Below are 72,089 nucleotides of genomic sequence, written 5' to 3'. Positions count from 1 at the left end.
TGTAGTTTGGGAAATTGGCATGCACAGACTTTTTTAGTGCTCACATATCTTTATTTAATTGTGATCGTTATTTTCGTTAGAATTTTTCAATTTAATGGTTGACAATAAAAAAAAGTGCGTAAAAGACTTCTAAAAAATCATCTCATTTTGTTTAGTGTCCATTGACCTTGTCATGCACCATAATTAGCAGATAAAACCGAATTTAGATTCTTAAGGTTTTTTTTTTTTTTGGTGAACACTTAGATTCTTAAGTTTATGGTCAAAGGAAGAAAGGATATTGTCAAAGCATGGCCATTGATGTAGAGAAAATATTGTGTAGGGCACGTAGGGATCCACTAAGATATCAAACATAATGGATATTTTGAGTTAATGCACATACCAGCCCTCCAACTTGATTCTCCCTCAAGTCCTAGCTCAAAAGTTTCGGCACTTTGCTGTGTGAAGGGGTCTGATCATACCAGAAAAACTTACCTATTCTGATTTCATATATTCTCTCATCACATGACTGTGAGAAAGATATAGAACGGAGATGAATGAAACAATTGCGTCTAAGTTTTCCTTGACATGAGTTTTCCATTTTACCGTTTACTAACAAAGTTTGAAGGGACTAATACTAGAAGAAATATCGACTGTTGTTCCAACTTACTAGTTCTCTCAACTAATATGTGATTATATTTTTTATTTATACATTTACTTACTCATTTTGTAGGCATGAGTATCTATAGTAAGCAAGAAACTACTATATATATGTCAAGTATCAAGTATCATGCTAGTAATAACTAAAGAAACTGTTATCTCCAAAAATTTCATGTGACACTTTACAATTGTATTTTTCTTTCTAAATATAAAAAGTTTTGACTGTAAAATGAGAAATTTGAAGTGCTTATAACAGTTCCCTAACTTAAAATTAAAATTTTCATTCGAAGTGTTCTCTCTCTAAGAAAACCCTAAGTGAGAGCAAACCTAAGTATTGGTTTAAGACTGCTTTTTTATTTTATTTTATTTTATAAGAAGTGGTGATGAAAAAGGTAGGCTCCAATTTGTATTTGGTAACTCAAGTAAACCTAGTTTTTCTTTTCTTTTCAAAATCATGATGATTCAAAGCAAAAATGCGAAAGCAACTGAGAGTTGCTTTCAAAAACTAGTTTTTTATTTTTTATTTTTAATTAAAACATGAGTGAACAATATTCATTAATGAATTTTCAACATGGCTATAGTTACCGGATTCCTCGCCTCCTACAAATTAGTGTGACAAAAATGAGTAGTTTTGATAGAATTGAACTTTCGATTAATCCCGGTACTTGGGATCCTATGAACAAAGACATGGTCTCTCTGGATCCCATTGAATTTCATTCGCCCAAAACACAATGTGTTTGCGTCCCAGTTTTATGGGATTCGTGTCTTGTGTCGGCAAACCAAACGAACTAGATGACCAGAATTTGTGGCATTTTTCACAAAGAGAGAGAGAGAGAGAGAGTGTGTGTGTGTGTGTGTGTGTTTGCAGTCTCACTTTGGGCGAGTTTGGTTTCTTAAGTGTACCTTCACTATAGAATTGTTGTGTTATTATACAAATGTGTAGCTAATATGCATCAACCACTATTATGTTGACATTGGTCATTGGAAAGTGTTTACCCATATTTGGTGTCATGGCTGAATCATGTAGTCTTCTCTTTTCATTAACATTAAATCATTTAAAAAAAAAAAACTAAAAATGAAAGATAATGGTAAGTAACTCTAATATATAATTGCTAAAACTGATATATATATATATATATATAATTGCTAAAACTGATATTTAGTTATTATGTTTGATAGATGGGCGTTGAAAGGGGAATGGGATCCACCAATACACATACATAGAAGTTTAGCTTGTCAAGCATTTATGTATAAGATATCAATGGATTAACTGATGATAATAAGACGATCTTAAGGAAGCTTATATATGTGGAGAGAGGTTTTAATTGGGTTAATTGTTTGGACGGGTCGAAGACAGACATTCGAGGGGGACCCTCGTGGTGGTCACGTGCTCCTGGCCCTAAGACAAAAGACAGCTGCCCAACAAACAATCCTCTTCTTACACACCTCCGCCACCTCGGCTCTCTACCCCTCTCCACCTGTCCTGTGATGCCACGTCAACATAGTTGAGTCCCTCCACGTGATGTTGTATTCAGTTGAATAAGTGGTGTCCAAGTGCAGAAGGAATCAGGTGCACCCTGGAGCACAATTCCCCTAGGGTTAGGGTTTCCACTCATATGCATGTGGGGACATCAGATCATTTATCCACGATTCTGGAAGTGAAGGTACTTGAAGACTTGAAGTTGAGAATTGTAGTGTAGTAGTAGGGACTCTACTAGGGCCTGCAAATTTGAAGGGAGGCGGTGTTTTTCCTTTTATTTTTGGTTGGGTTTGAAATAATCTCTTTTTTAACAATTATTAACCAATTTTTATGTTTTTAATTTTTATAAAATAGTGAAAACAAAAACAAAAACCTTAAAACACAATGTTTATCAAACGACTCTCGTTAAGTTCAATAGCTACCTCTTAATGGAGAAATTGACCTAAAAAGAAATGGGGAGGAAAATAAAAAGAAAGAGGAACTACAATTTATGTTCCCCCAAACTTGGAAAAAAGTTTTAATCTATGGCTGGTTGTACAGAAAACATCACAAAATTATGCAGACCTGGCCTTGGTTATGCAGTTCCAGCTAACCAATCAAATCGAGCTCGACCTATAAAAACCAAAATGTAATTAAAATAAGAATAAATAAATAAAGCTAACGATGATAACTAAAAGCATTTGTCCCTTCAAGTAGTAATAGGAACCGTCCAATTTGTAATAATCCTTTTGACTTGGGAGATTCCATGAAACATGAGTAGATCTTTCACTGAAAGAGTTGCTGTAAGATTAGGCACTCAGAATGTTTCCACACGTGAAATATAGAAGAGGAAAAAGGTTGAGAGCCACCAGCTTTATTAGAAGGCCCTTAATTGCAACACTTTTCCAAATTTCCTTGAGAAGTTACTGGTTTGTATATATGGAACTTCAATGTGGGATTAATGGCTAACGTTGAAAGTTTTCTGTGTGTTGTTACAAAAGGAGAAAGAAGGGGATTAAAGAAAAAACAACTTTTCTTTCTCTTTACGTGTGAGAACTATATCTAACCTTTAACTTTTCCCTTTTCCCTTGGTTTTTGGTTTGGCCACGCATTTTAACTTCTTTCGCTTGGTTGATGTTTTACACATCACTTTTTTATATATTTTATTTTTTTACAAGTGATATTACGACTTTAAATTATAATAAATAAAGGGAAAATATAAATATGAGATGCCGTTGATAGAAGAAGAATGTCATACTCACAAAAGAAATACATCACTTGCATTACACAATTTTATCTACCGGCTTAAGTTTAAAATTAACGAACATGATGTCATTGAACATAAAAAGAGTGTTTAACTTATTATATTGTGTTCACTTGTTTTTAATTGTAAGATATTATTTAAACACAAGTTACTAGGATCACAAATACAAATATGTAGATATAACATTCATCATACAGACGTTAATTGTATAACAGTTAAGTCATGGTTTTAAAAACAAAGTTATGGTTATTAGCACATGTGTACGATGTCAATCTAGAAGCCTAGTGACTGCAAAATAACCAACCTGCAGATGAGGAAGCCATATCTCTCTTGCAGATGACAAATGAGTTTTTAACTCTCAGCAACCAAAAGTGTTCTCGATCAAGTGACTAGGGTTTTGGTATTGTGTATGAGAATAATCATTGTGAGAGCAGGAACAAACCTTTTAAATGACTAGAGTTTCTCTCCATCCATCCTTTTATAAGGAGAGATTTACCAAATGATAATCCAATCAATCAATGTCCCACCATGACATATATTATCTAAGTTATACAAAATTGGTTTCACAAAATTAGCATTAAGACTCTACAATTCTTGCTCTTTTAGAGTGTTAGATCACTGGAGTTTCAAGCAGTTTGGATATCAAGTTACTCAATAATCAAGTGACTTGATCAACAACCCATTGACATTCACAATGAATTTTACCCACTTTGAGTTTTTGAGGTACGATGATCATATGTCACACAATTAGTATTGTAAGATACCTTTGAATTGTGCTAAGAAACCGGGGGGCATAGGTTTGTGTTTTAGAGAAATGAATTGCCAAAATCAAAGCGTTCTTCCAACCCGGCCATGTTTTTAATTGTCTTCCCACTAGTATTTGCCTCTTAAATTCTATTGCAACAACACATTGTGGCAGACACCAAGACGACCCACACGAAGGTCACCTTGAAAATATGGGAACAAAAAGGAGATTCCTAGCATATCAATAGGAGAACTACGTAGTGGATTCTCCCCCCACATTCAGCTTCTTTTACATTATTGAGTTACTGATTCTTTGTAGTGTATCTGTATATTATGGTATGTTTGGAATTGTTTTTTAAAGAGATAAAAACGCTTTCTAACAATCAAAACTACTTTATGATTATGTTTGACAAAAAATTTAAAAGTATTTACTATAAAAGTGTTTTTTAAAAAGTACTTAGATACTTATTCAAGAAGCATTTAAAAAATGCACTTGAATATCTGTTCAATAATTTGACGTGATTCTAATAAAAAAAAAATTTCTAATAAAAGTACCTATAATTAAAAGTGTTTCCTGTATAAAAAGTATGACCGATAGAAATTCAAAACAAGCTAATATCATGTTCTTTACAATTTTACAAGCTCTTAGTATAATTTTGGATTGTAATGGGCTGATTATAACCATTTTAAAGTCCACTAACTACCTGCAACGAACTATGCTGTTAATGGGATGGCCAAGCTTAGGATTACACATGTTTTGGGCTACTTTCTATAAGCCCAGTCTGAAGTTAAGAGAGTTTTGCAGATTATTTTATTTTATATTTTTGGGCTCCAGATTCTAATTTCACCTTAAAAAGAAGTTCATCATTGGCCCATTCGTTTCATGGTCTTGAACTTTTAACCGATGGAATGCATAATAGTTTAATCAAGTTGATTAGAGTGGTGTGTTTTATGTTTTGTATTCTGGTTTAAGTCTCTCTCTTTGTAGATTAGATGAATTTAGTGTAATCAGTTTATCGTTTGTTAAAAAAAAATGAGATGAGACGATTCAGAGAGTTAATAATTGTGTCCCAAAATAAATAAAAAATTAAATGTTGTGCTAATGCTAATGACCATTTAATTTAGCGATATATAATTACCACAAATGTAGGACCATGAATTTTCTTCAATCGTTGTAAGACAAGTTGGAATATAAGTGCCTCCATAGTTCAATCATGGACTAGGTAGCACTGATTGGGCTAGATCGTACAAACTGACCAACGATGCCACCACGCCCTGTTAGACTCTAGAATGACCGCAAGTATTCTTGAGAATGACCATGCTTGCTCGTAAGACAGGGAAATCAGATTCGACTAAGGATATTTCCTATATTTTTGGAGATTTCTACAATCTAGAGATTGACTTGAGCCACAAGTAATCACAATCCTAAAACGAAATAAGATCTTATTCTAGATATTATTTAGGATTCTCTCGACTTTACACGTCACTATTCTCCCGACTAATATAAATACACCCTTCTAGGGTTCATCAAAGGTGTTATGATATTATGCACTTTGCATATATATCGCTTTCTCGCTTTCTTGCCACTGCTTGAGTTCTAAACTTTTACTAATTTGATTGTTAGAGAACCTTTGGTTGGTACACACTATTACATTAGGGATTTCACAGTTGTTTGTTCTCTTTTGTGGGTGGTCGTCCTTGTACTTTTCTATGCATGATGGTGCGAAAATTTGGTTCAACAACAAACATTACGATCTAGTAATATTATTCTTTACTTGTAAGTGAAATGTTTCAAGTTCGGCTCACAAATATTATAGTCTAAGTTAATTATTGTATATGGTTGACCATTTTATAACTTAGCCCAAATATTTGGCATTGAAATAAAATAATGTTTTATTAAAAAAATCGGACATTAGCCACATATGCACTTGCCTATGATTCAATTGGAAATTTATTTAGGAAAAATTAGTATCCGGTCCCTAGTTACTGTTCATTGTGACACACCCTGATCGAGATCAGGGCATGCTGGCCGTCACGTGGAAGTGACGTAACCATGTGCACAGTGCGGAAGCTAATAAAATAATAATATAAATAGTACGAATAAATAAAAACTAGCTTTACACAAGGTAATAATAAACAAGTGCAAGCGCAAGTGTGAACACTAGGCTCAGAGCATGAAAGCCTAATGCAGTCCAGAAGAAAACGACACAACAAAAGCACACCCGAAGGTCACCCGAAGGTGGTCCTACACTGGTGGTGGTCTGTCAGATATGCCGAGGAAATCCTCGGGGAAGCCACCAAACGCGCTAGCCAACTAGAACCTAGAGGGGCGCAAAACAAAAGCGTGAGTGGGCAAAAACAAAGCTTTTCGAAAACCATTTAATAAATAAGTTCTAACCCCTCGCTGTAAAACCTGTATACTTCCCAGAAAATAGAATATATATATATATATATATATATATATATATATATATATATATATGCAACTAACGATGCATAAACAACAGTAATATAATGCATGGCATATAAACGAATAAACGTTCTAAATAAATTTCTGGGAAAAGTATAAGTATATAGGTATACACGGAAAACCAAAAGCCCACTCACTGGTATGTGGAAGGGTCGTAACCCCCCTGCCTCGAGTGACCACGCTCATCCTCGGGATAAGTATCACCTATATGCGAAACAACTACAAAAACGTTAATTTTAAAGCACATAACCAACCTTATGAAATAACTTCTCATACAATGCTCAAATGGGGTGTATGAATACACTAACGTGATCTACTCAACCTCAGGAACATCCCCATATTTTTAGAAAAAATTTTCACCGCCGCACACGCCCCCACGCGCCGGCCACGCGCAAGCACGTGCCTGGCATGCTGACGGCCTCAAGAATATTTCGTTAACTTTAACGGATTCCGTCAAAGGCGTTAGGAATATTTCGTCCAAACTGACGGAATATTCCGTCGTCTTCTCCGACGAGGCTCCGGTGTCGGTGACGGCGCCGGAAAATCAGGAAATTTTCAAATCGTGATATCTTCTTCGTTTTTCAACCAAATTTCACAAATTTGGTACCAAATTAAAGCTTACAACGAGAGGAACAAAATCATACCACTTTCAAGGGCTAAAATCGACGAAATCTCACCGGGAAAATACCCCCAACTCCGGCCAACCTCGAAACTCACGATCCCGACGTCCAAAACCTTCAAACGAACCACCCTGAGCCTCCTAAGGACCTCACCAAGCTTCCTACAAGCTTGAAATTCCCAAAAACATAAGGATTTACGTGTGCATGAACAGTGCCAAAAATCGGGTATCTCGAATTCGACGTGAAAACGAAGGTATCCTTACCTGAAATGGGTATGGTTGAACTCCTACGGACCTCACGAGCATGGATATGTACTTTGTATCTTCGATCTGTGAAGATTACAAGGGTTTTGGAGTGTGTCCGTACATATGGATATGAAAATGGGAAGGGAAATGGCACGGGACAGGTGCAGGGATAGGGGAAAGGGTGAGGGAAAATATGGGAGAGTGTGTGTGTGGTCCACAATCAGCCACACCAAGCTCAAAAACAACCACGCAACGAAATTTCACACTAGGGGCAAAATCGTCTTTTCACGCGTACGTTTTAAATTTTTCGGAACGGGCTGTCACACGTTGACTAAAACTTTATTAGTTTTTAAATTTTGATCAAAGTCCCTAACATTAATGTAATAATGAATTTACATGTCAGTTACATAATTTTTTAAAATAAAAATTAATAATTGATTTAGTATTTTAATACTCACACCTTTATTAAACTCCTAACTAATTTTTAATCCAAAAAATTTCCAAAATAAATAAAAAATTAGAATAAGTTTGTACTCATTAGCTTTTTAAAAAGTGTTGTCAATTTTTTAATCTTATATGTACCCATTCATGTAATTTTTTCAAATTTTTAATCATAAAATGTACCCATTCTTAAATATACCAATTTGTTATATGTAAAATGTACCATTTTTTGCTAGCAAAAAAAACCATTTTTTTTAATATGAAATCTATTCAATTTTTTTCTAATCCATTTTCAAACTTATATGGATACATCTTTTTTTTTTTTTTTTTTTTTTTTTTTGTTGAGAATGTATCCATGTCAAGTTTTATCAAATAAATTTACTAATGTTATTAAGCCTAATATATATATATATATATATATATATATTTTTTGGTGTGGTTTTGAAGAATGTACCCATATTTTGGTACAATAATTTTTTTTGTTAATTTTGATGAATGTACCCATGTTTACACACACACACACACACACACACACACACACAATAGTATAATTTATATTTTAATATTTTTAATCCCATAAATTATGGGATTTATTTAAAATCTCATTAACATAAACAACTATAAATTTCAAATTTTAATTTAAAATATATAGTAACATAAATAAAAATAAATTATTACATTAATTTCAGGGGCTTAGATAAAAAATTGAAAACCAACAAGATTTTAGTCAAAGAATATTGATAGATAGAAACTGCATCCAAAGTCTCCCCTTTATTTATATATGTTACCAACAAAACTTAACTATTAATTCACTGCTAAAAAATTGCACACTAGCCTAGATTGTGGCATTATATTGTTACTTTGGGTCTCCTTAATCATATAATTATTAATTCAAAAATAATTTTTAATATTCATTAACACTCACACAGAACAGTTGTGATTGTTCTATGAAAGGACACTAAAAGTCCACAATTAGACTTTCACATGAAAATTAGAACGAACTAAATAGTTACGAACATTTTATCATGATGAGAACACATATAAGTGAGTGAGAGAATCACAGGACTGTTGCTCTTACAATCAGTCTCGGCCACACGTTGAGGGTTTCGAGATTTGTTGATCCTTGTAGTTTGTGTTACGGGCATGCCAACTAGCAACCTGGGGCCAAGCGAGTATAATGTGATTTGCACTTCGTTAGGTTCTTTCAAAACGATTGTGACCAAATCAGGGTTCTAGACTCTCCGTGCCTTATGTGCAAGGGCGTTGAAGGGCGTAATTAATCTTGAACTATGGGTCTTGTTACGTGATGGGTGAATTCGAATGTTCTTGTGATGGGTGAGAAATCTCTTGGATCAAGATACTCGCACGTGATGGATGTGTAATGAATTTAGTTATCGGTGATGTGGTAGGTGATGTGAGAGTGTACGATGAATCGCACTAATCTGAACGCAACGGTCATGGTGATTGATTTGATAAGGAACACAACTATAAACTAAAAAATTCAAGATTAAAGTGCGAAGCGGAAAATAAATCAACATTACAAAATTAAAATACTGAAATAAACTTTAAATTATTGAATTGAAGTGCTAGGTAAGCATGAAATTTAAGCGAAGAATTAAAAACAATTAGAAAGATAAATTCTACGTAGTGTACAATAGAAGATTAGAACGACAGAGTGCAAAAGTGTGGTTGATGGAGGACCCCTAACAAATGGCCTAAAGGGGTTCTATTTATACTATTGAAATTTCAATCAACGCCAGCACAATCATCTGATTCTTTATTGCCTTCATGAACCTTAATATTGGTCTGGCTTTTGATACGTTTCTCCGCAATTCACGTTGAAAATTTGAAGTTTTATTCCCTCTTGACAACTTCATCACGAGCATTGATCTTGCTACAGTTATTTGAACTCCCTTTGAATCGCAAATTCGTTAAGAAGGTGAATTGGGCTCACTTGGATTAAGACATGATCAACCTCAAGTGAGCCGACTTGGAAACAAACTACGTGGGCTTGCATATGTAGCTCATCAATTGGAAGTAAGTCGCTCAACTAAAAGGCGCTCATTCCACTTAACTTGAATGCGCCGTCATCCCACTTGACTCGAATGCGCGCTCCTTGACTCGAATGAGGGATGATAAATCTAGGTCCAAATCACGAGGGGAAGTTTGTGGCTGCTAAACGGGGCCGGATTGGGGCGCCTAGTGTGGCTGCTGCCGAGGCAGCGGCGATCTTGTTGGGGTGCGAATTGGCTTTTGAGCTGGAGCTGGACTGCATTATTGTGGAGTCCGATTCAAGGGAGAATATCCACTGCTTGACTCAGGATATTTCACGGGGCAGCTGGGAGGCTTTCCCCGATATTTCAAAGGCCTTGCGTATTGGGGGAAACTTTCAGGACTGTCGCTGGTCTTGGACTCCGAGATCGGCCAATTTGGCGGCGCACGCGTTGGCGTCGAGACGTAATCCGGAGATGTGCGATGTAGTTTGGGTAAATATCCCTCCATCTTCGTTGGTTCATGTTCTGAATAAGGATGGGTTACCTTGTCCCCATTAATCTTTGTTTGGCTTGGGAGGGGGTGGCCATGCCTCTGGGCTGGGTCAGATTTGTGTTTCCTCCTCCCTTGCTCGGGGCTGTGGAGGCCTCTTTGGCTTGCTCTTGTTGAGCTTTTGTTGTTCTGTGGCTTCGGCCTTAGTGCTGTTGGGTGCTGTTCAATATATCGTTTCCTTCCAAAAAAAAACATTACTCCCTATTCTCTTGAACCTCGGCCTAAAAGCCAAGTGGTTATGGGACTGAAAATACTTATTTGGATGTTGGATGAACACCACCCCACCAAAGAAAGAGTTCATCCAGGCGGATGGATCTAGGTCCGAACAAGGACTTTAAATAAGATTATTGTGTAAATGAGATTATTGTATCTTAGTGAACATATGCCTGCATAACTACTAGCGCGAGTGCATTACAAATTTTTGCAAGGACATTTCAATTTTCATGTTTCGATTTTCATACAAATCAATTGTTTATTCACTTTCGTTTGTATTGATTTGTTGCAATTTGCTGAATTTAGTTTAATACAATAAATTGTATATTGTTCAATTTTTTAAATAAATGATGTTCTACACTAAATTTGTCCACACTAAAGAGAGGAGAGCATTACTTTATTCAATTTTCATTTGTACTGATTTGTTGCAATTTGTTCAATTTAGTTTAAACAATAATGTTCTATTTGACTGTATTGTTTAACCTTTTAAATATTAATGATATTCTACACTAAATTAATCCACATTATGGAGAGGTTAGCATTCGAACTTGAATGTAGAGGACGGAGCCTACTGCTCTAACCAACTTGACTAAACAATTTATCTATTTTATATTTTATTTACAAACAATAGCATTAGTGGATAAAGATGTTAATGGGGGAGGAGGATCGGTGAGAATCTTATGTGCACCAAGGTGCATATACATGATTGTTTTCCGCCACTGCGATAGTGTCATGTGCGACTAAATAATGTATTTTGTTATTTATGTTTAAGTTTAGTTATCATTATTAAAAAAAAAAAAATTTATGAAAATAAAATATTCATTTTTTTTTTTAAGAAACAGTAGTATATTTTCATAGAAGCAAGTCAATACATACATATTAGGAGAACTATCATTCAAAGCATTCACGATATGGAGAGAATCACGCTCAATAATCAAATTATGAAGACTCATATCCATCGCCAAACCCACACCCTCTCGAGCGGCCAACGCCTCCGCTTGCAAGGGAAAGAAAATGAAATCAAAACGTTTTGCCAAGGCAGCCACAAAGAGACCCTTGTCATCTCGGATAATAATGCCTACCCCACTGACCTTTAAGTCTTCTATCCGGGCCCCATCAACATTGACCTTAAAACATCCGGCTTAAGGCTTAACCTAGGAGGTTGTGGAAGCTTCAACAGACGAGGAAGGAGGCAGGGAAGAGGCAGAGATGAACTCCTGCTAGAGACACAAGGCTTGAGCCGCCACACCACTAGGGCAAGCAGTCATACCTAGGGGTGGGCAAACGGGCCTTGTACCCACGAGTCAGGGTAGGTCTATGCAGTTCGGGGCATGTCCAAATATTGTAAATTCAAAACGGGACGGGGCTCTATAATAAGCAGAGCGAGGCGGATCCCAATATATAAGAAAATGGACCCTCGGCCCGAATCGATTCAATTGTACATTATATGAGATTAAATCTCCACTGTGTATTTCCGTCATTGCATAAGCCCTTTTTTTTTTTGGAAAAATATTTTAATTAAATTATAAATAATAATTAATAAACCAAGAAAAAGTATTTAATTATAAAACATATGAAAATGTACATACAAGATGTTCGAACATAAAAGAAAAAACTACAAGTAGTCGTTTGGGTTTGATGCATCAGGCTACTAGGTATCGGCTGGGAGAAGTGGCTGGGAGGTCGAAGGTGGAGCAAGATTAGGTGCTGGCATTAGGATTTGGAGGCCGGGCATTTGTAAGGCATGTAAGGTCATGCTCATTTTCTCATCCTGGGCCGAAAACTAGGCTGCAATCTGGGCTTCCCGAGCATCCCGGGCTGCTACCTGGGATTAGAAACTAATCCTTTCTTGCATTTGAAACTCACCAATTAGCAGCCAAAGTAATATCATATTTGATTTATATTTGATGTACTCGTTGTTCAAAATATACGGAGCAGATGGCTCAAAGCACACACGCAGTAGCATTCACATGTGTTTCAATAATGAGCAAGGACCAATAATCGAGCCAATTAATTAAGTGCCTTGCTCATACATATCAACAAAGCTATCAACTTCTATAGTCAATAGTTGGTGTTTGGATAGAACTTTTGGGTGTCTGTAGAATTACCAATATTAGAATTGTGAAGTGAATCTGTGATTCGACCCAATGTAATCTAATCCCAAAGCAACAAAAGGCAACTACAAAAGTCTCCCCGAGGCTTAAACAAAGAAACGCTAACACAAAATAAACGAAAAATTAAGAGCAATTTGGGCAAATGCATATCAAATAAAAAATCAAAGAAATATTCTTAGCGCTAGTCATGACTCATGAGTCATTCTTTTTGTAGATAAATTACAATTTAACATGTGCATAACAGTTTTTATTTTTATATCATTAATGAGAATTTGCAAGCTAAGTAAATAGAAAATGCCACCTTACATGTAGAAATTAAGTAAATTAATTCAGTAATTCTATGTTAAAAAAAAAAAAAAAAAAAAAAGTAATGCTCATCAATTAAGGGTGTATCTTTGGTACGGTCAGTAAGACCACAAACATGTTTCCTCCCACACTCTATAAGGGTGCTGATCACCTTTTCATCCAAACAGCTCATGTCATGTTTGTAGTTAATTCAATTGCCTAGTTAAACTTTTCTCTTTCTTTTTGTACGTTCTGCAACATAAAAAATTACCAAAAACATTATTCATCAGAGATCATGTAAATAAATGCTAGCACACTTTTTTTTTTTTTTGCACATACTTGTTATTTTTTATCTTCTGATTCTCTTATAATTATCAAAAGATGGACAAATAAACAAAGTACATATATAGAAAGTAGGGATGGTCAATGGGTGCCCATGGATACTCCATATCCTATCATCATCGTCACAAGCACAAACGCCACCACTCACTGCCACAGATAATACATATCTATACTTAAATGGTCCTTTATTTAACTAAATGAGTACCCATTAACCATCCTAATAGAAAGTACGAAGTATGCTGAAATCACTTTCCACCGTTCAAAAGGAAAGGACCAATTACAATACTAGTTTTAGCTAGGACCATATCGTTTACTAGGACCAAAAGAGGAGGACCATATTTCATCTTTTGCGTGCTCAAATCATAGAGGGTGAAACTGAAAAGAATTGGGGTTTAACTCCATGACCATGTCCATTTTCGCTTTTGGGAAACGACCCATTAACTGAGCAATCTAATTGAAATTTGAATTCTGATTTTGATGTACCAAGTGTTTTTCTAATTGAAATCTAATTACACAAACTAAAATTGAAATCTGGACCATCCTAGAAACCCCCCCAAAACCACCCCAACTCACTCATCCCAGAAGCCCCCCAAAACCACCCCAACTCACTCATCCCAGAAGCCCCCCAAAATCACCCCAACTCACTCAGATTACCAAATCCCAGCATACAAGTACAAAGAATCGAATGATTTTAGCTTACCGATTATATTTCGATCTAATATTTGCACATAAACTTAAGGGCCTATTTGGTATCCTATTTGAAATTTTTTATCATTTCTCAAAACATTTCTTAAGAACATTTCTTGAAAATAATTTTCTTTAAGACTCAAAAACTTAATTGGTTTGCGATTTAAATTTTTTAAATCTTATGACTTAAACTAGACAAAGAGATCTAAAAAGAGGGGGTCGCAGGAGAGGAGGAAAAAAAGTAAGAGATGATTGAAGGAAAGAGAAAGAAGAGAGAGGATCGGACGAGATAGAGAGGAATAGATATGGGATCACATTGACCATAAATTATTACATGCAACTTAAAAAAAAAAAAAGAAAAGGAAAATGAGAGTAGAGTCATCGGAAAAATCGAAAACCCTTGCCGGAAAAAGTAATTGTTGCGCAATTAGATCTCTTTTAATAATTGCACATTTAAATCTTTTTCTTGATCAGTAAGATGTCATAAATACAATGTTCCACAGTTCATTACATTTTCATTTCTAGCCATCAGAACTTGAAACACATAACTAATGAGTGTTATAAAAACTTACCACAACATTGTCAAAATAGAATATAAGACCATAAGTGTCACATCCCAACTCCCAGCCTCCAAGGATATTGTCCGCTCTTGCATTCCCTGCCCGAAGACAGGGCTACCTCGCGGTTTTGTTTCTGTGGACCGGTACTCGCCCGTAGGCAGCGCCTGCCAACCCCGAAGGGCCTGCCCACAAAAGGCCTCCTTGGAACTTAAGAGTTGCGAATGGATATATAAGGCCAGGACTCGACCCTCGTGTGGCCGATGTGGGATAGGTTTACCAAGCCTATCCACCCCCCTTAGGGAGCCCGACGTCCCCGTCGGCACACCACCAGCACGAGTCCGGCTCTGATACCAAATTGTCACATCCCAACTCCCAGCCTCCAAGGATATTGTCCGCTCTTGCATTCCCTGCCCGAAGACAGGGCTACCTCGCGGTTTTGTTTCTGTGGACCGGTACTCGCCCGTAGGCAGCGCCTGCCAACCCCGAAGGGCCTGCCCACAAAAGGCCTCCTTGGAACTTAAGAGTTGCGAATGGATATATAAGGCCAGGACTCGACCCTCGTGTGGCCGATGTGGGATAGGTTTACCAAGCCTATATTTGGTATCAGAGCCGGACTCGTGCTGGTGGTGTGTCGACGGGGACGTCGGGCTCCCTAAGGGGGGTGGATAGGCTTGGTAAACCTATCCCACATCGGCCACACGAGGGTCGAGTCCTGGCCTTATATATCTATTCGCAACTCTTAAGTTCCAAGGAGGCCTTTTGTGGGCAGGCCCTTCGGGGTTGGCAGGCGCTGCCTACGGGCGAGTACCGGTCCACAGAAACAAAACCGCGAGGTAGCCCTGTCTTCGGGCAGGGAATGCAAGAGCGGACAATATCCTTGGAGGCTAGGAGTTGGGATGTGACAATTTGGTATCAGAGCCGGACTCGTGCTGGTGGTGTGTCGACGGGGACGTCGGGCTCCCTAAGGGGGGTGGATAGGCTTGGTAAACCTATCCCACATCGGCCACACGAGGGTCGAGTCCTGGCCTTATATATCCATTCGCAACTCTTAAGTTCCAAGGAGGCCTTTTGTGGGCAGGCCCTTCGGGGTTGGCAGGCGCTGCCTACGGGCGAGTACCGGTCCACAGAAACAAAACCGCGAGGTAGCCCTGTCTTCGGGCAGGGAATGCAAGAGCGGACAATATCCTTGGAGGCTGGGAGTTGGGATGTGACAATAAGCTTCATCCAGTTTGAGACATATCGTATTCGTTTAAGAAAATCTTACTACAGTTTGTCTTCCAAAAAATCCTACTCAAAGTAAAAATTAACAGGAGTAAATCATAGCATAACCAGTAAATTAATTTCGATAGGGCATAAAAAACAATGACTATTATACATAAATTCATCAAAATTTGCTACCCAAGGATAAGTTAAAAATGGAAAGTAATTTCACTGGCAAATATATGCATGAGTATTAGTTACTATGTTGAACTGTTGGTAACATGGAAAATACTCTTCCATTCTCTTACCTACCAAAAAAAGAAAGCACTATAAAAATCTCAGAGAAATTCTTTGCAAGATTATCGAAATTACAAAAGTGGTAAACCAGCAAGTCATGTTTTGGATCAATGTTGGACCACATTTGTTTCACTTAACTGTCATAATTACAACCTCAAGATTAGATTCTAACTTCCACAATTAGATGAGCAATGCTTCTTGATTCCGCATGATTATTTACATTTGCAATTCACACAACCTTAAATTTTAAAAGAACACACAAAAGAGAAGATACAGTATCCCTCTCTTTTTACCTTCTAAAAAACGTGTCTCAGGGAAGCTGTTGTCAGAGGCTTAGCTTTCTAACGTTTACAATCCACGAAATAAAAAATAAATAGAAAAGAGCATCTATAACCAAAATATGCATGATGGTATTTTTCATTAGACAAATTAGTTATTGATTAAAAATTGGGTAGTTTAATCCTAATTACCTCTTAAGTCCTAGTTTTAGCTTTCCTTATTTAATGGCTTTTAGAGTTGAAGGTTTGAGGGCAACTGCAAATAAAAGATCAAAAGAAATTTAAGTTCATAAAAATTAATAAAACCCCAAAAGAGAAAACTGAGTTTGAAGTTTTTGTTGAACTCACAACACATAAAAGATCTGTTTTTGTAACACATATAGTTTCTTGGGTTCAAATTTTGGGAAAATAATCATTGATACATGAAAAAAATATGTCGGAAAAATATGTTGAAAAGAAGATGAGTTGTTCATATTATTTGATTTGATATAGTTTGGTAATACTCACTGGTCCACTTTGATGCTAGAGAGTGGTTGGCCATATGGCTTGAACAGCAAAACATATGCGCTTCTGTGTAAATACAATACTATCAAAACATGAACAAAAATTCTATGAAAATACAAAACATACAGTATATATGAGTAAATTGCTTACGGGTCTGACTTCAATATAACCCCACTCCTCTTCATCCATCTAGAATCCCTGCGGTTGCTACTGCTATATTGAAATTAACTACCCTAGATAGTTTATTTCACATTCTTACACACATGACAAACAAAAAAACATTCAAAACATATAAATAATCTAAAAAGGGGCCAATTTAACACCTTTTCTCACACAGGTGGTAAGCATTGATAACAGAAAAAATAGATGAACAACCACTGTGAAAAATACACCCAAAGAGTTAGTGAATCTAGATATAGAACATGCAATCACTCATAAAACAACATGAATAAATAAAGGAAAACATAACAACTCACCCTCACCGAAATCAATCAAACAACACTGTAAATCTACAATTAACAAAAACAAACAGTAAAAAATCAAAAAATCAAACATGCAAAAATTAAAAAAAAAAGAAAAAGAAAAAAAGAAACATGCAACAATATAAATCTATTAAACAGAAGTTAAGACATTAAGGAATTTGACCTACTATTTTACTTGTATATTCGATTTTTGGAATTTTGAGTGAATGAATGGCAAAAGAACATATAACAAAATAACAGAAGCGTACCCCATTGGAGGAAGCTTGCCCGGCCAACTAGCCACAGACATCAACAAAGGTACAAAGCCCGATTGCACTGAAGAATCAGAAGACCAAATCACTATATGAGCAACCCAAATGAGAGGTAGAGGGGAGCAAGCGATCGAGAGAGAGAGAGAGAGAGAGGCAAAGAGAGAAACTAAGAAATTGAATTTGATGAAGCTCCAAACCAAGAAGGCGCAACTAACATATTTTTAGTTGCGCAAATTAATCTCCAAATTAATCTCCAAACCAAGAAGGCGCAACTAAGATATGTTAGTACCTTGTAAGTTATTTAACTTATTTGTTAGTTACACAAATTAATCTCCAAACCAAGAAATTGATCATTGAAGAAGATGTTCCCATATAACACCCTTGTGTATTTGTTCAATTCGAATTAATGAAATCACTCTATTGTTCAATTCGACGATAACATGTACATAGTTCGTTCTTTTGTCAAAAGATGAAATCACCTACTACATCTACGTGCATATGCATGTAGATAACATTTCATATATATATATCATTACCCCACATCTTAAGGACCCATGCCATGGCTAATTGCCTGAGCTACTTAGAGCAACTCTAACGGGAGCTGGAGCCCGATAGACGGGCAATTTTGAAGACCCAATAGCCCCAACTACAACGGTACAACCTCCAGCCCATGTGGGCGATTGGGGAGGGGGGGCTCGAGTGAAAAGCCTAGCTCGAATCGATGGCCCTGAGAACCTGAGGCCCAAGTGATGCAACGCTGATGTCAGGGTGACGACAGCCACGATTTAATTATTTTTACTTCAGGCGCGCGTGGGGGTGCGTCCTCGACAACATTTCAAGCGCTGGGGCCGACGGTGCAAACGGTAGAAATGTTACCGTTGGTGGCCACGTGGCACGTTCTCGTCCGTTGGATTTCAATGGTTACTTTTTGTGGACCATTGGATTTCCAACGATAAAAAAAAATTTGAAACCTTCCGCAATATCAACCGTTGGATTTGAGATCAACGGTCCACGTTATTCGCCTTTAAAAATTAAAAAAAAAATCACATTAAAAAATTGTGAAATGTTACCATTGTGCCACGTGGCACAATCTGAAGGGTTGGATTTCAATTTTTTTTTTTTTTTTTGGGATAATTAGAATCCCCCTGTAATATTTTAACAACTTTTAGACCAAACATATGTTTCTTTTTAAGATTTGATTAAGACACTTTAACCAACAACCACGTCAGCATTTGTTGTTTATTTAAATTACATATTTTTTTTAAGCTAAAATTCTAATTATCGGTTTCCAAATATGTCCTTTTAAGAGTTTTTTTATTTTTTATTTTTTATTTTTATGTGGCCTCTTTTTTTAGGGGAATATTTTCTGCTTGTTGATAATGTTTGGAAATTAATCTTCACGTTTGAAATTTGTGATCTCCCATTGCACAAACAATCTTTAGTACGTTTTTAATTACAATAACAAACACATTTGCCACGATAATTACTTTACGTACCAAATGACTAGTACGTTCAAACTAATATCATTTTATGTACCAAATGACTAGTACGTTCAAAATTAATATTTCTTTACATACTAAATAAGTGGTACGTTCAAAAGTAACATCACTTTATGTACCAAACGACGGGTAGGTTCAAAATTAATATTATTTATGTACCAAATTAATGACTGGTACGTTTAAAATTAATATTACTTTATGTACCAAATGACTGGTACGTTCAAAATAAATATTACTTTAAGTAAAAAATAAGTGTTACGGACTAAATTGTCATTACATATCGTGCAAAAAAATTGCTACATTACAAACTCGCTTTACATGCCATACCAAATATATATACATACCAAAATGCACAATGTACAATGTACATTAAATAACGTACCAAAGCACAAGGCAAAGCATACCTATATTTTGCGCTCATGATTAACAAATAGTTCAATTGCAGCTACAAATTAAGAGGGTTAGAAGAGAGTGGAAGACCTTTTTTTTCATAAGAAAAACAAAATCATGCTCGGGGGACATAAGTTGTCATGCAGGTGGAAAAATTTTCTGGTAGGAAATAATTATAATTAATATATATTATAAAATTCAAATGCTTCTTATCTGCAGGGAGGATATGTATTATGCAGTATTTGTTTTGATTCAAACTCTGAGATATAAGTTAGGCAAGAATTTAGGAAACTTTATTTTTGTTATCGTGAAGAATTTATGATTCTGGGCATCAGTGTTTTGCTTTGATAAAATCTATGGCAGGTTTTGTAATTTAAGTACTATAAAATGGGCAAATAAAAATCATGTGGCACCAAAATTGTAGGAAAATGTTTAATTAAATTTCTAAAGTGAACAGATGTTTAGTCTAAAAAATTAAAAAAGCAAGCGCCTATATCAAAACACCTTTTTTTTCTAATCCAATGGTAGAAATTAATTAAGTTAATAAAAAATTAATTAAAAAATCCGAAATTTTTTTTTTTAAAAAAATGGTTGTACTTTTCTATAAATACCTTCTCATTATCTTCAACCTTACACTACAATTTCATATTTTCTGAAATACTTTCAACCACATTCCATTCTTTCTCTCAAAGTTTCAATCCAATCGGTTTCAACAAAATGACTAATGATGTAGGTAGGAATTGGATGCTTATTGAAGATGTTACGTTGTGTTCTAGCTGGGTTGAAGTTACTCATGATCTAATTACGGGTAGTGAGATGTAGTTGCGAGAAATGTGGAGTCTTATTCATACCAAATATTGTGAGAAAATTGGTGGGAAAAGAACCAAAGAATCGATGTCCAATCGTTGGAGAATACTCAACCAATCGTTTAGTCTTTGGAAAGACGCCTTGGCACAAACTAGTGCTAATCTTCGAAGTGGGGAAAATTTAGCGGATCAGGTAACAATATATTATTTATTTTTTTGTACTATACCCAAATTTACATTAGCTACTTTGATTATAATTATTTCTTCTCCCGCATTGTGTAGACACTTCAAGCACAAGCTTGGTATAATGCCAAAACCAAAAACAAAAACAAATCATTCACCCAGTGGGAATGTTGGAATATTGTCAGAGATTGTCCTAAATTCAAAGTTGTGCCTGTCAGTCTAGAAGTTGTCATGAACAACACCCTTCTACACTCTACACCCGTTCATGACTTGCATGTTCATGAAACTGACACAGAAGAAGTGCCGAAAACGCCCCCTGAACAAGCGACGGGGTCGACCCGTTATCCAATTAGGCCTCAAGGTAAGAAGGCTTCAAAGAGAAAAATGAGTGTTTCCAAGAATGATTATGCAAAATATATGGAAGAACTTGCTCACCAAGGTGAATTGACTTTGGCACGGGAAATGGTTAAATTTGAGGCTGATAAGGCTAGAGATGAGGCAAAAGCTGTAGCTGCTAAGAGATTATTTCAAGCTAATGAGAAATAAAGAGAACTACTTAGGCAAGAAAAGGAAAAGTTTAAAGAAGAAAGAAGGGCTCAACAAGATTGTGACATTATGAAGGAGCCTGTTGAGGCGATGTCTTCGAATTATAAATATTTTTCGAATTCGGAGAAAGCGAACGCGGTGCGAATGCAATGCTGTCATCGCATCTAACGATCTTTCATTCTCCGCCTTGAACCTCTTAACATATATGCGGAGTGACTCCTCAAGTCATTCTTCATGTTGAAAAGCTGGTCAGACTTTTTCTTGATCGAGCAGTAGGATGAATATTCCTTAGTGAAAACCAAGGAAAGTTCGCTGAAGTTCCAAATTGAACATAGCGGCAGGGTGTGGACTAGTCCTGCTTCTCGCCTTGGAGCGTCGTGGCAAAGATCTTGCACATGAAAGCGTCATTGTTGGCATAGAAGGTTATGGCACTTCGGCAGTGCATTAGGTCATTGTCCGAATCTTCATCTCCTTTGAACAAGGTGAAATGTGGCGAACTGAACTTTTGCAATCGTTTCATCTACTCGATCTCGTCTGTAAAACGTGACCTGCTCAAGTTAGCCATGTTTCTTCAAGGGGCATTGTCCATAGTGTCAATGCGCTGGAATTCGCTCAGCTGCTTTGCTACGAGCCTTTGTATTTCCTCATTGATTTGTGCCTGGTGGGGCCGCGGCTGCGATGCACGTGGTTCGCCTTGTGCTGCTCGTCGTCGCTCTTACCAATGCCAGCTAGTGGAACTTGAGCTGGACTGCTTTCGTGCTCTTCTTTGGGTGTCATGCGGCTGCCTACTTCGTTGCCTCGTAGGAGAATCTCCTTGTGGGCCTAGCCTTGTGTGGACGCTTATCCTGGAATGTCTTGAGTGGTCGTCGAAGTATGGACCCAACCTCGAATGCACACTGACTCATTAATCGAGTTGGGAATGAACGCTTCTCTACGCATCTAGGCGGGAGAAGACGTTTCCCAGAAGTCCCAAATGAGAGTGCACACTACCCGAAGGCACGGTTCGTGGTGGGCTGAGTGGCTCTTTACCAGAACGTCGCTGGAACGAGTCATGTTATTCCGTATTGTCCTGTTTCAGGACACCTCGTTTGGGGCACGCTGCATCTCGATGCGCTCGAGGAGTTGGTTCACCAAGGTGGTCTGTTGTACGAGGGCATTCGTCAAATTGGCGACCTGCTGGGGCAGTGGTGCTTACCATGTGGATTGGAAGAACCTAGAAAATGAGTGTCTCCATGTGTGGTGGAAGTATAATGGACTGCAGGCATAAAGCTTGAGCTTAAAGTGGGCATTCTTGCAGAAAAGTGGGGTGAAAGTAACCTTGAATTGATCGTGGGACCGATGGTAGGAATTTGGATCGCTGAAGGTAGCCTTAGAATGGATTGGGCCGCTGGTCGGGTCGTCGGAGCGGGTCACGGAGTGCGCTGGACCTATGTCTGCTCGCCTTAGGCCTACATGGCCGTGGGCTTTCCTAGCCGTTAGGCTGCCACTTCATGGCCTACTGGCTGGGTGGCTTGGGCTTCGACTTGTTAAATTGCTTAGCTGGCAGCAGCTGCCACGTTCTGGACTCAGGTTTGGGCCTGCAGTCGCCCTGGGCCTGCTATGGCAGCTGCCAAGTTTTGGGCCTCCTGCCCATGGGCTTCCTGGCTAAGGTTTGGTTGGGAATGGCGCTGCAACGACAGTGGCAGTGGAAGTGGTGTCGTGGCCTGGTGGCATTGCCGTGGCTACTGGGTCATGATGGTGGTGGTAGTGGAGTGGCTCCGCGGGGATGGGGCTCCTCCTGCCGTCGCGTTAAGCCTTGAAGATCTTTGTCATGGGGCTATGTCCTCATCTCCACTCCTCAATCCAAATCCTTGCATGTATGGGGTTCCATTCGTCGTAGTTTCTGAATTTCCTACCATTGTATCCTTTCTCTAGGGATTGATCAAGAAACTTTTCTAGGAAAAAGTAATTTATACGATGTGTGAGAAATTCAACGTAAAAGAAAATTCAAGAAACAAATGCGAGAGGCTTCTTCGAGTATTTTGAATCAGCTCTCAATGAAAGCATCAATTTGTCGATGCAAATTTCCGCCGTCTTCAGTCTTGACGAAAATGTACCTGCAAAACAATCAACACCTTTGATTAAAGACCTAAGCCTCAAGCGCCCACGAGGTGAGGAGGGTTAAGTCAACAGATCTCCAATGCCTAATATAGTTTCATTTCCCTTGAGAAAATTGCCCGAGAACATTCATATTGTATTTTGTGCCTTGTGGTGAAATATGAACTGTTTGTGAAATAATTTTTAGTATATTTTTACTCCTTGTTTTGAGCATTTTAAACTCGAAGTTTACAAGTTTAATAAATTAATTAATTTTGGCCGCGTCAAAATTGTCCAGGAAGTTTAATATCTGCGGGCACATGGAAACTTGGTAAACAATGTGGTTTGGCAGCAGCCAGCTGCTGTTTATTAAATGTTGAAGTCTGGAGAGCCAAAGGATTCCTAGCTAATCTCAACAACAAAATCCCCAACCGTTTGTGGAATCATTCATATGGGTATGATTGATTTCAAGTCATCTGTTTCTTGAGAGAGAGAGAATTGACAGATTGTCTTTTGGCAAATAATACGTGTGATTGACAGTGAAAGCAGATGAGAGTTTGGTTAATGTTGATATCTACCACATGGAAACTTATGCAATATAGAATTCCATGAGTCCAGCTTCGTGCATCTCTGTGTGCACAGACAGATTCAAACTACAACACACACATACACACCAAAAGCAAAAAAAAAAGGTACAAACGGATAAGTTAACAAAGAAACGCTTGTTTTTTAGCTTATTGAAGAAAAAGTAAGCAATCTAGTAAAAAGTAAAAACTGGAATCAGAAAAAGAAAAAAAGTGGAAGGTGATAAAAGATTAGGCGAATCAAACCAATATTATAGTTTTACTCTTCTCTAGCTTAAGGCGGCTAAAAAAAACTAAGTTTCGAGAGTTTGTTGTCGAGCTACTAGTATAACCTACTTTCTTCTTGCTCATAGTAATTAGAAAGAATCAAACTCTAATAAAGTACCTCTCGTCTCCTCCTACTCCTAACCAGTATCTTCGAACAAAACGTCATGAATTAAAGCAGAAGGTTCCTTGAATGGGTTTCTAACATCACCTGATACAAAGCAAAACGAGCTAAACCGTGGACCTTTGGGTAAAGGTACCAGCATTTACTCACAAGGAGAGTGCAAAAGTAGAAGTAATATATTCAGTTCTAATTGTAATTGTTGCTATTTGCTGCAAAGTAGTTGCTATTAACTTGTTGCAAATATGCCTTGTAAATCTAAGCCAATTAACTCTCTTTTTTTGTCACTTATTCACTAGTGTTTAGGTTATATTCAGTTCTTAATTAATTAGTATCTTAGTTATTAGTGATCCAATTGAGATATATGAAATTCACTAATTGAAATTTGCATAAAAAAGCATATAGAAATTAGTTGTAATACGTGTGTACTTGACCGCGAATTAAAGTCAACCCAAATAAAGAGGCAAGCTTATTTACCAGAGAAGTGAGTCATAAGCCGAGCTTTAATGAGAAAGGAGGCCGGCGCCTATAAACTGAAAAATAGGCCAATTCAATGTAAAATGTTGGTTGGTATCCACCTCCAACTACTCCCACCAACTGCCCTAATTTATACGCCAAAAAAATCTCTATCTCTATCTCCATCTATATGCATATGTATAATAATTTTGAAGTCCAAACTTTCTATAATTGAAAAAAAAAAAATACACTTGTTAGGAGTGTAAAATGAAAATTTTAAAATGCTAATAATAATTTTCTTTAATTAACCTCTTCACTAATTATTAGTATAATATCTAATCGTCCTTCTCTTCACTTATAAGTACAATCACATTATTATTCTCTCATTCTTTTGTAAAATGTTGTTGTATTGAAAAGAAGAAAAAAAAACTCCACATGGAATTCCCCAAATTGAGGAGAGAAAAAAGTCAATCAACTCAATCGCATAACATTTTGCAACCACATAATATTTTCATGGCAATATAGGACGAATTAACATCATGGCCAACTTTCTCTCCTTCCTTTTTAAACCCCTTCTCCTACCTTCCTCTCCATAACATAAATCTCAAACACCCCCCTCCCTCCAAAAAAAAAAAAAACTCACAAACCCACCTAATAAGCTTTCTCTCCCTCCCCCCCCCCCCCTCTCTCTCTCTCTCTCTCTCTCTCTCTCTCTCGTTGCCATGGGGCCACAGCGTCGTTTCGAGCCGATTTCGAGATGTAGCACCGAGGGAAGATCAAACCAAACCGTGGCAGCAGACCTTGATGGCACACTTCTTGTGTCACGAAGTGCCTTCCCATATTTCATGCTTGTAGCTATTGAAGCTGGTAGTCTCCTAAGAGGCCTAGTGCTATTACTATCAGTCCCATTTGTGTATTTCACCTACTTGTTTTTATCAGAGTCCATAGCAATCAAAACCTTCATCTTCATTTCCTTTGCTGGTCTCAAAATGAAGGACATTGAGATAGTGTCACGCTCCGTGCTTCCGAAATTTTACGCCGAAGACGTTCACCCTCAAACCTGGAAGGTGTTCAACTCATTCGGAAAGCGTTACGTAATCACAGCAAACCCTAGAATTTTGGTTGAACCTTTTGTCAAGACTTATCTAGGAGCTGATAAAGTTCTTGGCACTGAGTTGGAAGCAACAAAATCTGGGAGGGCAACTGGGTTTGTGAGTAAACCAGGTGTTCTAGTTGGAGAGCACAAAAGAGAGGCAGTTCGCAAGGAGTTTGGTACAAACTTGCCTGATTTGGGACTGGGAGATAGAGAGACCGACCATGATTTCATGTCCATTTGCAAGGTATATTATAAAATGAAATTTTCAGTACTTACTATTAATTTCTTTTTTTTTTATTTTTTTTATTAAGAGCTGTCATTTGTATTCCTAAAAAATTATTCTGCACTCAACTATATTAAAATAGAGCAAAAAATTTGTATTAAAAAATACACGATAATATTTTAGGAGTGCCAATAACATTATTTTTTATTTTTTTTGTTTCTATTCTTGATGTTGTGAGCATTTAAGGTTGAACTTTGTGAGCTGTTTGTTAGCTGAAATAAGCGGTACAAATTAAAAAGGGGCACTGCCCATTCACCTAGATTTATTACAAGTTTGGTGAAAACCTTGATATCAACTAATATGGTGAGTTACTATACAATATATATGCAGTTTTTGGGAAATGTTTGAATGTGCTGGAAATACGGTCTGATACATTATGTGTTATAATACAAGTAGTTGTAATTTTGTTTTTTTTTTTTTAAGTATCCAACCACTTGTATTATGACAATTGATGTACATGGCCATGTTTCCGGCACTCTGCATTTTGGAGGAACGATTTTAACCTCTTGTAGCCTCTCATTGTTTTTTTGTGAGTTTTTTGGATACCATTTATCCCCATGCTTTTTAACTGGTATTCTGATTCTTTTAACCTTGATTTCTAATTTGTGACCTGTAAAGCACCAAAATCATATTTATTTCACATTGTGTCCAACTGACAAACCCCGGCCATACGCTCTTCATGCCCCAACCCACTCTCTTTATTCAATTCAATTAAGTCCCACATGAAACAGTTATTTAGTTAGCGCCATACTTGTGACTTCCCAAGCTTCTTTTCACCACAAGTTGTATATCCAGTTAAACAAAGTTGTTTTCAGCGCTCTATATATGTGACGCCCAATTTGTCTGAAGACAAGACAGTGTAAGATGACATTTTTTTGGAATATTGTAAAACTCTTTTAAGTATTATTTTAACGCAAGTATACATTATTGGACCATGTTTGATCACAACAATCGCATTACCCTTTTTTTTTTTTATCCCAACTAAATTCTGTTCAATGACAATTTGACTTAAAATTCTTCTGATGTAACCACATGAGTCAAAATTTTCAGAAACCAAATTCCCGTTTTAAACTGTGTTGACTTGTTAATTGCAGGAAGGTTACATGGTCCAAAGGACTAGATGTGAGCCGCTACCAAGAAACAAGCTTCTCAGTCCAGTCATATTTCATGAGGGCAGATTAGTCCAGAGACCTACCCCAATAGTTGCCCTATTGACTTTCCTATGGATGCCGATTGGTATCCTCCTCGCCGTCCTCAGAGTCTACACCAACATCCCATTGCCTGAGAGAATTGCAAGATATAACTACAAACTCCTAGGGATTAACCTTATAGTTAAAGGCACGCCTCCCCCTCCGCCCAAGAAAGGTCATAGTGGGGTCCTATTCATTTGCAACCACCGTACGGTCCTAGACCCCGTTGTCATGGCAGTTGCCCTAGGAAGAAAAATCAGTTGTGTCACATATAGTATTAGCAAATTTACAGAACTAATTTCTCCGATTAAGGCCGTGGCTTTGTCGAGGGAGAGAGAGAAGGACGCGGCAAACATCAAGCGTTTGCTCGAGGAAGGCGACTTGGTGATCTGCCCAGAAGGCACTACGTGCAGGGAGCCGTTTCTGTTGAGGTTTAGTGCGCTATTTGCTGAGCTCACTGATAGAATTGTGCCTGTTGCAATCAACACAAAACAAAGTGTGTTTTATGGGACAACGGTTAGAGGACACAAATTGTTGGACCCTTACTTTGCGTTCATGAATCCGATGCCGACGTACGAGATTACGTTCTTGAACCAGCTCCCGTCGGAGCTCACTTGCAAAGGCGGGAAATCTGCCTTTGAAGTTGCAAATTATATCCAGAGGGTGTTGGCTGGAACTTTAGGGTTTGAGTGCACAAATTTAACTAGGAAGGACAAGTATAGCATACTTGCAGGGACAGATGGCAGAGTTCTATCATCCAACAAGGAAAAAGAAAGGGAAAAGCACAAGCAAAAAGTTTAATTAAGCATGGGATCAAGTTAATTTTTATTTTTAATCACCTACATCATGAAGATGATGAATTCTCTATTGTTTTCCAATATTTTCAATGTTTTTTTTTTTTTTCGCATAACAATGAAACTGATTGTGACAAATCCCATAAAAAGTATATTACCATATTATACCTTATTATTTTTATGCAAGTGTACACTACACTAGCACTTTCATATATGTTGGTAGTGGCAAGGGCAGGACCTAGTTAAGATGATTAGGTGACTGCCTGGCTGGTATAAATGTGAAATTTAAGGCACTTGCCTCATAAAAAAAACCAACGTCAAAACATAGAGACAAAATTATGAACACCTGGAAAACTGGAAAACTAGAAGGTTTGTTCCTGACGATTTATAGTACCCAATTATGTTTGGTGGAAGAGCAATCTAACTAACATCATTCCAGAAATATTGTGAAGGAGGCCCGGTCTTCTCCATGGAAGTTTGAGAGTAAAATTTTCTGACCATGTAAGGCAGTTTCAAATTAATTAATTCGGTGACCATCTAAAAATAAGCACATGATTCGTGTGTTGAAAACTTTTTAGCCTGAATATTTAGGTAAACATTAGCTGATTGAATATGCCTTGATATCGTGGAGATCATTTTGAGAAGCCTTATTTTCAGATGTGTCCTAATACTCAATACGAAATCTCATACCTCTTGCATTTTATTCTATCTCACTTTACCCTCAGCAGTATCTCACGTTATCCCATTTTGTCAACTGGGGTTGAGAGAAGGTTGGTTTGGTTGAAATGGAAGAGGTTCTTTTTCTTTTTTTTTTGGCAGTGAATATATAAGGATAGGTTATAAGGGAATTTGGCGTAATTTTGGCAGAGTTTTTGATCTTTTTATATCTTCACGGTATGATGATTTTTGTAGTTTCAAATGCTACAAATGCGAACATGAGTTGAAAGACCGAAAAACTTGCCACACACGGTAATTTGTTACTAAAAACAAATTAAAAACTTTAATATCTTTAACTCAAAACCCTCTATATTCGCATAAATATGCAAAACCTATATTTTGGCGTCGTAACACCTTCGTCATTAATTTCTGTCGCTCAACTCCCCTGCGGAACTCGCTAGCCTAGCTACCATCTTGACTAATACACTGGAGGGAGGAATAACTCATCGAGACACGAGAATGATGGAGAGGGTTAGGCTGAAATCAACCATTAGGCAGCAGAGATTCGACTACAGTACTGTGTTTTCCATGACTTTCACCACAATAACGGTTAGGGTTTTTAGAACATTTAGGTTTTGTGTTTTGGTTACTCTAATTAATCATTTGGATCAGTTCTTATTTCCACAGTATATATATACTCCTTAATCGTCTCACTCCATTGTTCACAGAGTAGGGATCGATAGTACTTTCATATTGTCTGTATATGACCATGTATTTCCTACATAGGATCAACAATATATCAATATAGACGGTCACTACATGTTCAGTTCTTGGTACATGTAGAAAAAGGTATGTAGGCTAAAAATTATATTTGTTATTGATACATGAATGTGGAAAAATGGAAGAGAATGCAAATGGAAGAGAATGCTTATGGAAGAGAATGCAAATGGAAGAGAATGCTTAATTTTTTCTCATTGTGTTTCTCTACAAGATTACAAGGATATATATATATGATACAAGTGTGTAGGTAGGACAAGGTAGCCGTCCTAGTGTGTAGGTAGGACGGCTGTAGAGGACAAGGTAGCCGTCCTAGTGTGTAGGTAAGACAAGGTAGGACATCTGTAGGACGGCTTGACGGCTGTAGGACGGCTGTAGGACGGCTTGACGGCTGTAGGACGGCTAGTGTGTAGGTAGGACAAGGTAGGACGGCTGTAGGACGGCTGTAGGACGGCTTATTCTTCCAATAATAATATTATATACAATTACACAAGGACTCCAACCATATTCCTTATTTGTCTAACACTCCCCCTCAAGTTGGAGAGTGGATGTCAAGAACTCCCAACTTGCGTAACATACCCGAAAACTTTTCTTTCCCAAGAGGTTTGGTAAACAAGTCTGCCAACTGTTGTGCCGTACCCACATGCTTGGTCTCTATTGTGCCATATACAATCTTATCTCGTATAAAGTGACAATTCATCTCAATGTGACGAGTTCGTTCATGAAAAACAGGATTGGCAGCTATATGTAACGCTGCTTGATTATCACAAAATAAAATGGAAGGACCATCCAAAGGAATGTTCAAATCCTTCAACAAAAAACGAAGCCAAACTATCTCGCAACAAGCACCTGCCATGGCCCTATATTCTGCTTCTGCTGAAGAGAGCGAAACGGTTTTCTGTCGTTTCGTCCGCCAAGAAATCAAAGAACCGCCCAAGAATACACAATACCCAGTAGTCGAAAGGCGAGTGATAGGGCAACCTGCCCAATCAGAATCACAAAACGCAGTTAACTTGGTCTGGTTATCAGAACGAAATAATAAACCTTGACCTGGAGTAGCCTTCAAATAACGAACAATACGAAGCGCAGCATCCATATGAGATATCCTTGGCTCGTGCATAAAACGGCTTAGAACATGCACAGAATAGGTGATATCCGGCCGAGTGATAGTGAGATATATTAACCGACCTACTAATCGTCGATACTTTTCAGGATCCTTGAGAAGTTCTCCTTTATCAGATAATTTTGTGTCATCCATAGGAAAAGCAATGGGTCGTGCTCCCAAAAAACCATAGTCCTTGAGAATCTCTAATGCATACTTGCGTTGAGGAATATAAATCCCTTGTTTAGAACGAGAAACCTCAATACCCAAAAAATATTTTAAATCACCAAGGTCTTTTATCCGAAAATTATCACGGAGAAAAGACTTCAGAGAATTAATGGCACTAGCATCATTGCCTGTAATCATAATATCATCCACATAAATGAGCAAAGCTGTGAAAGAAATACCAGACTTTTTAGTGAACAATGAATAGTCAGCTTTGGATTGTTGAAAACCGGCAGAAATGATGGCACTAGTGAATTTGGCAAACCATTGACGAGAAGCCTGCTTAAGACCATAAAGTGACTTGTGAAGGCGACACACAAGATTCTCTCCCTGTCGCCGAAGACCAGGAGGAGGAGACATATAGATTTCTTCATGTAAGTCACCATGTAAGAAAGCATTATTAACATCAAGCTGATGAAGAGACCAAGACTGACTAGCAGCAAGAGCAAGAAGACAACGCATCGTAATCATCTTAGCAGTAGGAGAAAAAGTGTCATGATAATCAATACCTTCAGCCTGAGTGAAGCCTTTAGCAACCAAACGAGCTTTGTAGCGGTCAATAGAGCCGTCGGAATTGTGCTTGAGTTTGTACACCCACTTACAACCAATGGGAATTTTGCCAGGGGGCAAGGAAGTTAAAGTCCAAGTACCATTAGCATGTAAAGCTTGAAGCTCCTCAGTCATAGCACGTTGCCAATTGGGGTCAGTGGCAGCCTCGGCAAAGGAGGAAGGCTCCACAGTCCGACTGACAGAGTTAATGTAAGAAAAATGCCTGGGAGAGTAACGGTGATAAGAAAGAAAATTACAAAGTGGATATCGCGTACCTTGTGTAGAACCGGGTTGTGAAGTCGAAGATGGGTGGGATGGCAGAATCACCTGCGAGCAAACGTAGTCTTTTAAATAGGATGGAGGTTTATGGGCACGGGAAGAGGTGCGGGGAAGGGGAGGAACGGGTAATGGGGCAGCAATGGAATCTGTGGGAGGCGTGGAAGGGGAGGAAGGTGGAGGAGGGTGAGGCGTCGGGGCAGGAAGGGGTGGGTTATATGTAAAGTCCAGAGGGGGTGGGGTGGGTAGGGTAGGCGAAGAGGAAGGGATAGGAGGGTGAGAAACGGCATAAGGGAAAGTAGTTTCGTGAAAGATGACGTCTCGACTAGTGAAAATGCGGTGATTGTCGAGATCGTAAAGGGTATAGGCCTTTTGTCCATGAGGATAACCGAGAAAAATGCAACGATGAGCCCGAGGGGAAAATTTGGTGGTGGGAGTGACAGAGGTGGCATATGCCAGACAACCAAAGACGCGAAAGTGGTCATAAGATGGGGTTTTCGAAAAGAGAACCTCAAATGGGGATTTATGATGGAGAAGACGGGTAGGGAGACGATTGATGAGATAAGTAGCGGTAAGAACACATTCCCCCCAAAACTTGATAGGAAGATGAGATTGAAAACGAAGGGCGCGAGTGGTTTCAAGAAGATGACGATGTTTTCTTTCAACAACGCCATTTTGTTGGGGGGTATAAACACAAGAAGTTTGTAAAAGCACCCCATGATCAGAGAAAAAACTACGAAGAGATAAAAATTCACCACCATTGTCAGTACGAATGCATTGGATGGTAGTGCGGAATTGGGTAGTGACATAAGCAAAAAAATCCTTAATTAATTGTTGAGTGTCAGATTTATGTTTCATGAGGAAGACCCACGTAAAGCGAGAAAAATCATCCACAATAGTTAAGAAATAATGAGCACCAGAAAGAGAAGATTGACGATTCGGGCCCCAAATATCACAATGAATTAAAGCAAAAGGGAAAGTTGATGAAATTGAACTCAAAAGAAAAGGTTGACGAGTTTGTTTTGCCAACGGACAAACATCATAAATATGACTAGAATCAAAAGTACAATTAAGAGAGCTAGATGCTAAAGCTTGCAAACGAGTGGAGGAGGGGTGACCTAGACGCCTATGCCAGAGGGAGAAGGGGATGGTAATGATGTTGCAGAGAGGTTGACGGGTGGGGAGAGAAGAGGTAAGGGCCACAAGGTAATACAGATCGCCACGTCGCTTACCCACACCAATCATCGCCTTCGAAACCAAGTCCTGCAAAACACACCAAGAAGGAAAGAAGGTTATGGAACACGATAATCCATCTGTAAGTTTACTAACCGATAAAAGGTCCACTCGGAAATTAGGGACACATAAAACATCCTTCAAAGTAACTGATGAATTTAAAGGAAGAGTGCCGGTAAAAGTAATGGGAGCGGAAGCACCACTAGGCAAAGAAACAGGCGGCAAATGTGAAGGAGAACGATTAACCAAACATGAAGCGGAAGAAGTAATATGATCCGTAGCACCACTGTCAAGAATCCATTGACCATGACGAGAGGTGACAGGTAACAAACCTTGGGCAAAATCAGTAGTGAGCACGGCATTGGCCTGAGGAGGGGTGGTGGTGTCACGTAGAGCAGCTAGAACACGGGAGTGCTGCTCGGCAGAGAGGTCAGGCATGGCAAGCTGCAAGTCATGCAAAGTGGGCTGGGCCCCGTGCACTTGGTGGGTCGCTGGAGTAGAAGAGGAGGCGGGGGCCTGGGTGCCTTGCACGTGATGGGCCTGGGTGAAATTATGGGGCCGGGAAGCAGAAAACCGTGGCTGCCGGGGAGGACTGGAATGTGCATGGCTGCGGGAAGAACTGGAAGCAGTGGCACGGCGCGGTGGTCGCCACGGTTGGCCATGGAGGGGATGGCCAACGGGATAGCCATGAAGTTTATGGCAGGTGTCTCGGGTATGATAATCAAAATTGCAGTAGGTGCAGTGGAGGGGAGGACGAGCAGAGGAGGGACGGGACGGGCCACGAACAGCCATGGCAGCAGGTTGATCGACAGAGCGGAGGACGCCCAGGGAGCGTTGTTTTTCAGCTTGAGACACCGAGGAACAGGCCTGACGAACAGTGGGAAGGGGATTCATTAAAAGAATCTGGTCACGAACAGCAGCAAAGGATTCGTTGAGGCCCATTAAAAATTGCATGAGTTGTTGACGGTCATGCTTGGCGTTGCAAGAGCACGTGCAGCCATCATTATAAGAAGCAAGCTCATCCCAGAGAGCTTTCAGGCGAGTAAAATAGGCGGAGATAGAAGAAGAACCTTGAGAAATTGTAGCAAGTTCCCGGTTGAGTTGGAAGATGCGTGGAGCATTACTCTGAGAGAAGCGTTCGCGAAGATCATCCCATACAGCTTGGACAGAGGTGGAAAAAAGCACAGATTCTTGAAGGTCAGGTTCCAAGGAATGCAGAAGCCAAGAGAGAATCATGTCATTGCAACGACGCCAAGCCGCGTGAGCATCAGGGTCGTCGGAGGAAGAAGGTTCTTGGATATCGCCAGTGATGAAACCAAGTTTATTCTTGGCACTCAAGGAAAGCTGCATGCCACGGGCCCAGGATGTGTAGTTATCACCATTCAACTTCTTGGATACAAGGACAAGATTCGGGTGGTCGGAATGATGAAGGGAAAAAACACCATCGGAAGAAGAAGAGTCAGCCATGGGAACGGCAGAGAAAGCTGCCGAAAAAACAAATTAGGGCTAGGGTTATAAACCTGCTCTGTATACCATGTAGAAAAAGGTATGTAGGCTAAAAATTATATTTGTTATTGATACATGAATGTGGAAAAATGGAAGAGAATGCAAATGGAAGAGAATGCTTAATTTTTTCTCATTGTGTTTCTCTACAAGATTACAAGGATATATATACATGATACAAGTGTGTAGGTAGGACGGCTGTAGAGGACAAGGTAGCCGTCCTAGTGTGTAGGTAGGACGGCTGTAGAGGACAAGGTAGCCGTCCTAGTGTGTAGGTAGGACAAGGTAGGACGGCTGTAGGACGGCTAGTGTGTAGGTAGGACAAGGTAGGACGGCTGTAGGACGGCTTGACGGCTGTAGGACGGCTTGATGGCTGTAGGACGGCTTATTCTTCCAATAATAATATTATATACAATTACACAAGGACTCCAACCATATTCCTTATTTGTCTAACAGTACATACAGGCAATGAGGGAGAAATTTCTATTAAGAAGCTGGTCCTATATTTCAACGTGGTATCTAGTACTACTCAACTAACAAATCGGTTAATTAATATAAGCCTCCATATATGCTTTTACGAGGGTGAGTGGGACGAATCACCCAGCTCGATCAGTGGTCCCTTTCTAATCTTCATTGCATGAGCAGAAGCGCATGTATGCCATGGTGACCATATCTTTTAGGGTTAGTGTCTCTCCTTTTATATACTTAAATTTTACCAGCTCAATCGTTCTTGTTCGTCCAATAAAATTAGGGCTTTCGGATTGACATATGGTATTGGTACACTAATATCATGTTGTTTCATGTCAAGGATACAACGTTATGTAAACCTAAACTTACAAATATTTTTGTATAACACAAGACATTATTGTAACAGTATACATGTGCTATATAAGTCATTCTCCCAATACATACTAGCTATAAGACAGCACGTGGTTTGACAAGGTGTAATTCATAGTGGTAGCTAGCTTCTTTTATATGTATTTTGAACCTCCAATAATATATCTGACCTGCTATGGCTGCTGGGACCTTGCCCACATTTTGTCACTAATGCGTCTTAAATTTCACGTGCATTTCCATATCCATATACCAAGAACTGAACATATAGTGACCGACTATATTGTTGGGCACCTCATCATAATTCATACATAAACTTTAGAAAGGGACCAAGAACTGAACATATAGTGACCGTCTATATTCATGGGCACCTCATCATAATTCATACATATACCTTAGTTATTAGACCCAGATAATAATAGAGGAGTAGTAACTCATCATAATTAGGGAGGAAGAAGTACTTACTGCTGAACTTAATAAGCCATGCATTCCAAAAACTACAATTCTGTAAGTAGTCGTGGCACTACTGCAGAAGAGGCAGCATCTGGCAGAGGTTCTCAAAACAGTAAGGTTTCTGTGAGTTCAGAACTTACTGTTTTTATTCATGTATATATGGTATTGGTGACTTAATTGTTTAGCATTCATTTACCCCCAGTTTGTGCAGCTCTCTCATTGGCCAATTTCCAATCACAAGAGAGTATATATACATGTACATAGAACTTGTAGCATAAATATGCTGGTCAGGCCGTTCATCAGGTTAATTATGTTGGAAGAAAGTCCTTATCCAGCCTTAATTTGGCCTCTATACTTTTGGGATTGCTTAGGAATCAAGTTATATGATTACAACTTAATTAAGGCTTATCATGATCGATGTCTTACGGGATTGTGAAATTCGATTGTTAATTAGGCTAAACCAATTTTATTTATATATGAACTTAGGAATGTTACTAACAAAATAAGAGATGCAATGAATTGGAGAATTTAGATTAAGAGAAGGAAATGGCTGTTCAATAGGGGGATTTTTAAGTATTTGATATTTCAAAGGCACTCACACTTTTTGAATTTTAATTAACTTTGAGTAAAGTTAAAAAGTAAAATGATTCTCAAAGATTAAGTAAGAATAGAAAAATACAACCAAGGCCATCCATAATTCTATTTGAATTCTAATCTATTCTCTAGAAGAAAAATTGTATGCATTCTGATGAGTCGATTTCATATTATGTATTACCCTATTTTTAGTATATTTTGGTGATTATTTTGGTAGAATTTTGATACTTTGCTTTATATTTCCAATATAGGATATTCGAATTCCTTGGAAGCGAAACGTGACCAAACGGACAAATTTTGGAGTAATTCAAACTGGAGAACGTTTGTGAGTCCCTTAGCTTGTTCGTATCAAAATTTCAGTTTTTCTACCAAGTGGTTATTTTTTGACGATTAAATAAAGGAGCAGTATGCGTTGTTAGAAAATGACGTTTTGGGCTTAATTACGATTTTTAGAGCCCAAGATGACCAACTGAAGAAGTGTTCAGATTATTTCAAGCTTTAAATCTAGCCATTTTGGGCCGGTTCTAGAAGAGATTTGGGTTCAAAACATGACTCTGCAGATTTTGGGCGAATTTACCCAGTCAATTTAAGAATATGTTTCCTAATTTATTTTAATTTATTTGGTTTCCTAGTTTTATTCTAAGTCCTTTTCTATGAACGATTGGATTTTCTATGTATTATAAATAAGCCATTGTGGCCGGCCCTAGTTCTTCTTCTTCTATGCAATCTTTGGAAAGAGGATTTTGGTCAAAGCTTAGAGATTTCAAGACTTATACTTTCAAGGTGTTTTCATTCTTTTTCTATTTCAATAAAGATCCTTTTTATTTTAATTATGAATACACGTAACTAATCCTCTTTGCTAGGGGGGGGCGTGAGCCTTAAGCAAGAATATGTGGTCTCTTTTTAATTTGTTTATGATATTATGCATACAGGTTTTGAATTATTAATTACCGATTTAAACTATCTATTTGTCTTAGTGATTCGCGACCAATAGGATATTTAGAAAAGTAATTTGATGCAATTTTAGCGAATGGCGGCCCCTTAAATTGATTAAGGCTTCTTGTGGTTAATATGTGTAACTTCATTTAGGATGGACGCCACGTAAGGTTTCATAAAACTTAATGAGTCTGATATGTTCATATTCGATCTGGACACTGCGGACGGGTTGCATGTTTACGTTATATGTTGGAGGTTCCAAGTAGGACATACATTAGGAAAATCTAACCTTCAAAATATGCATGTGTAATTCATAAGTACTTGGAAGAACTACGTAAGATTGTTAAAGTGACGGCGGAACCCTATTGCTTTCTCACTTTGATTTTCAAAAATTGTCTCATTTTCCTTCTTTAATATGCAGATTTTTGTTAACCCTTTTAATTAAATTCATTTTTCTTAATTTAGGTCATTAAGTCACCTTTTTTCAATCTAAATAATTAGTTGAGATTTGGTTTCACATAAATTTATTTAAAATAATCCCTATGGAGAACCACCTTACTTGAGCCAACTATACTATTTTTCTTGCAAGCATTTTAGGTGTTTTCAACCTTTTTTGAGCAGGTGGTAAAAATCATATCCCATTCTAATTGGTTTATTCAAAAGTTTTGGGGCAATTTTCCAAACCATCATGTTTGGGTTTATTCTCAACTGATGGCAGGCCGCAGTATCCTGTATTTTGCCGTCGGCCGCCATGATTACTATTTTCAGCAACGTCAGTACGTAGGCAAGAAATCTTCTGCTCACTTTTGCTCTTTATAAGGAGAAGGCATACAACTATAACCTACCTAAAGTAAGAGAACTAAACCACTAGAGAATATAAGAAAACCTCAAAACTTATAGATAACTAAAAGATAAAAAAAATTTAGAACCTAAAGATGGTATATGGTGCCTCTTGGGCCTAGACTTTCTGAGTAAAAACAGAGAAATAACAAAATATTGAAAATATTTTAAAATCTTATATTATTTGGACTCGTGACCTTGTTCGGTTTAAAATGGAAGGTTACTGGCCTAAATCGAATACTTAGACTCAAGTCTACAATATTGAGACTTTATTGCCAAATTTACATCTTTCAATCTAATTTTCGATCCACTGTACCAACTGACCTACAACACACTTTTCCCTATTTTTTTGTGCCATGTATGGATATAGAGGTAGGGAAAAAGTGGACCCTTATGACAAGGGCCTGTGAATTACTACTGAAAATTGGACGGTAGCCACAAATTCACTATCAATATTAGTGGAGTATCCATGAATACTATACAACCGAGGCCACGAAAGAGGAAGCCACATAAATTATGGCCAACAAAGTATTAGACAAAACATTCGTGGAGATTTATGAATTTTTGGCTTATGACTCATTTGGAAAAATAGATGTAAGTCTATATTTGATGTGCTCGAATTCACCCCCCTATGTTGGTAATTATAATGTGGTGAATGCGGCTATGGAGTGATTTGTTGTAATTTGTCAATAACTTTATGTGACTAAACTTGGTAATAGTAAGTTTTGATATCTGTCAAATCACTGAAGACACCACTGGTCAACTATTTAATGAACGAATTATGTACTATATGATGACATGAGAATCATCTCGACATGAGAATCATCTCTGCTATCGGTGGTGGCACTGGACACTATATTGGTTTCAAGAGAACCTCTCTTCTTGCGCATAGTGTGTGTAAGCTCATATTAATAAGCGGGGGTGAGTGAGGTTCGATTTGATTCCATTTAAAACAAAAAATATAACCAAACCAACTTGCATTGAACGATTCGGTTTTGTTCAGTTTTGACCAATACCACCATTAAAACCGAACAAAACCAAACATTGTTAATCGGTTTGGTTCAGTTTTGTTCGGTCAGCTTAAGCCTATTCCCCCACATCTATAAAAAATGTCCTACGTTTCAAGAGTTTTAATTTTATACAACATATCTCACACATTCCAATTGGACAAAAGATTTATTTTTTTTTTAACATAAACATTTCCATCAAGTCAACTAGGACTAAGTTCCAATTATATTAAAGATGAAATCTCATGTTTGCAAATGGTTTATTAGTTACAAGCTCACGTACACCTAAAATACAAATGAATTTTTAATTGTTAATAGTCATTACAACTTCTAATATGTTAACATTTATAATATATGTATGGTTAGAATATCCAAATGACCTATAATATATTGACATGTGTAAAATAAATAAAATTACAACTAAAAGATATATGGTTGGTTCGGTTTGATTTTGGTCAGTTTTAAAAGTATCAAAACCAAACCAAACCAACATAAAATCGGTTCGATTCGGTTTTTAAATTGTTTGACTTTTTTCATGGTCAAAACCAAACCAAGTAAAACGATTTGGATTGGTCGGTTTGGACAATTCAGTTGGTTTGATGCTCACAAGCATCGAATGAATGTGGGAAGGTGGGAGTTTTTGGAAATAGTAATGTGAATGGCTCAGTAGTTTCTATAAGACCAACTTCAACTCTTGGATCCAAACCCAAATATTTATGTTCAATAAAAGACAAAAGTTAGTTATTTGAACAATGAATGTCACCTAATTCTCCATATCTAAATTCAGGACTTTGTTTTTGTGGTAAGAATTCTTTTTTTTTTTTTTTTAATTTTGAGTTATGTTATCTTAATTTAAATTTACGAATGTTTTAATCTAAAAAGTTTATATTCCCAAAAAAATTCCAAACCGAACAAATCACACCGACCAATCATTCAACCAACCAAACTTCAATGCACACACCAACCAAACTTTAATATACAAACCAATCAACCATACTTCAATACCCACACCAACCAAACTTCAGTAACACCAGTCAAAACTAATTAGACAATCACCAAACAACAATAGTTTTTCATTTGAGAAATTGCAACACAACATAAAGCTTCATCTTCTTTTTTCTTCCAATTTGAACATCTTGCAGTTTGTCCTAAAGACATCTTCAAAAGAATTGAAGGAGAAAGAAGTATATGAAAATTATATGAGGAAGAAATTGATTTTGTGTAGATGAATGAATAAATGAATGAGTATTTATAGAGTTTGGGATGATTTTTTTGAAGTGGATTTGTTTTAAAAAAATATATTTTATTATTTTGATCATTGGATTTAAATTTCAACAGTTGGATCTCTTTTTTTTTAGTGTTGGATTTGACAAAAACAAATATGCACTCTTAGATCAATATCAAAAGATTGCTAAAAAAATGAGTTTGATTCGTATCGTTGATAACCAACGGTCCAGAAATCGAAAGGCGTATTTAAGCCTAGGGTTATTGTTGGAAAGCTAGGGTCCTTGCCGTGAGGGGCTCAACTGTTGGCTAGTCAGTTTATATTCAAAAACCTTTTCTTTTTTTAAAATGGGACCCACTCAAGAATTAGGTAAGCCAAATTTGGATTTTGATTTGGGTCCAAACCCAAATGTTTTGGGTCTAGGTCTTAACCTTGGTTGACGTGTTTTGGGTTTAAACCTAAATATTTGAGTTTCGCTCTAACTCTAAGGGTAGGAGTTGGTCTAAAGTGATCTTAAAAGATTGGTTTTGGTTAAAAAGTGGGCCTATAATATGGGCTTGTACCAAAAACAATCAAATCCTCAATGCAGCCCAACCATAACTCGTGGGCGGAGCCCAAAAGTTTTACGACACAAACTCCAATTCAAAATGACAAAAAAGGGCTTTCTTTGGACTTTTGTAGGCAATCACACAAACCAACAATTGAGTAAATTCGTAAAACAAGAAGGGTATTAGTGTCAAGACAAGCATAAAACTTTTGGTCGCTTTGTCGATCGCTCCCGCTTCGCAGCTATCCAGAAAGTCCCCGTGAAGTTGAAGACTGTGAAAACACTTCAACCTCACGCGGCCTCGTAATGGATAACGGAAATTCCCAGACTGCCTTTGGGCCCCACACCGACGACCGCATCAAGCTTAACGTCGGCGGTAAGTACTTCGAAACGACGTTAAAAACGATCCAGGCAGGCGGACCCAACTCTCTCTTAGCCGCCTTATCGAACCGTTCCACCGACGACTCAAACCCGGTTTTCATAGATCGGGACCCGGAGATATTCTCCGTCATCCTCTTGCTTCTTCGATCGGACAGCCTCCCTTCCACAGCTCGCTGATTCTCTAAGCAGGAGCTCGCCGATGAAGCCCTCTACTACGGTATCGAGTCGCAGCTCAAGTTAGTGATGACGCCGCCTCCTTTTTCTGGAATTGACGCCTCAATTGTCACCACCGTCCAACTCGCCTCAGATGGCTGTCCTTCGGCGATCACCGCAGGCGACGACGGCTCCGTTTGGATAGCCCATGGCGACCAGATATCCAGCTACGATTGGAATCTCAGCCACGCCAGTACTATGCGTACGCATTTGGAGGACATAACCTCAATTTGCCGAGTGTATCCTGATATCGCCGTTGTAGGATCCGAATCCGGCGCAGGACTCCACTTGTACGATTTCTCAAGCGTGCGAAACCTCGGGTCGATTCACTGGACCGACCCGGGAGATCCCAGAATCTTCAAGGCGCGAGTCACCGCCATTGCCCACTCGCCGAGCTCTGTCTTCGCGTCGTTTGATTGCCCCCGCAAAGAGAATTGCATACTCGTGATACAAATCGACGCTCAAAATCGTATCCGAGCTGAGCTGGCAGCCGGGAAGCTCGGCGAAGAACCTGGCCGTCGGAAAGCTGAGGTGGCTTCCGGAGACGGGCTTGATCGTCAGGAGTTCCGTCACGTGCGGCGTCTTTGGGTACTCTGGTTATATCCGTTTGTGGGACCCGAGGTCGAATGAGGTGATTTGGGAGGCGAACGAACCAGGTTCAGGCCGGACCAGTCGCTTCGGGGACTCATTCGCCGACGTGAACGCCGACGTTGAAGAGTCGACTCTGTTCAAGTTGTGTTCAAAGTCCGGCGATTTGGCAGTGGCAGACTTGCGTAAATTAGGGGATGATCCGTGGGTATATTTGCAAGACAAGAACCCAAGCTTGAGGAACGCCGGCGGAGACGGGACGGGTGGCAGTACCAATAGCGTGGTTAGGTGTTACAGAAAGCAAGTGTTTGTGGGGAGGGAAGGTGGGTTGGAGGTTTAGTCGAGGGTGGCAGAAGCAGAAAGCAAGGTGGAAAGAGAAAATTGGGTTTGTGATGGGTGTTATAGGAGGAATTTTGTGGATAAAGAGGAGGATTCCGAGAGAGGGGTTATAAAGAAAATCGAAGGCGGCGGAGACAGGCTGTTTGTTATTCGGGAAGATGTTGAGGGTACTGAGGTGTGGGAAAGCTCTCATTCTTCCAGTGCGATTTCGGCGTTGTGACTCCAATGAAGGCTCTGTAATATCAAATGTGTTTACTATATTGCTACTTTTTCGCATTTTTGGCATGTTGGCATCGCAATACATTATCTCAGATTTCATTTGATTTCTTCGTTGTATGGATGAGTATTTCGGATATTGCATTTACCTGGTCCTCACCCGTAACCCTGGTAACCCTCCACATGATTCGGAGCTTTTGAATTGGTTAATTTCAGATGCTTCCATATTCATTGTGTAAGCACATTTATATTCCATCATTCTAATTCTAATCAACAATGCTGCTCTGTTTTCATTTGCTTGTTGGTATCATCGCTTCACCTTTGTCGTTGTTGGTATAATTGCAGTACAGACCAGCTATTGTGGACATGCATTGAATAACTTGTTTCCGTTTTGATGGTAAGTAAAGTTTGATTTGCTTCGTCTTGACCAACATTTTAGATTATTCTGTAAGGCTGATTACGCTTTTGCCATGCTATTTCCTTTGTAATGTAGCATTTGGGTGATGTTGAAGCTATTATGCCTCTTGACATCCAATGAGGATCGCTTAACAACTAGAATTAGTGATTGGTTTTTGGTTTGGTTTTTTCTATGCTCACTCTACGTAGCAGTTCTGTCTTCTGCTTTCTTACCTGCATGATATTGTTTGCGTATACGATGAAGATGTACTTAAAAGTGGTATGGAAGCTTAACTTCACACACGCTACTGCAGTCTTCAGTGTAGTTACACACTTATATAATGTTTTAATTGTGTTCTCTGTCCAATGTGTTCACAAGCCCAATCTGTATTGCAATTCTTTCCTTTTTTTTTTTTCGCTTTCTTGTTTGTCTTTAGTACAGAAAGTTCCCCTTAATGGCTCAGATACAAATTTGATACCGCTCGTAGGAACTACTAAGTTGCAATAATCCCCAATTAGGCACATGCTTGCAATACACACAGGAATAGAACTTTTATGGCGTCTTAGAATTATAATACTATCCGATATCATTTCTACTGGTTTCATTTGTCTTACTTGTCATTGTCTAATTTCATCATTCTTTTAGTTTCCTGTAATAATTACAAATTGAAGGAACTTGCCTCAAATTTGTGAAACTTCTCACACCTGAGGACCAAAAGTTTTGTCATGTAGGGTTTGGAATTTTTTTCTCAATGTCAATACCGCCAGTATCATTGCTAAAGCCACGACCATCTGCAGTGTAAAGGATCCTGATTGTGCATAGTTGACAAATAGAAAATTCTCTTCCACATGGTACAGACCGAAGCCATAGAATGCCAATTTTCAAGTGACAAACCTTTCTAATTCGCAGATGACAAAACCAATCTAGTTAGAGCCACAACACCTGCTTACTTGAAGTGTCGTCTATTAGGTTGGATGCCAGATAAATTATGGTGGCGGCAATCTTGTCTTCCATGGTCAATGATGCTTTGTTGCACGTGTAGCCTGTGCCTTCAAGGTTGCTAACAATTTTGTATGTACATGTAGCAGGGAAGCTTGCGAACAATTTTGTTTAGGGTATTTGTAGCCTGTGCCTTCAAGGTTTTTCCATAAGCGCGCCCGAAGTATGCTGTTCTTTTACGGAAAAATGATGATGACGATCTTCATTTGGAGCCTCTCACACATGGCCTCAACCTATATTACAAGCCGAAGCCCTAAAGCAACAATGAGAAGGCTAGATGGAGACTTACGCAGTCACTGAAGTAGAAGAAACTTCAGTCATCTTGCGCTCATCATCCGCATCATTTGGGGAGTTTATATTCTTCTAGAAATGATTTGTCTCTTCAGCATGCCACCATGTGTTATTGCTCCACAGCCAGATGCTCGAGAAGCTAGATGGTTACGAAAAAAGATGATCGGCAAGATCTGAGAGACTATTCTACGAGTGTGTTCTAAGTTAATTCCTCAACGAGCAGGTACACAATTTACTCACTGAGAAGAGGAACTTTGAGACGCTGGTGAGATTAGGAGGCAAGCTACAGAAACGCTGCAAACGGGGGTTGTTAGATGGTTATTATTGGACGTTGGCCGTGGTGAGACTTCATGGCACACACTTATAATTCTGAGATGGCTTATACGGACACTTTGAGGCGTTTTGTAACTCAGATATTTGACGTTGCCGTTACATTTAGTGTGTAAATGTGAATAAAGTCGTGAATCATTTAATGATACTGCACGATGCTTTTGCTGTTGCCTATCTTAATGGCTATTGTAATGTTTTCAATAAAACTTCGATCGAAGTATCATTTAGAAGTGTCTTTTTACTGTATTGCATAATAACCATAAAGTATAAGATTAAGATTAAATTAACAGTAAAATTAAATTTTATCAATAAACCACATCTAATAATCAAACCCTTAGCATCAGGCAATTTTTCTCCTACGTAGGGATATGGATTTTGAAGTTTTGGATCCTCAAACTAAGATATGAATCAATTTATGTAACTTTTTTAATTTTGTTTGATTTCAATTATTTTATGAGCCCAAGCAAAAATTCAGTCGATGTTTAAGAGCTTACTCCAGTTAATATCTCATTGTTGTGTGTTACAAGCGTTTACTTTAGGAATTTGGCTTCTTTCTTGTTGAATTTGTGGTAAGTCAGTACCATGAGTAAAAATCATGTTATTAAAAAATTAATTGGCAATTTTATTTGCACTTAAGAAATTTAACATCGTAAGAAATTTTATTAAAACAATTATCTACACTAAAGAAGTGCAACATATGAAGCTTATACTGTTATGCATGCAAAATAAGAATATCAATCTTATAAATCGTTTTAGATGAAAATTACAGAGTGAAAAGCCGATGAGAAATTTAGAGAGAGACAAAGAACTTAGATTTGTCACTTGAGGATTAAATAACAAATATAAATCAAACCTCCAATATTCGAAATCGAATCCAACAATATTCAAAACAACAACCTCAAATCTCTGAAATCGTAGAAATTCAAATTCGAAAACGAACTTAATAGTATCAAAAATTAGGGAATGCATGAATCAGAATCTAAATCATATTGATTTGGTTATTCTGCAAGATAAAAAGTTACAACAAGTTCAACAAGAAAGAAGCCAAATTCAACAAGTTAGTACGTAGCATGTGTAAAAATAAAGGTACATGTTGAATTAGATTTTTGAGAATAGTTTAATTAGTACATGGGTTTAAAGAGATATTGATAGTTTAATTAGTAAATGGGTTTAAGTAGTAAATGGGTTTATAAATAATATGGGTTTAGAGAGTAAGTTGAATGTAGAGAGGAGTCATATGAGTTCAAATAAAATTTTCCAAACAGAAATCTTCGTAGAATTAAATTTGTTAAAAGGATATAAGAAAATGATGTCAGACCTAACTTGACAATAAAAAAAAAAAAGGTGGATTGTACGTAATCAGCCAAAACTATAATTCATTAATTAAGATCAAGATGCGTTAAAGTAATTTAGTTACTTGACTTGGGTAGACCAACTAGGGAATTTTCTGAACACGGTCTTCTTTAAAACTTCTACCTTTTCGGTCTATCTTCTTAAAAACTATTGATCGACAATAATTCTCATGTGGAGGCTTCGTTTTTCTTTTGAATGCATGAACCTACTTTTAATATTAAAGTTCAAGGTCAATAAATTTCTATGTAATACTGAGATTTGTGACTATATAAACATTTAAATTCCTAAAAGCAGAAGGGGAGATCATATTGAAGAAGTTGAGTTTTTGTTTCCTAGAAATGTCGACATCGTCGGCACTTGAAGCGACGGTATCACCTAAGTTGAAAAGCATTGGTAAGTAGAAGAAAAGTGATATCCGCAGACCACTTTAATCCTCTGCACACCTTGTTTATGGCATTTGCATGAAGTTTTTTTTTTTTTTCATATGAAAAAATTAATTAATGTTCTGATAGTAACTTTGCCCTTCAATTGTAGTTGCGTTGTGGCCAAGTTTCCTCACCAAATCTCTATATATGTCCTACATATGCAGAGAATAATATCATTACTTTGAGTGTGACTTTTATGAAGTTTTCTCGTTTAAACTTTTTCTAAATTATTGAGAATCGTCATAGTTTCTGTGCTACATCGAAGAGGTCTTTTCTTTTGTTAAAAGAATATTGGATTTTACAAGTTGTATTTTCATTATATGAAAAAAAGTACAAGACCTAACCAATATATGTATGTCGAAGAGAATGAACAAGCCCTCTATCCCTCCTTGATTTATGCCTAAAAGCTAACAAACAAAAGTAAACAACTACAAGATACACATCCCTTGAATTAAGGGGATTGACAACAAGAGACATTATTGGTGACAACAATATACAAGAGGGCAGAAAACAGCCCACTCTACACGGTACATCAACCCATCCCCCTAAAACTAGGTTAACAACTTGTACGCTTCTTCTAACAACTTGTACACTTCTTCTAATTCTCCCCCTCAAGCTAGATCAAATGGGTCAATTGATCCAAGCTTCAACAAAAGGTGTTGAAAAACAATGGACGTCAATCCTTTTGTGAAATTATCTGCTACTTGATCATGACTGCGTGTGTAGTGAGTTTCAATCACCTTCGACTGAACTTGATTGTGAAAGTTAACCTCGATGTGTTTAGTCAAGGAATACCGGATTTGATACAATGTGCATCGTAGCCTAGTTATCACAGTGCAGAGACATAGGTTGGTGATGAGAAAACCCTAAGTTCAATAGAAGTTGTTTGAGCCAAATTAGTTCACACATGGTGGATGCCATAGCATGATATTCCGCCTCAGCACTGGAGCGTGCAACAACACTTTGTTTCTTGCTTTTCCAGGTAACTAGGTTGCCTCCTACAAAGGTATAGAAACCTGTGGTAAACTTGCGATTGAGAGAATTGCCCGCCCAGTCAACATCTGTATAACCTGAAATGCAAGTGTGACCATTGTTATGCATAATAATTCATTTACCAACAGAACCCTTGAGATAATGAAGCAAACGATGAACAATTTTCAAATGATCCATGGTTGGAAAGTGCACAAACTGGCTAATAAGACTGACAGCATGTGATATATCAGGACAAGTGATAGTCAGATAAATGAGTTTGCCAACCATCCTTTGATATTAACTTAAGTTTGGAATGACATCACCGTGAGTTTGCAGCTTCAAGTTGCTATCCAAGGGAGTGCGAGCAGGCTTGCAATCTGTCATATTTTCTTCGTGGAAAAGATCAATAACATACTTGCGTTGGTTGAGAAAGAAGCCTTTTGTGAAAGTGTGCCATCTCAATTCCCAGAAAATATTTAAGAGTGCCAAGATCTTTGATTGCAAACTTATTGTTAAGATACTGTTTAAAAGCATTGATCTCTAACATATTATCACATGTCACAATTAGGTCGTCAACATAAATTAGCACAATGAGTTTACCCACTAAGCTAGAAAGAACAAATAGAGAGGAATCCACAATGCTTTGATGAAAACCAACTCTTTCTAGAACATGACTTAGCTTGGCATACCATGCACGTAGACTTTGTTTGAGGCCATAAATGGATTTATGAAATTTGCACACCATTTCAGGGTTATTTGATTGAGGATGACCTGAGGGAAGCTTCATGTAAACCTCTTCTTCAAGTTCACCATGCAGAGAAGCATTTTTAACATCCATTTGAAAAAGAGGCCATGCATTGTTGATTACAACAGACAACAAAACCCTAACAGTGTTCATTTTTGCCACGGAAGCGAATGTCTCCTTATAATTGACCTGATAGGTTTGTGTAAATCCTCGAGCAACCAAGCGAGCCTTATGTCTTTCAACCATGCCATCTGAGTGAAACTTGGTTTTGTACACCCATAGTCCATGTGTTATTTTCATGAAGAGTTTGAAGCTCTTCTGCCATGACAGTTCTCCATTCACTATGAAGATTAGCTTTTTAAAAACTTTGTGGTTCACGGGTTTCATTAATAGCACTTAAGAACGCAGCAAAACATGGTGAGACTTTGCTATATAATCAATAACATCAGTCAAAGGATACCTGGTGGTGTATGTCACATAGTCATGTAACTTGGAGGGAAGTTTCCTCTCATGAGCAGGATTGTGACGAAATGGAGAAAAATGGACTGCAAGCAACTGAGTAAGATCATTGTTGGAAGTAGAGACTTCCTCTTCAGGATTAGTCTCTAAGGGAGGAGAGACTTCCTCTTCAGGATGTGTCACGGAGTAGAGGTTGCCAGCATCCAGTTCATGCTCACTAGAACTGCATGTTATATCTTTTTCATTTGGATATGGAGTTGGAAATAAATCCAGTAAATGATCTCCCTGTCTAGAATAATCCAATGGCCGTAAGAAGTAAGGAACATTTCTTCAAATTTAACATCCCTTGAAACAAACATTTTTCTAGTTATTGGATTGTAACACTTGTAACCTTTTTGGGTGGATGAATAACCTAGAAAGACACATTTGGCAGCCCTTGGATCTAGTTTGTCACAGTTTTGTGCTTGAATTTGAACAAAGCATGTACACCCAAAGACTCTCAAATGTGATAAATTGATCTTTCTGTCTTTCAAGACTTCATAAGGTGATTTAAAATTCAACACCTTACTAGGTAATCTATTGATGAGATATGTTGCAGTGAGAACTCCCAAGGACCAAAATTTCTTTGGCACATTCATGTGAGACATAAGAGCTTTAGTCTTCTCAAGCAAATCTCTATTCTTCGTCTCGACTACCCCATTTTGTTGGGGTGTTCCAACACAACTCGTTTGGTGTAGTATACCATGCATGTTCAGATATTGTGACATGTTATGGGACATATATTCAGTGCCATTATCTGATCGTAAAACATGAATTTTTGAAGCAAATTGTGTGGTCACAAGTCTATGAAAATCTTAAAAAAAATTCATCACTTCATTTTTAAATTTCAAAAGGTACAACCAAGTGATCCTTGTGAAATCATCCACCAAAGTTACAAAGTATTTGTATCCATCAAAAGACTCTAGAATTGGTCCCCACACATCGGAATGCACGATTTCAAAAGGATTACTAGCCCTAGACAATAAGGAATTAAATGGTAATCTAGTAAACTTAGAGAAGTGACACACGTCACAAGAACTTGTAATTTTGCACAAGTTAGGGAACAAAGTGGATAGGACTTTTTCAGAAGGATGTGCTAGTCGTTGATGCCAAAGTTGTTTTTTCTTGAGATAAGCTTGAAGTGGCTTGAAAAACCTGGGGAACTTGGGTATGCTTGGAAAGATAGTAGAGACCATTTAAGAAAAATCTTTCACCAATCGTCTTCTTGGTGACTAAATCCTAAAAAATCACATTTTTTTTAGGAAAAATGGCAAGACAATTTAATGAGTTTGTGATCTTGCCAACAGATAAAAGTTGAAAAGGGAATGAAGGAACATAAAGAGCCTCAGACTCAACATCACTTGATATCAAAAGTGTTTTTCCTTTTCCTACAACCATAGCACCCTTGCCATTAGCAACTGACACTTGAGATGGAGATGAAAGTTTTTCAAAGTTATGCAAGTTTGTAGACTTGTTAGTGATATGATTAGTGGCTCCTAAATCTATAATCCAATAATCATGCACAATACCTACTTTGAGTGCAGTTGAGAAAGAATGTAAGATACCTGAGATATCTTGTTGTATCACACCTTCATTCTCAGCCAGAAAGCCAGCAAATTGTCCTAGTAAGGCAGTTTGATTGTTGTCACATTGATTCGTTGGTCCTTCACTGTCTCCATGACCTTGTTTCTTGTGAATGAATGCAACAAATTCATTGATTGGAGTGATTGGATTAGAGGTGAACTTTAGTGCTCCCACGAAAGAAGTGGTGGCAACATGATTTGCCTTGTAAGAGGAGTTGTTACGCCCTTAAAAGAACCTTCGTTGTTGTCCGTAGGGAACTTTGGCCTTAGCTCTGGATGAAGAATCCATCAATGATCTCTTGAATGCCCACCAACATCACAATGGCTACATTTCAAACCAAATCTTCAAGGGAGGCATTTAGTTCACATGTGTACTACTTAGTCCTATTAAACTTAGTCAGTGCTCGGAACCAAATACAAACTAATAATTCTAGCTAAACCAGTCTAATCCAGTGAATGTGAGTATTTTTTTAATAATAAAATAAATAAAAAGTTTGGTACACGGCGCCAACGTATCGAACTGTCCCTGTGCTACCCAGACTCCCTGAGTCCTTTTGGTCAATGCATCGGACGGCATCTGAACCCCGTGTAGCCTGAAATCCCAGTAGCTTTATCATCTCTCTCCTTTTCTTTTGTTTTTTCTCGGGGTTTTTCTTCTATTCGAAGGGTTTTAGAAATTTGGACACGGGAAAAACCCGAATTTCACCATCAGAGCACAGATCGAAGCTTCGAGATGGACGTCATCAAAACGCAGCAAGTTTCGGCGAGACTGATCGAGAAGGTGATAGTTCACCCGCTCGTTCTCCTCAGCATCGTAGACAACTACAACCGAGTCGCCAAGGACACTCGTAAGCGAGTCGTCGGCGTTCTGCTCGGAAGCACCTACAAAGGCGTCGTCGACGTCTCCAACAGCTACGCAGGTCTGGTTATCTCAATTCCCCTCGATTGATTTCACCGCATTATTTCAATTTTACGCCCCTTTCCCCTAATTTGCTTCGTCGTTAGGTTTAGATCCGGAAATTTGTTGGATTCATTGGGGATTTTAGGGTTTTGTTAAATTGAAATTGGCAGTAATTTCGTGATTGTTATTGGGTATTTTTAGGGGGTATGAGTGATTTAATTGGGGGTTAGGGTTTGCGCAATTGGGGCCAATTTGGATTAGGGTTTGGGTTTGTTTTACCGTAATTGAAGATTGAGCTCGAAATTGTTACTTTGATGTTCAGTGCCTTTCGAAGAAGATGAGAAAGACCCTAGCATTTGGTTTCTTGACCATAACTACCATGAAGCAATGTTCTCCATGTTCAAGAGGATCAATGGTAACTTTTTGTCAGCTTTTGTGTAAATATGGATGCTTGCTCTTTTTTTCCGGTAGTTGTTAGTAATCTGTGTATGTGTCTGTTAAATTGCAGCCAAGGAGCACGTCGTAGGTTGGTATAGCACCGGGCCAAAACTTAAAGAGAATGATCTGGATATTCACAGTTTATTCCACAAGTAAGATCATTTAAATTATTATATGCATGCATTTAGCGCCATTGTGCATTTTCCCCCGTATATGCTTTTATTCCTCTGTAGTTACTACTGTCCTGATTATTCGTTGCATGGCCATCATGGCTTGTCGTATAGTGAATGAATGTTATATGATACATATACTCTTCTCAAGCTTGGAATACATGATTGTCTTGCTTAACTGTTATTAATTTATTTATAAACTTTAGTTCTTTATGGTTTGTAGTTATGTCCCAAATCCAGTCCTGGTCATTATTGATGTTCAGCCTAAGGAGTTGGGAATACCCACCAAAGCCTACTATGATGTCGAAGAAGTTAAAGAGGTAACCATGGCTTTACATCTTATTTGGTTAACATCCCTGATTAGATGTCGAGGAACATAGTTGTTACGACACTTCCATCAAGCGGTTCCACATAGCCTCCAATGCAACTAATGTAAAAGCTTGCTAATGTTTACAGAATGCAACTCAAAAAAGCCAGAAGATTTTTGTTCATGTGCCCTCTGAAATTGCTGCTCATGAGGTTGAAGAAATCGGTATGTCATAGGATTAAGGATACACAAGCTGATTTTTTTCCCTTTAGTGTTAAAATCCTAATCTACTGTTTGTACTGTTCTGTTATTTATCAACAGGAGTGGAACACTTACTAAGAGATGTAAAGGATACAACCATCAGCACACTTGCAAATGAGGTTTTTCAATTTAAATTTTCTTCTTTTGTTTGAGGCATCTTGTTGTCTTCTTTTTGTTAAGAAAAACAAACACGACAAAGCTCAATTTGACATTAAACTACAGATTTTTTTTTTTTTTTTTTAGTATTGACTCATAAATGTTTAAATTCATCTACAAGGGATTACACTTACCTATTTTTATTTATAGGTTACTGGAAAACTTACTGCTCTAAAGGGTTTGGATGCACGGTTACGAGAAATACGCAGTTACCTAGATCTTGTCATTGATGAGAAGCTTCCACTTAATCATGAGATACTATACCATTTGCAGGTACACTTTTCAATGATAAGTTACCTCTCTGTCTCATTATTTCTACCTTGTTCTGTTTAAAGTTCTACCTGCATACTCAGTTTATTTACTTTTTATTTCTTTATTTATTATAAGTTAGTCACATTGAGATTTTTTGTTTTGACTTTCAGGACGTGTTCAATCTACTTCCAAATCTCAATGTGGCAGATTTAGTTAAGGGATTTTCAGGTATACAAGCAAAAATATCTAGCATGTGAGTTCAGTAATTTAGATAGCTCTAAATTTAGGACTTCTGATGTATATTTCCCTTTTGTATGCAGTAAAAACAAATGACATGATGTTGGTTATATATCTTTCTTCTCTCATCCGAAGCGTCATCGCCCTCCACAACTTGATCAACAACAAGGTAACCAATGCTCTTCTAACTTCTTCCCATCCAACAGGAAGCATACAGCCACACCACACACATGGTGAATTTTCTTATAGGTTTTAGGACCCCCTAATACCTCCCTCTTATTTTAGCTATCCCTGAGCTGAACTGAAGAAACACCTTATAGGAGCTCACCACCACTGTTAAGGTTTTTTTTTCCCCTGGAATACAAGTTTCTGTAAATGAACAAGAAAAAGAGTGAATGTTCAGCCCGTTGCAAGGATTTCATTTCATTTGACTTGTTCCAAAAGATATGAATCTATTCTTCTAAAAAAACGAAAATAGTAAACAGCAAATCGATTAGTCTTGTTCACGTCCCTACCTCTCCCAGTTGGTAAGACATTTTGAGTTGGGGATGAACGTGTTCTCTCCTTTTGTGCCTCTTAACAGATGAAAATGTGATCATGTGAATATGCTACTTTAGATTGGAAATTGAAAAGGATATGCTATTAAATATGTCTACTTTAATGATGCTGTGCTCAACATTACATCTCTTTATTCATAAGAATTTAGAGTATGGTACTTTAGAACGGATTCAGTTGAATTTAAATTGTGGCATAGATTTTTATGATTTTTCCAAATCTGTTTTCCAGATGCTGAACAAAGAACATGAGAAAGCTGAGGATGCAAAGCCGGCAACTGTCCCGTCCGTCGCTGGAAGCTGAAAACCATGATTTGCTGGTGATTGGGGTTTCAACCGTTGTGACAGTGCCCTAACTTTGGTTGTGGATCCATTTCGATCTGCTATTTTTGAGGTTCTTTATTGAAAATTTTGTATTCTCAGATTGACAGGATTTGCAGGTTGAGATATCTCTGTCATTGATTTGTTATACGACGTCGGTAACAGTTTAATCATCTAGTAGCATATGCTTAATTACACTGTACGAGTGGACTCTCGATGCAATTCTCCGATGGACAACCATACCCTTCCCAAATAAGTGTGCCATTTCATGATTGAAGATCAAACTGTGTGAGTGCCATGCATGCTTTTCAAGAAACTGCATGTATGGTTGTACACCTTAATGGAAATAATCGGATTGTAGAAAACGTTGCTTCCTTTGAAACCTATGTTAGGAATAACTCCTTTGGGTAGAACGATTAGAACTAATGATCGACGGTGACATTCCACCATGGTGTTTTTAATCCACGTGTTGTAACATAAGTGGATAATCATATTATCGCATGGTGATATTTGATTCATGCGTTATGACACAAATTGACAACAGAATTAATACTAATGCAACAATCATACCGAATACTAAATTTTCGAGTTAACATTTGCCCTAGACTAAAGTTAACCCTAGTGCCTCCTAATTCAATTTTCTTTCTATTTGGCGGGGGGAAGCTCTTGTAAAAGTTTATGTGGCAAATTTTTCAAAGAATTGATTCAAATGATCTTTTCAAATTCCAGTTGTTAAAATGATCAGTTTTTTAGTACGTAGTCAATTTCCGAATACTATGTGCTCAATTCTAATTGCTTGTGTCGTGAGAGTTGATTTCTGATCATTTTCGTCAATTTACAAAATGAAATGTCTGCAACAAAGAAACTACACGTCGTTCAGTTGATAATCCTCGAAACGAAAAGGCAGCGTTATTTGTCCACATCATCATTTACCAAAAACCACGGTGGCGGCATAGCCACTTAGCCCTGCCGCCGCTAGTAAAACAAAAAAAGTTGAAAACGAGCCAGAGGAGGGTTTAGGGTTTTCCGGCACCGCGGTCCGCTGGAGCACAACCCATCTCTGAACTTTCCCGCTCCACCGGTTCTGTGAAAGCAGAGAAAGATGGGTAAAGCTTCAAGGGATAAGAGGGATATTTACTACCGGAAAGCAAAGGAAGAAGGATGGCGTGCACGCAGCGCCTTCAAGCTCCTCCAGATCGACGAGGAGTTCAATATTTTCGACGGCGTCAAGCGCGTCGTCGATCTCTGTGCCGCCCCTGGTAGCTGGAGTCAGGTAACAAACGATTCATAAATCGATGTTGATAGTGTCCTTACTGTGATTTCGCTGAAAACCCAATTCAAAGTTCCTAATTTTGATACGTAACTTGGTGTAGGTTTTGAGTAGGAAATTGTATCTCCCAGCAAAGAGTTCATCTGATTCGAAGTAAGTTTTCATATAATTTTCAGCTGCTAGTAGTATTACTGTTGTTCTAACAAACAAAGATCCTAACTTGATCCTTCCGGTTTTTTGAGGGATGGCGATGTGCCTCTTATCGTAGCTATTGATTTGCAGCCCATGGCTCCAATTGAAGGTGTGATTCAAGTGCAGGGTGATATAACTAATGCCCGAACTGCCGAAGTGGTAACAATCAGCTACATTTCTACTTTCCCTTATCTGCATATTGTTTGTCATCATGATATGGTGATGTGTGTTGTAATCCGGTTTTTCTTTATCGGAATTTTTGCAACCATTTTAGGTCATCAGACATTTCGACGGCTGCAAAGCTGACCTGGTTGTGTGTGATGGTGCTCCAGACGGTACGCAGCATTTTTGGTTTCATCGTCCTCCGCATTGTTACTGCTCTTGTTTATAGTTACTATTTGCTTAAGCTGTACTTTATCCAATTTGCAGTTACTGGCCTTCATGACATGGATGAATTTGTTCAGTCCCAGTTGATACTAGCAGTAAGTGCCCTCGAAGATTTTCCAAGGCAATTTTCCATCTTAAGTTTGCATGATAATTACTTGTTGTAGAAGGCTGTGGATCATCGTTTGTTGTCCATGCTAGTTAGTCTACATTGCATTCAATCTTCCTAACCCATGCATAGACTGTTGAGCTTTGCATTGTATTGATATCGCCGGGTGGATCTTCCTTGCAGGGTTTAACCATTGTGACTCATGTACTGAAAGAAGGTGGTAAGTTTATAGCAAAGATATTCCGTGGGAAAGATACAAGTCTTCTGTACTGTCAGGTATTTTAAAGCTCTGAAATTTGGGGTCCTAAAAACTTGTTACAATTATATATTTCTGCTGTTTTTTCTTCTGTTTGGCATCAAGAACCATGATTTCATTAAATGAATGTCCTTGTTGTTTTGCTCATTTTGTTGCAGCTGAAATTATTTTTCCCTGTTGTGACTTTTGCAAAGCCGAAAAGCAGCCGCAACTCCAGCATAGGTAACAAATTGGACTGCTTATTCTCTTCAAGTATTTATATATTTTCGGCTTGTAAAATATTGAATGTATGTGATTCTAAGTAGCATGTTGGATCATAGGTCTTATGTTATGGTTTATCATGTAACCATTTGAGTACCAAAATTCAGGAGCAGTGGATTGTGGATTGTGTGAAAAAAATTGGGTTCTTTCTGGTTACGTATATAAGTTGGAATTCAGATATAATTCTGGTCTAGATCTAAGTTTCACATGAAATGGAGCAGAATGATCTTCGTCTTGTGATATTATATCTGAATTAGCGTCCCTTCTAGCCTTCTGAACATATTAACAATATGACATGGAGGTATGCCTCTGTTGTGTAAAACTAATACTGGAATTATCCTATTATGTTATACAGAGGCATTTGCAGTTTGTGAGAATTACTCCCCTCCTGATGGGTTCAACCCTAAGGATCTGCATCGCCTGCTAGAAAAAGTGGGAAGCCCCTCCGGAGCAGATGATCTAGGTATATATACATGGAGACTCTTTTGTTCACAAAAATGACATTATTCATAGCCATTCTTGCAATTCTTCAGTTATGGGTAATGGATTTGTACAGTCACAGTTCAAAATCAAATGAAGAGCACAGCTTCGCTGTGTCTTTTGGGACATTGATACGGCAGTAATTAATGTCATCGTGTCTTTTGGCAGATTGCAGTAGCGGGTGGTTGGAAGGGCCAAATAAGGTGTACATTCCATTTTTAGCATGCGGTGACCTCGGTGGGTATGACTCTGACCGCTCCTATCCGCTGCCTAAAGACGCCCAGGGAACTTACCAGAGTTTGGATCCCGTACAGCCCCCAATCGCCCCTCCCTATAAGAGAGCTCTGGAAATGAAGAAAGCTTCTTGCCAGGGCATTACAGAGCTTGAGAAGCTTTCGTTGGAATCTTGAACGCGTTTTGTTATTGTTTATCATTTATACACAGGATCAAGCAACATTAGCAATCCTAATATCTATCGTATAATTTAACTGATAGATGGGTTTATGCCCCGATTTTTGGAGAATTATCGATCCTTCTTTGTTGTAAAAGCGCGTAATGTCTCAAGATATTTGATTAATCTTGAATTAACCATTGATCTTCCTGAGTAAATGAGCAGCTTTGTTGGGTCAAAAAGATTGAGATAAAGTTGATGTGAATAAGTGGGATATTCGTTGAGTTGGAAACATTGTGGTCCAATCCTGATAGCAACTTCTGAATTCTGATGGGGTAAAAAGAGGCACGGGACTCTAAAGTCTAGACCCACAGCCCATGCTGATTCTTCAAAATTTATCAGTATCCACGAGTTGGTAGCTTTGCATCATGTTTGGTACTTGTAAAATATTCGATAGGTACTTCTTTGAACTTGAAGAACAAGCACAATAATTACTAATTCGAACACAGAACTTCGGGTGTAGACTAAAAAGCTTTCGCCGGCTGGAGTTGCAAGTTTTTAACTTCTTGAGTTACACACTTGCTAATTACTGATTCGAACACAATACTTTGGATGTAGATTAAGTGCTCTTACCCACTTTCAAGTTTCAACTTGAAGAACAAGCATAGTAAATACTGTAGTGAACACAAGACTTCGGATACAGGAGTAAAACGCTCATAACTAGTTGACTTACGAGCTCTTGCATACACAGGAATTAGAAAGTATCAGTGATTGCTCAAAATTAAAACAACTTGGTAAAAAAGTAAAAATCCACACAAGATGATGTGATTCGCACTCATTATGTATCTTTCTACATGTTACAGATAAATTTGGCATGCAACAACCAAAACCTTTTTATTTCTTCCCTTTTTATGAACACTAATAATTCCACAAATCTCTAATTAACAATAATTTCAAGCAACTGAGTTTGTCCTTTGCAAAGAAGCAGCAGAATTCAAGAACTCGATGCAATCCTCCAAAGCTTCAACTCGATGAGATTCGATAGGGTCGGATACAGACCTTGACCTTGTCAGGTGGTTGGACGATGACAACTTCCGAGACGTCCGCTTGCTTGCTGACAGAATACACACTGCTCTAGCCACCTTCGCTCTGAGGGTTCGTAGCAGTTTGATGGGCGTGGAAAGAACTTGTGTACTTTTGTGCAACCTTGAAGTCCAAATTCCGGTCACCCTGCTCCCACTTCCACCTACTCTGGTGCCGCCGCCGCCGCCGCCAGCCTGTTTCAGGTACAGAATTGGCGTTTCATTCACATCAGGACTGAAACTCACCCTCGTACTAGCTCTCCTTGACATTTTAGAGAGAGAGAGAGAGAGAGAGAGAGAGGGTTATGATATGAACAAAAAATAGCACCAGATTGTGGAGCAGAGGAGGGTAGTTGGGTTTGTTTTGAGGTATTTATGGTGGGATTGGATTCGATTTGGGAAAAGAGAGAAAAGGAAACGGGAGGATTGGATTGGATACAAAATGGAAAAGAAAAAGAGAGGATTGGATTGGACTAAAAATTGAGAAATGGTTTGTGTTTGCGTTAAAAGCAAAATGCTGGTTTGACTACGAAGACCCAGCAATTACAAGCGTTTGGTTCACGCACTCACTCACTCACTCCACTGGGTTCGTATTTATATACTTGCATGAGCCATGCACACGGTGTGAGTGATGTAATAAGATGGTAAATTAATAGATCATTATTAAATCCACATTCTATGGAGGCCGGCCATGAACTGGATCAAATGGTAACTATATTTTACATAAGGTTTTTAAATCGTATCGATTTATGCTTTTAGATTGTTTGCCGTCTGATCTTTTTAAATTGCTACTACAAGTGTAGGACATGTTTATAGGCTAACATGAACAAAAATTACTCATCACTGAGCTTCAGCTTCTCGTAAATCAATATTTTGTATCCCCGTCCAGACATTGCAACTATGACATATACATCAGTCAATAAATAGGTCTCACGTATCGCAAATCATCCTTTCAACAAAGGATTAAACATTCAATTCAAACAAACATAATGTAAAAATTGGTACAACTTTCAAAGCCTTAGGATGCAAAGTGAAAAATTAAAATTTCATTGCTCATTTTGAATACCACCTCAAACTTAGAGGGTGTATTTACAATATAGTTAGCTTTTGTTTAGAATTCGATTAATCATAAGAACATTGTTTGACTCTTTATGTGATATCGTCTTTTGTCTTCGCTTACAAATCATTGTCTAACATGAACATGCAAAAGTAACTCATCAAAATGACAAAACAAAAAGTTAATGCACACATCAAACTGTAATTTGTATGTAAAGAAAGAATGACTCTTTTATTCATGAGAAGTTTGGTATTTATCTTGATTATGGTTAGAGCTAAAGGTGGTTATTATTACCAATCAGATGACCCTAGTAGTAGGTATGAACAGCTGGAAAATTTTGAAATCTCTAGTAGTTACCATGGAAGATTGTGATGGGATCTCGAAGAAATAGGTTTTGGTCAAAAGAAAAGATTGAGATGGTGGTGGTGGTGGAGCCGTGAGAGGAAGGCAAAAGGAGGAGGGATCAAGAGAGACAAGCACTTGGTATTCTTTTCTCAACAGCAGTATATTTCTTGCTTTTTAGGTGCTCCCTGCACTGCACTGCACTGCAGGCCCTACTTTTTCCCGCGGTTGTTCATCAGAATTGTGGAGAGAGAGAGAAGAATCTGTTTCGTATATATGGGAGGACGATAGATGTGGGTTTGGCGTGAATATTAGGGCACACTTTATTTTCTTCTCTCTTGTTTTTGGCAGATGAAAATAAATAGTAGAAAATTCTCGGGTCGAAGAATCTGTTTGCTGGGACTGGTTCTTTTTGACTGACTGGTACAATAGGCTCATCCCAGTCCCCAATAAATATGGAATTTGCATATTCAGTCCAGAACTTATTCTCATTGTTTATGACACAAGTAAACATAGTGTTTCTCTTTTTAACGTAATTAAGTTTACTAACGCAGCGTGTTTTTTCTTGATAATTACATTTGAATTTCTATCACTGTAATTTAGATTAAATTAATTAAAACGTAGTTCGAATAAAAAAATTAAGATGAAACATGAAACACTGCATTGGTTTCATTGATCATGATGATGCCTTTTCCTGCTAAATTCTAATTATTTTGTGGCTATTTTTCAGCTCCAATTTGTATTGGATTCTGAGTCTTCCACTACGTTTCGTCGGTAAAGTCTTGTATGAAATCAACATTTCAAGTTTGGGTTCAAAGGTGTCTGCTTTGAATCATGACTTGTTGGAATCAATGTATGCCACTTTTTTATATCTAACCTCGACAGTCGTTGCAGTATGGAAGGAGATTGGTCCGAGGATCCTCGATTCAAAATATAGATTATTAGATGCTGCTGATGCCATAGATTCCCAGGTGGACCACAACTCTAGGTAGGGCTGGAAAAAAACCTCAAAAATCCCAAACCAAAATTCCCGAAATTTTCGGTATGTAATCCCAAACCAAACCGATATTTTCGGTATGGGATTCGGTTTTGCATCTCAATTTTTTCGGTATTCCCATACCAAACCGAAAATAAATATTATATATATATATATTTTTTTTTTTTTTAAATTATAAGAGAATTATTTTAACCGTTCATTGTTTTTTATTTAATCTATGTCGTTCATATGTTTTTAGGTTAGAATCCCATTTCACAGTGCACTTTCATTCCATTGTTTCTACTTTCTATCGAACAGCCGAGCCCTAATCTCGTCTCTGATCTCTCCCTCACTGAGCCGGCGAGCCCTCATCTCATCTCTCTCTGTGACGAATTCCAGCCAGCCACCAGCCCACCACCACACCTGACTCTCTAGCCTTCCTACGCCACACAGCCACCTCTACGCCACCACTCTCTCTCACTTCTTCCTCGGCCTTTCCTTCCACAACCCACGGTCCACCTCCAGCATCCTCTTCCTTCTTTTCTTTCTTCTCCTTCTTCTTCTTCCTCCACCTCAGGTAAAAAAAGTTCGTAACTTTCATGTTTCTTACTCGTAAATTTAAGACTGTTTGGATGTATATGTCATTCTGTTTGATTAATGTTTGGGATTTAAGACAGTTTGGTTGAACTTTGAACTCGTGGGTAATCAGGATTTTGGCTAGATAAAGATCAATGATATTGTAGCGTTTGGAAATTAATGTTGTTGTGTGTGGATGCTAATGTTGTTGTAGTGGTATTGAGTAAAGTTTCGAATGTCTATTATGTTTCTGATGGACATCAACTTGCAATGCAGCACTTTTACAACCAATTTTTGTTTCTGTGATATAGGCAGATGTTATTGTGCACAGATTTGTTGCATGCATATGTAGTAGAAATTGAATAGGCAGATGCTATTGTGCACAGATGGGCACTGGGCAGATTGGTTATATACTGTGAAACCATGTCAAATGTTTGCACAGATTAGTAAAAACAAGCCTTGCCTTTTGATTAGCAAATTAGTAGAAACAAATTGGCAGATTGGGCCCAAAAGCATAATATGTCAAATTTTAGCCCAAAACCATTTCGGGATTCCCAATTGTCCCGAAATCCCGAAACTATTTTGGGATTCCCGAAAATTGGGTTTGGGATTGGTATTGAAATTGGGATTCCCGAAAATTTCGATTTAGGAATCGGGACAAAGGTTTCGGTATGAGATTCCATACCAAACCACCCCTAACTCTAGGTAGACATCATATTTGTCCCGTCTCTAAGTTTAGCGGGGAGTTGCTTTAATGGTCATGCAGTGTTACTAATTATTTTTACGTAGATATAATAATATATTTAATCTATTTGATATCGATGATACGAATAAAGAATCGTGGGATAGAGTTTATTATGTTGAATTTTTCATGATTACTAAGGATGTTTGCTTAATTAGGGAGTTTCCCCAAATCACTTTGAGCAAGGAAAGAGTAGTTACCTTGATAGCTAGATGATTGAACCTTTTATGAATATATTTGCACGCGAAGTACACTCTATTGCTTTTGCTTTGTCGTTAAACAAAGAAAAAAAGAATGATACTGTACTTGTTGTAGGCCTATTTGATTGAACGATCTAGGGTTTAAAGAGAGAGAAGGGAGCCGGCCACAATAAGAGAGAAGAGAGATTGATTTAATTGTGAGGTGTATTTGATTCACCTCATTGTGCCTTTATTTATAGTAGTAGGATAGGTAAAAACCTTTCCTTTTAGGATTACAACATTTAATAGATAATCTAGTCCTAATAGGAATATAAGATACTTTCTCATATCTCCTAGAATTTACACAATCACATTCCTATTCTAAATATGACTGCAACACTCCCCCTTGAGTGTGTAAATATTCAACAAATCATCGCATCAGATATTCAGCAGATAAGGTAGAATAGTTGATAAAGTCATCAACATAACGGTTGATCACGAGTCTCAAATTTAATTGAAGTATGCATTTGTAGTAAAACTCACAAAATCTCGCTATGGTAAAACCCAAGGCATGGGGAAAACCCCATAGACTAAGGAGAAAAGTGAGAAGTATGCATAATGTCTTTAAACAAGCATCAAACTGGACGAAGGTAGAGAACTCAATGGAGTATAATTATCCCAGGATGGGTGCCTCATTAAAACCTCATTAGGTAGCAAAAAATCAGTGGGAAAAAGGCTCCTAATTGTAGGAAAAAGAGTACATTAAGATCATGTGAGTATACTTCTAGATACTCCCCTGAGTTAGACATAACTTCTAAATAAGAGAACTACAAGCGATTCAACTCAGATAATTTACACATGCCGATTCCTTGGACAAGCTTCTGAAAAGTAGATTTGGGCAACGACTTGGTGAAGAGATCGGTCAGGTTGTCCAGGAAACGGATTTGGTTAACTTCAATGTTCTAATGCTGCTGCTGCTGGTGTGAGTAAAAGAACTTTGGCGCTATGTGCTTGGTGTTGTCTCCCTTGATGCATCCCTTCTTCAACTGCTCGATAGATGCTGTATTGTCTTCAAAGATTGTTGTAGGAAAGTCAACAACTGATGTAAGACCACTAGTGCTTCAAATGTGTCTCATAACTTCTCTTAGCCAAAAACACTCACGCGATGCTTCATGTAGGGCGAAAATATCAGCATGGTTAGACAAAGTTGCAACTAGCATTTGCTTGGTAGACCTCCAAGATATAGCAGTGTCTCTAACGGTAAGGACATAACCCATTTGAGAATGTGCTCTATGTGGGTCAGATAGATATCCAGCATTTGTGTAACCAACAAGGCGAGAATCAATCCGAGTGCCATAGGGGGCGACAACATTTGGAGATTCGCGAGTATAGAACAAACCCAAATCCGTTGTACCTTTGAGGTAGTAAAAAAGGTCTTTAACACCATTCTAGTGGTTGCGTGTGGGCGCATTGTTGTATCTTGCTAATAGATTCACAACGAAGGAGATGTCAGGTCAATTGCACTAAGCCAAGTACAATAAAGCCCCAGTTGCACTTAGGTAAGGAACTTCGGGTTCCAAAATCTCCTCCTCATCCTCCTTTGGACGGAATGGATCTCATTGAGAATCTAGAGTCCAAACGATCATGGGTTTACTCAAAGGCTTTGTTTTATCCTCATTAAAACGACGCAACACCTTTTAGGTGTAGTTCGATTCATGTACTAGGATTCCATCCAAACAATGCTCAATCTCCAAGCCGAGGCAAAATAGAGTTTTCCCAAGATCCTTCATCTCAAATTCCGATTTCAAGTGTGCAGCAATTTCCTCAAGCTCTGCGGGAGTCCAATGAGATTCATGTCATCGACATAAACTGCAACGATTGCAAATCTGGAATGTGACTTCTTTATGAACACGCATGGGCATAGTTCGTTGTTCACATAACCCTGACTTGTCAAATATTCACTAAGACGGTTATACCACATCTGCCCGGATTATTTCAATCCGTAGAGTGACCTCCTTAACCTAATTGGAAGAGTGTTCCGTGGTTTAGAACTATTTGAGCCAGTCAATGGAAGTCCTTTTGGAACTTTCATGTATATTTTTGTATCTAGATCCCCATATAGATACGCGGCTACCACGTCCATAAGTTGCATATTCAATTTTTCAAAAACTACCAAACTAATTAGGTAGCGGAACGTTATAACGTCCATTACGAGCGCTAAGAGAAGCCTTGCGCTATGAGGTGTGCTTTATATCACACTATTTCATTATTCTCATTACGCTTCCTCATGAAAACCCACTTGTAGCCAACAGGCTTCACGCGTGGTGGTGTAGGAACGATAGGTCCAAATACCTTACGTTTCACGAGCGAATTGAGTTCGACCTAGATTGCTTGTTTCCAATTTGACCAATTGGTTCTACGTCGGCATTCATCGACGGAATGTGGTTCAATGTCATCAATAAGCATGATGTCAGTAGCTACTGAGTACGAGAATGCATCATCGACGATCATCTCATTCATATTCCAAACCTCATCCAATACTGTGTAATGGACCGAAATCTTACGATTCTCGGGAGGCCGGCATGTTTCATCTGAAGTATCACCGTAATTTTGAATAACCTCATGCATTGGAACGGATGAGAAAGCGATGGTCGGATTCAAACTAGGGTTACTAGTTGGTGCCATTTTCCTCTTCCAGGGTTGTGAATCCTTTAAACCAAGGGGTCTGCCACGTTTCAAGGTTAGAGCAGGTGATTAACTAGCCGCCAATGTACCTTGCCGCGTGGAAGGTGCGGCCTCCCCACCTTCAGGGAAGGTCCAGCCTTCCCAAGCGAGTTGTTGACGTACGCGGGGTACATCTATCCTTGCAGGTGTGTTTGTAGCGGGTATATGAAAGCTTCTAATATTGCATAGCCCTAGGCAGATACCGGCAATTTGGTTCTCATAACCAAAGTCCAAGCTATTAATTGAAGGCACTTTATGAAAGCTTCTGCCAGGCCGTTTTGGGTGTGAACATGGGGCACATAATGTTTCACATTAATCCCTATTGACATGCAATCATCGTCAAAAGTTTGTGACGTAAACTCTCTAGTATTAGCCAGTCGAATCGACTTAATCAGATAATCAGGGTGGTGAGCCCTTAGCTTAATGATTTGAGCTAGAAGTTTAGCGAACGCAGCGTTGCGTGTGGACAACAAGCAAGCATATAACCATTGTGTCGATGCATCAACCAACACCATAAAGTATCTAAATGGTCCGCAGGTTGGTTGGATAGGTCCACAAATGTCCCCTTGAATACTTTGAAGAAATTTTGGGGGGTCGTGAATAATCTTTGTATATGAGGGTTGAGTATTCAACTTCCATAAAAAACATGTTTTACATGGCGGGAGTCCAACATAAGGATGTAACTTATGCCCGTGTGAAGATTTGAGGATAGGCGTATCATGTCACGTCCAGGATGTCCCAAACAGTCATGCCAAAGCAACAAAGTGTCCTGGAACTCAAGCATAGGGCCGGCCACATTATGGGCTTCTATGCCATGAATGGTTGTGATGTACAACCTACTCGGCAAGCGTTCCAATTTCTCGTGAATATGCTTCTGAGCATATTCATACGAAGTGATACAAAGAAATTCAGAACCCTGATCTTCAATGGTTTCAAGATGATATTGATTTTCTCAAATATCTCTAAAACTTAGCAACATTCTTCCGGAACGTGGAGAATAGAGTGCCTCCTTAATGGTCAGAATTGTACCATTAGACAACATGATACTTGCCTTTCCGTATCCTTCAATCAGGTTGGATGAGCCTGAGAGAGTTGTCAAATGAGGTTTCTTGGGTATGAAGTTAGTAAAATAGTGTTTTTCACACAAGATGGTGTGCATGGTTGCACTATTTGCCAGACAACTAACTTCCCCGCTAGACATACCTAGAAATAAATTGATTGAATTGGTCATATACATAGATATAAGTTCATTCATTCAATTAAGCAATTCGAGAGAATAATATCCATTCAAATAACAATCCATAATTGAAAACAAACCAAAACCAAACAAATTATTCCAAATACTTAGGAAAATTGTGCAAAATTAAACCATAAACCTAGCAAAATAGGGGATAGGGCCGGCCACTCCTAGTGGGTTCGGCCACTAGGGGTAAACACCTTAAAAACATGTCTAATTTATTCATCCATAGGTGCTGATGCCTTCTGAAAATTCGATATCTCTATTGATGTAGTTGCATCTTTCCGGATGATCCACATATGCAAAGTTAGACTCACGGCGGGAATGATACTTGGCAATAGCCTCAGGGGAAGCTCAGCATACTCGTGACCAATGATCCTTTGATCCACAGCGATAGCACGTGTCCAGTTCAGTAGAAGTGGGCTGAATGGAAACTTTGCCCTTGTTCTTGAAGTTTGGGCCTTAGGGACGAGTGATGGATGATGCTGGGTCACATTTTTTCCCATAGGTGCGGCACTTTGTTGACCTTGGGCTCGTGGTTGGACTTGTTGCCCATTACCCCGGCCACAACGATTCTTTCGTTGTTGATGGTTGCTAGAATAGGTTGCATGCACTTCAGGCCCGGCGTTCGAGCCAGTGGGTCAAGCTTGATGATTCTTCATCAGAAGATGGTTCAACTTTTCGGCGAGAAGTAAAACAGAGATAAAATCCAAAAACTTGGTAAATTTATGTGCCCTATATTGTTGTTGTAGGATAATATTGGTGGCATAGAAGGTCGAATATGTCTTCTCCAGAAGATCTGATTTGATTAGTTCCACTTTGCAGAAGTTCAACAAAGAACGGACTCTACAAACTTCAGAGTTGTATTCATTCACGGACTTAAAGTCCTGGAAGCAAAGATGATGCCAGTTGTGTCTTGCTTCAGGCAAGTATATGTCTTTCTGGTGATCGAAACGGTCAGCCAAAGGGTGTGTGGGTCCTCATCAGTGAGATACTCAATCTGCAATGCATCATGGATGTGTCTTCGAATAAAGATCATTACAGTAGCCTTCTGAGCTTCGTCAACAGGTTTGTCGGCGATAAGTACCTTAACAGTGGCTTTAATGCCCTTTGCAGTTAAATAGAGATTCACATCTTGAACCCACTTTAGATAGTTTCTTCCAGAGACTTCTAGAACGGAGAAATCGAGCCTGTTCAAGTTTGACATGTCCCTAAAACAGAGAAAAAACGTGAGTGGTCATATGGTAAGCCATAGACATATATCGTAGAACATATAGGTCTATAGACATGTATTGGTTTAATTTATGCTTGAAAACTACAAGTTTCATGTGGTATGTTTTGAATGAAAACTTAAGGTTTCAAAGGCACTAAATTTGAAACTACAGGTTCAATTTAGTTTTATGAACAATTAGTTCATAATGAGAAGTTCCTACAAGAAACACATAATGCAATATACTAATTTGAATATAGTGGATTTGAGGTTCTTCGGGAACTCAAGTGTAAGAGCTTCGTTACTACGAAAGTATGTGACAGTTCAAAGTATAAAAATAAATTATTGAATTGTTAATGTCCAAAAGTGATATTTAGGTCAATAACTTTGGATTCATTATCAGATTAATGGACTGCAGGTGACTTTTAATTAATTCAATAAATCGGGCCATACAGGGTCGATTGTAGAAGCTAGATAATATTAAAATAATATTATTGCATCAAAAATATAGCCTCAAAATAATTTGGGCTTGGTGCCATGGGTAAAAGGCACGGGTTGGGTGCCTTAAGTATAAGGCAAGGCCCAAAAAAAGGACCTTAGGTCATGGCTGCAGGTCATGGGGTGGAAGAAATCCCTCAGCCGCAGCTGGGTTTTTGTTTGGGCCGAATGAGGGTGCACGGGACAAGGCCCAGCATGAGTTGGCTCTGTGGGTGATGCATGGGAAGACAAAAACCCAGCCCCGTGGGCTGGCATATGGGTTCGAGTGAAGGCCCAGCCTCAAAAAGGCTGGTGTCATGGTTGAGAGCTAATGCAACAGGATGGGCATGAGACTTCAGGTCCTGCCGAGGCCTGGTGGCTGCTTCCACAATGATGGTGCGGTGGTATGCCGCACCATGTCCAATCCCTTTTCTTTTTTCTTTTTTTTTTTCAAAAATCCATTAAGGTTTAGGAAAAACCCTAAATATGCTTGTACTTTATTTTGTATAGTTTGACTCACAAATTCCACATAACAATTTAATTGTGCGATGTATGAAACAAATATATATATATATTGACAAATATATAAACATATACAATATATATATATATATCGAAAGGAAAATATAAACATAGAGGCGTTCATGCGTCATAGGGAATGTTTTCATGCTTCGTGGACGTTTCAAATATCTTCTTTTATTTTAAGCGTACCTAATTAGCAGAAAACAAATAAGCCTTTGATTTTGGTGGATGATAGCCTCCTCCTACGATGCGTCAATTCCTCAGCTTCTGGCAAGAGCGTGCTGATAATGTGTTGTAGGCCTATTTGATTGAACAATCTAGGGTTTAAAGAGAGAGAGAAGGGAGCCGGCCACAATAAGAAAGAAGAGATATTGATTTAATTGTGAGGTATATTTGATTCACCCCATTATGCCTTTATTTACAGTAGTAGGATAGGTAAAAGTCTTTCCCTTTAGGATTACAACATTTAATAGGTAATCTAGTCTTAATAGGAATATAAGATACTTTCCCTTATCTCCTAGAATTTACACAATCACATTCATATTCTAAATATGACTGCAACAATACTCTATTTTTCTCTTCCTTCATACTCTTTTTTCTTTCTATTCTTTGGATTGGATAAATGAAATAAAAAACACACGACGGTTAAACAGGAGTTTGTAGAAAGAAAAATGGAACTTTAACGAAAAGCTTCAAGTACTGTTCACTTTAACGAAAAACCATATTTTTACACTAAAAAGTCAATCATGATACCATTCACTTTACCTTTTATTTTTTTTTCTTATTATTAAAACTCAAAATTTTCAAATCTTTTTCATTAGTTTTCATAAAGAAAAAAGATACATAGTTATCAGTTTAAAAAAAATAAATCAATAAAGCTTTTAGTAAATGGTGCATGGGCCTGACCTCCTTAAGTTGGGCTAATCTTTTTTTTATCACTGTTTTGATGGGCGGGCATGTAATATTACGTGGTATCAATTGTCCAAAATAATTCACAAACTAGGTGGGAACAGACTCTTCCATGCTGTTGAGTCAAAGGCAAAATCTCTGTGGTTAATATCGAGACATACACATCATCGACAAGTCTTTTTATATTAAATTTCTGAAGATCAAGTACAGACAGCAAACAATTGTCTTACCACTCTCATACAATTCCCATTTGGAGTAATTAAGACTGTAGGCCATATTCTTGCCGGTCTTTTCGAAGTTGTTATTCACATTCACTAAAACAGTCTTTTCTCAGTTTATTTTAAAAATAACGTTATTTAAACACTTATTTTTATCTTTTACATATCTTTGTTAGTTTTTTTACCAATGATTATTCATTAAATCTGATGATCGAAAATTAAAAGAGGTGTGTGAAAAATAAAAATAAGAGTGTGGATATCACTACCCTATTTCAAACGTTTGTTTACTTCACCTAAGGAGGTGTGGAAACAAAACCCAAAATCTCTCTAACACCAACTCTAACCCTTGGAGTAAGTCTCAAAATTTTCGTTCTATTTCCCCCTGCCCTTTTCCCCCATTTCATTCCAACCCTTGTGCTAAAATGGGGTTAAGTGTTAGAACGATTAAAAAAAAAAAAAAAAAATAGAAGCCAAATTCCAGCCAAGATTTAGGCCCAACTCAGTGGTGGAGCCCACACGTGAAAGTGAGAAACAACAATTGAAATACACCCCGTCAGGCAAGGACGCAAACACGCGCCAAGCCTAGCAGTTATGCCGACATCACCCACGTGGGCTTGTTGCCCACTTGTCCCATGCAATAATGAGCCTAACGGCTCTATTTCTAATTGGGCGGCCAATTTTAAACGGGTCGTTGGTTGATCTAACGGTCCACATTCAAACTTCTTTTTTTAGTTTTATATTTAGATATTTATATATTTATTGAATCCAACGGCTAAGATTGAATATAATCAAATCTAACGGTAAAAAAAAAGATCTAATGGTCCAAATTTAAATACAACGGCTAAAATAATTAAAAAATTATATATTTAACTCAAAATTCACCCAAAAATTTATACATCTCTATCATGTGTTTCATATTCTTCCATAGTGTTTCATGAGTTTCATGTGTTCATTTGGTAATTTTCAATATTTATCGAAATTTAAATATTTTTAGATTAAAATGTTCATAAAATTAATTTCGGATAGTCTACATAATTTTTTTTTTAAAGTTAATTTTTTAAAAAAAAATCTAAATTCATTCTTTAATAATCAGAGGCTAAAATTTTAGGCTAGAAAGGTTGAAGCATAAAAGTTGTTTCTGGATTAAAACCTAAATTTTATGAGCTAAAAATTTTAGGTTTTAACCCAAAAGTTGGAGGTGGTCTAAGAGATGTATTTGGGGTGAAAATTTTGGGGTTTTGGATTTAGGGGTGGGAATCTAGGTTGCTCCTCACCCTGGACGGATAAGGCAAATGGGCCCAGTGCATCATCTGTAGCAGCACGTGAGGCTATCAGCTGTAGTGGCATTGAGGTTATCTCCAAGGGAGAGGTGGGAAACAGAAAAAATAACTCAAAATTTGGGCCCAAAACCTCTTCAAGGGGTGTATTTTGAGGTGGGAAAAATAAAGATCATGGGTTTGAGAGTGGGTATTTGGTCTTTGCATCCACCCAAAATGGATAAGATTGTAAGTAGGCTGAAGGACTGACGTGAAACCAGCTGCAGCAGCTAGCCCAAGTGAAGACAACTCCACGCGGACCCGCGCAAGTCATCTGAAACAATCATAAAAATAGAACAAGATAGACTATACAAAAACTAATTCCAAAATTATTAGCCAAAAAAAAAAAATCAACAAAATACAAAAGTTTAACAAATTATAAAGTTGGGGGTGGGGATTTTAAGTCCCTTACCGTTAGAGGAAGAAACTGCCTAACCTCATACGTACAGGTAAACAATGGAAAATATAGGGCTAAATTTTAGGATTTTACTCCCTTGGGTTGGAGATAGCCTAAAGAACAGCCTATGCAGGCCCCGCTCAACAGATGCAACAAACGGGACAAATTGTCTGTGGGTGAGCGCACGGAAAGCAACTTTTCTGTGGCCCAAATTGGTGTGTCATTGACATCCAATTATTGTCGTGTCTCTTGAGTTTTGATCTAGTGTGGCACACCCAACTACATCTCTTTTTTAATCTAACGGCTTCAATTAAATTCAATCAACTTTAACGGTAATAAAAAGGATCTAATTGCTCTTTAAATTCAACTCTCAAGCTAATATTATTAATTAATCCAAATCAGATAGAACACCAAAACTCTTCCAAAACTCTATAAACACGCATCCAGATTTTAACAAATTATAAAGTTTGGGGGCGGTGAGAATTATAGGCCGCTTACCATTTTACTGTTATATGAAAGAACTGGCTAACCTCATACATATAAATGATAGTTCAAAATAGAGGGCTAAATATTGGAATTTTAGACTCTTAGGTTAGAGATACCCTAAATAAAAATGCTTACAAAAAAGAAAAATCCCACCACAGTTTGGTGTTCCTCTCGCTAGTAATTTTGTATGAATTAAAACCCTAATGGACCTACACTAGCAACATTTGTGCCTTTTTAAAATTTGATTAAAGTGCTTTGACCAATAACCACTCAAGCTAAATTACATGTCATTATTATATTTTTTTTTGCTGTTTTTTTAAGTATAGTTGTTGACGAATTATTATTAGGTACAATACATTATGTACATATTATCTGCGGATACGTTTGAATTTACAAAAATCATTAATTGGTATGTTTGGTTTGATATATATTGTTAATATTGGTATATTATTTTTATTTTGGTACATTTTATTTTGTAGACATTGTGTATTGGTATATTTATATTATTCTCAAACCTATTTTCTTTTAATGTACTAAAAGAAGATGAGAGTGTAATGAAAATGCTAGATTATAGGAAATTTGTTACAATATAATGTGCATATAGCACCAAAATTATGACCAAAAAAAAAAAAAAAAATTTAATCAAATCACTAAAAGGTATGAATGTTTGATCTAAAAAATTCAAAA

General features: G+C 38.0%; 5 protein-coding genes and 1 pseudogene across 5 annotated transcripts; 4 read left to right on the top strand and 2 right to left on the bottom strand.

The window, feature by feature from the left end:
• The first annotated feature begins 25,250 nt into the window (after positions 1-25,250).
• LOC137723037 (glycerol-3-phosphate 2-O-acyltransferase 6-like) lies at positions 25,251-28,103 on the top strand. The gene is made up of 2 exons (XM_068462190.1): positions 25,251-25,901; positions 27,035-28,103. Exons 1-2 carry the CDS (start codon positions 25,284-25,286, stop codon positions 27,929-27,931), a joined length of 1,515 nt encoding a protein of 504 aa, XP_068318291.1. The 5' UTR covers positions 25,251-25,283; the 3' UTR covers positions 27,932-28,103.
• Positions 28,104-32,654: 4,551 nt separating this feature from the next.
• LOC137721754 (uncharacterized) lies at positions 32,655-34,222 on the bottom strand. The gene is made up of 2 exons (XM_068460776.1): positions 33,076-34,222; positions 32,655-32,773 (listed from the first exon to the last, which is right to left on the bottom strand). The coding sequence occupies exons 1-2, from the start codon at positions 34,208-34,210 to the stop codon at positions 32,739-32,741; spliced, it is 1,170 nt and encodes a 389-aa protein (XP_068316877.1). The 5' UTR covers positions 34,211-34,222; the 3' UTR covers positions 32,655-32,738.
• A 6,705-nt stretch (positions 34,223-40,927) lies between these two features.
• Positions 40,928-44,586, top strand: LOC137723325 (protein ENDOPLASMIC RETICULUM-ARRESTED PEN3-like; annotated as a pseudogene).
• Positions 44,587-50,436: 5,850 nt separating this feature from the next.
• On the top strand, positions 50,437-53,779 carry LOC137722806 (26S proteasome non-ATPase regulatory subunit 7 homolog A). The gene is made up of 10 exons (XM_068461902.1): positions 50,437-50,932; positions 51,236-51,328; positions 51,422-51,503; positions 51,745-51,841; positions 51,978-52,053; positions 52,150-52,208; positions 52,396-52,518; positions 52,668-52,725; positions 52,818-52,903; positions 53,521-53,779. The coding sequence occupies exons 1-10, from the start codon at positions 50,746-50,748 to the stop codon at positions 53,590-53,592; spliced, it is 933 nt and encodes a 310-aa protein (XP_068318003.1). The 5' UTR covers positions 50,437-50,745; the 3' UTR covers positions 53,593-53,779.
• A 675-nt stretch (positions 53,780-54,454) lies between these two features.
• LOC137723217 (uncharacterized) lies at positions 54,455-57,207 on the top strand. Its single transcript, XM_068462382.1, has 9 exons — positions 54,455-54,882; positions 54,983-55,032; positions 55,122-55,230; positions 55,346-55,406; positions 55,501-55,553; positions 55,748-55,840; positions 55,979-56,042; positions 56,437-56,544; positions 56,730-57,207. The coding sequence occupies exons 1-9, from the start codon at positions 54,712-54,714 to the stop codon at positions 56,969-56,971; spliced, it is 951 nt and encodes a 316-aa protein (XP_068318483.1). The 5' UTR covers positions 54,455-54,711; the 3' UTR covers positions 56,972-57,207.
• A 698-nt stretch (positions 57,208-57,905) lies between these two features.
• LOC137722074 (uncharacterized) lies at positions 57,906-58,304 on the bottom strand. Its single transcript, XM_068461060.1, has one exon. The coding sequence runs from the start codon at positions 58,302-58,304 to the stop codon at positions 57,906-57,908; it is 399 nt and encodes a 132-aa protein (XP_068317161.1).
• Positions 58,305-72,089: the final 13,785 nt, after the last annotated feature.

Source organism: Pyrus communis, chromosome 17 (genome assembly GCF_963583255.1).
Source record: "Pyrus communis chromosome 17, drPyrComm1.1, whole genome shotgun sequence".
NCBI classification, from domain to species: Eukaryota; Viridiplantae; Streptophyta; class Magnoliopsida; order Rosales; family Rosaceae; genus Pyrus; species Pyrus communis.
This window is presented reverse-complemented; position numbering and strand designations above follow the sequence as displayed.

Bases quoted from the DNA above. Each gene is read 5' to 3' on its own strand.
- LOC137722074 (XM_068461060.1), bottom strand. From the start codon at position 58,304: ATGTCAAGGAGAGCTAGTACGAGGGTGAGTTTCAGTCCTGATGTGAAT.
- LOC137723217 (XM_068462382.1), top strand. From the start codon at position 54,712: ATGGGTAAAGCTTCAAGGGATAAGAGGGATATTTACTACCGGAAAGCA. The intron at 55,407-55,500 runs GTACGCAGCATT...TCCAATTTGCAG, and splicing joins GTGTGATGGTGCTCCAGACG to TTACTGGCCTTCATGACATG. The intron at 55,841-55,978 runs GTATTTTAAAGC...ATTTTGTTGCAG, and splicing joins CAAGTCTTCTGTACTGTCAG to CTGAAATTATTTTTCCCTGT.
- LOC137721754 (XM_068460776.1), bottom strand. From the start codon at position 34,210: ATGGCTGACTCTTCTTCTTCCGATGGTGTTTTTTCCCTTCATCATTCC. The intron at 32,774-33,075 runs GTTTGTTACCTG...TGTGTTTTGCAG, and splicing joins CACTACTGATTTTGCCCAAG to GACTTGGTTTCGAAGGCGAT.
- LOC137723037 (XM_068462190.1), top strand. From the start codon at position 25,284: ATGGGGCCACAGCGTCGTTTCGAGCCGATTTCGAGATGTAGCACCGAG. The intron at 25,902-27,034 runs GTATATTATAAA...TGTTAATTGCAG, and splicing joins ATTTCATGTCCATTTGCAAG to GAAGGTTACATGGTCCAAAG.
- LOC137722806 (XM_068461902.1), top strand. From the start codon at position 50,746: ATGGACGTCATCAAAACGCAGCAAGTTTCGGCGAGACTGATCGAGAAG. The intron at 51,504-51,744 runs GTAAGATCATTT...TATGGTTTGTAG, and splicing joins ATTCACAGTTTATTCCACAA to TTATGTCCCAAATCCAGTCC. The intron at 52,904-53,520 runs GTAACCAATGCT...TCTGTTTTCCAG, and splicing joins ACAACTTGATCAACAACAAG to ATGCTGAACAAAGAACATGA.